The sequence below is a fragment of the Nicotiana sylvestris genome, chromosome 2 (assembly GCF_000393655.2).
Source record: "Nicotiana sylvestris chromosome 2, ASM39365v2, whole genome shotgun sequence".
NCBI lineage: Eukaryota > Viridiplantae > Streptophyta > Magnoliopsida > Solanales > Solanaceae > Nicotiana > Nicotiana sylvestris.
This window is the reverse complement of record NC_091058.1, coordinates 208,456,411-208,528,499: the sequence shown is the minus strand read 5'-3', so window position 1 is coordinate 208,528,499 and position 72,089 is coordinate 208,456,411. Positions and strand designations below refer to the sequence as shown.

Below are 72,089 nucleotides of genomic sequence, written 5' to 3'. Positions count from 1 at the left end.
TAAGAGAGTGGGCTTGATTGTTACGAGGGTGAATGCGAGATTTGCACGAGATTTGAAGTACTAGATGGTCTGTGTTGCATGAGCTTATGAAGGATTTAGTTCAATCTCACTATGGTATTATGGCAGTAATAGAGTATATGCATTATGAGTTATTGTGTGTTTTGATCTATGGCTTTGAGCCAAATGGGGGAGTTTGCTATTGATTAGTTGGTTGCACGGTTATGTGCTATGTTGGTTCCAGTTGGAGGCATACTGGTGAATCAGTTATGCCTTATTATGGGTGTATAAGAATCACGGAATGACTTGAGTTGTTATTGGTAAAGGATGTACGGTGCATAGAACAGGAAGTTATTTGGTTGCATTAAGGTGAGGTTACACTCTGCGGTGTTAGAGTGCTATTGGCACACAAGTCATCCGGTCTGTTTGATCGGTCTAATTGCGGTTTGAGTAGAGTGGATGACTCTCGAGAATGGTTCTAATTGGTTCAAGATTTTACATGTATTAATAGGAGATTTTCAAGTTGTATATTTGGCTAGAAACTGAGTTTTTCATTGGAGGGTGTCAAGACTCGTGGTATTTTTATATCGTTATGGGATTCTATATATCAGTATTAGGAAGGTGAAGGTAATGGCTTTGGGTTCACAGGGAGTCACTTCGGGGTAGGTATTTTGAATGTGGTGCATTTTGGAATATTTAAGAGAGTATCCAGCAGTTTATGAGACTTAGACGATATGGTTTTATGCTTGGATCTCGTGTAGTGAGTCTAGGTTGAAGAATTGAGGTATTATGGCGAGGAGAAGTATCAATGTGAATGCAATTCAGAAGGAACTTGGATAGGTAGGACAACTTGGTAGTAGGTTGGATCGACATGGTAATAGGTATGATTAGTTCTTTGGGTGTCTATAAGGTAATGAGTTTCTACAGGTGTTTTGCGGCAATTCTCTTGGGTTTTAATGGCCTGCATAGCTTGGTTGAGTTAGAAGATTCAGTCCTGACGGTTTAGTTTTGTGCAATTGGAATTCAGAGAGTTCTTGATGGTTTCTACCACGGTTAGAGATGTATATTTTCTATGAGCGTGAGGAGCATGGGATGTGTAGTGACTTTCTTCTAGATGAGATCAATAGAAAGTTCTTGGCTAGTTGAGTATGTAGCTGTTTGTGGCTCGGAAGGGATACGCGGTTCTCATGTTTATCCTAGGATGGTATGGTATATGTGGTATATTGTGTAGGATTGAGATTTGCATATGTAAGGTCACAGTTCAGTTTTGAAAGGAAGGCCACAAATTCTTAGGTAGCATGGACAGTTCAGATGACTAGAAAAATGAGATCACTGATTGGTGTGGCTTGATGAGGGTATACATTTTAGAAAGGGCGATGTGTTTGAGTTGAGGATACTTCATTAGTCTTGCAGCACTCTCTTATTGGATCGACTGCTGATATACGAGTTTACTTGGTGGCACAAAAGAATTATAGGAGTACCTCTCGTGGGTGATTGGGTATTAGAAGTGTGTTGTATATTCAGATGGTGGAGTTGGGATCAGATATGGTAATTTATGTGATGTATGGATTTGGAGAACTGGGAGTTCTCATAAATAGGTTAGGTCGTGGTTGTGGACTGCGTATGGTCTTGTGTGGTAACTATTGGAGGTTTGGAGACCCCAGTGGATCCTTATTGCTTAGAATGCTAGATTTTGGTGTAATATTGGGTATGGACGGGTTGTCTTCGTGTCGTATTATTCTGGGATGTTGCACTAAGGCATCAGCGTTGGCTTTGCCGGGGATGCCACGGATTGAGTGGCGAGGTTCGACGGATTATGTACCCAATAGGGTGGTTTCATTTTTGAAGACCCAGCGGATGGTTGGGAAGGGTTGTCTTTCTTATTTGGCCTTCGTGATGGATGTTAGTGCAGAGACTTCTACCATTGATTCAGTTTCGGTGGTGAGGGATTTTTCGGATGTGTTTCTTGCTGCCAGGCATGCCTCCAGATAGGGTTGTTGATTTCGGTATTGATTTGGTGCCGGACACCGTGTCGTATGGCACCGGAGGAGTTAAAGGAGTTGAAAGAGCAGGTTCAGGAACTCCTTGGTAAGGGGTTCATTAGTAGGCCAATACGGATGTGTGTTCTAACTCGAGTCGACTTGGTTGACTCCGAGTTTTATTATTAAGGGATGTGTTGATTCGATTGTTATTGAGCTTATTAGTGATCTAGGGAGATCTATGAGTTATCTTTCTGTGTTGCGAGGCATTAGGATTTGTTGGTTATAGGCAGATGTGGTGCGATTTTATTGGGCCTCTTAGTGGAATTCGAGGGGGAAGAGTATTGGGTATTGCTAGGCAGATGGCGTATCGGTTGTGTCCTTTCGGGTTAGTGTAATATTATGTCAATTGCTTCACCGTGGTTATGATGATTTGCTTTGGTTCTAGACATCAAATTGCGTGCGGTTGTCGATTTTGAGCATAGTGACTTGAGGTATTTCATGTGGACCAATATTTGGATAGGGTCGCTCATTGTAGTGAAGTCATGTGGAGGTATGACCCTTCGGGTTAGATTCGTGTGTTCTGTTTCTATGATGTGTGACGGGTTCTCAACATTGTGTGTGGTGGTACTGGTGAGCTTGCAGTACAACCCTCTCAATCGAGACACTTTCATGATTTGAGTATATTCGGATTGTTGCTTGTTGGTGCGTGGATTGCACGAGTTGTGATTTTAGATTGTATTGATGTGTCATATGGGTTGGATTAGATGAGATCGTTCGGATCCATAATGAATACAAACGGATTCGGTTTCAGCATGTTAGAAGGATAATATCGATGTTCGGCTCAGAAATTTGCTATGGTCCGTGCCAAGGGAGAAGTGGCTTCACGAATTGTTGATCTGAGGAATAGTTATGGCTTTCTACGTGTTTCTTTTATCATTGGCAGTATACGGAAGTGTTGGAATAAAGCTTTATTTGGTAAGAGGCTTATTACCGAGATTCAGATATTTTGAGCAATTGTTGTGATTAGAAGTTATCTACGAGTGTTTGAGTTATGTGATATATCATGTAATTACATATGAGGTTACAATTATGGTTTATTACAGCTTGTTCGGGCTTATTGAGAGTATAGATGTGAGATTCCGGTCTTGTAGATGAATTCAGAAGTGGAAATGTGGTTTTGAGGTTTATGGGCTAGGTTGGATGGTCAAATTTCAGTTACATGGTGTTATCGGATCTATATGAGATAGGGTGACGTGGGATCACCCCCGGGTATGTGCATGGTAAGGTTACTCAGCGATTGATGGTTTTCGGAACAACTATGGACACATTCGAGAACGAATGTATGATTAAGTGGGGGAGGATGTAATGACCCGACCAGTCGTTTTGAGCTTTTGCATTTTGCTCGTCAGTTCTCGGGCAAGACCAGCCCCGTATGATGTATTATGACTTATGTAAATTGTCGGTTTGGTTTTCAGGGTAATCAGAGTGGATTGGGAAGAACAGTTCTTAGTTTGAAGCTTAAAAATTTGAGAGGTTTGACCAAGTTTTGACTTGTTAGTATATGATCTCGGATTTGAATTTTTATGATTTGGTTAGCTCTGTTAGATGATTTGGGACTTAGGAGCGTGATCGGAATGTGTTTTGGAGGTCCGGAGTAGATTTAGGCTTGAATTGGCGAAATTGAAATTTTGGCGATTTTCGGTTGATAGGTGAGTTTTTGATATAGGGGTGGGAATAGAATTCTGGAAGTTGGACTAGGTCCGTTGTGTCTTTTTTGATGTGTGCAAAATTTTAGGTCATTCGGACGAGGTTTGATAGACTTTTTGATCGAAAGCGGAATTTGGAAGATTTTGGAATTCTTAGGCTTGAATCCGATGTACTTTTGGTGTTTTAATGTTGTTTTGAGTGTTCCAAAGGTTGGAACAAGTTTGAATGAGGTTATGGGATATGTTGGCATGTTTGGTTGAGGTCTTGAGGGTCTCGGGTGAGTTTCGGGTGGTTGAACAGATCATTTCATATTGTAGGAAATTGCAGAAAAACTGTTGTTGGTGTTGCAGGTTTTTGACCTTCGCGTTCGCGATGGATGTCCCGCGTTCACGAAGGGTTAGGATGTGAGGCTGTAGAGTTAGCCTTCGTGTTCGCGAAGGTGGTCCCGCATTCGCGAAGGGCTGAGGTCAATGGTTGTTGCGTTCGCGAGGTTTATGCCGCATTCGCCTAGAGGAAGTGGAATAGGTGGGACCCCAAGGCATTTGTTCTACGCGTTCGCATAGTAGAGGTCGCGTTAGTGAAGAGGTGAGTCCGTTGTGCATCGCATTCGCGAGAGGTTCCTCGCTTTCTCTTAGAAGGAAGTTTGGTTGGTGAAGCTTTGTGCTTCACGAACGCGAGGGTGCTGCTGCGTTCGCGATAAAGAAAATATCTGGGCAGACAAATTAATTTGAAAATCGAGGGTTTAAGTCCAATATCACAAAAACCATTGGAGAGCTCAGGAGAAGGTGAAATGGGAGGAGATTTTCGGTGGAGCAATTGGGGTAAGTAGTCTTCACTCATATTTGGTTTAATTCCCTGATTTATTCTTGAATTTCATTGTTTAATTTGAGAAATTAGAGTGGGAGTTGGGGAAAAAATGGAAGAAAATTTTGAGAATTCTTTTGGGGATTTGAATGGGTATTTGATGTTGGATTTTGATGATTTTGGTATGTATAGACTCATGAGGGAATAGGGATTCTAGTTTTGTGGGTTTTATCGAATTCTGAGACGTGGGCTCGGGGGGTCGGGTTTGGCAAATTTTGAGATTTTTGATGTAAATTGGATATTTTCGAGTGGGCTTTGTTCCCTTAGCAAATTTTGATGGTATAAATCCGCTTTGGCTAGATTTGGAGCATTCGGAGGCCGAGTGGAGAGGCAAAGGCATCGTGGGCTAGAGTTTGGACCGGATTGAGATAAGTAATGATTGTAAATGTTTGTCTTGAGGGTATGAAACCCTGGATTTCACATTGTTGTGCTACTTTGAGGTGACGCACACGCTAGATGACGAGTGTGGGGTCGTGCACTATTGGGGTTTGTGACTTAGTCCATCCTGTATGACTGTTAAACCACGTATTTGATTGAAAACTGTTTGCTATCTCTGTGTTTTGGAAAGTATCATCATGTTTTGGGTTGAATGTCATATTTAGGCCTCGTGCCAACTATTTTGGACCCTTAGGGGATTTTTACTACTACTCCTCACTGTTTTAACTTCATATTTGTACTTAGTCATGCTATAATACTATTTTCACAACTCAACCATATTTACTCTGTTTGATATTTTAAATGATATTTTGGGCTAAGTATCATGTTTTTACTGTTTCCCGAGTGGCTTGAGAGATTTCTGACTGAGTGAGATCGAGGGACTGTGTTGTGAGGATATTATGGGATCGGGCTACGTGCCGCAGCAGTGTGGTACTGATTTTTTACGCCACGAGGTGGCTTGATATGAGGCCGAGAGCCTGTTTGATTATGCCACGAGATGGCTTATTATTGTGCTTGGGCCGTAAGGGGCCCCTCCCGGAGTTTGTACACCTCCCAGTGAGTGCAGGTACCCAGTGTGAGTGATATGATATAGCCGAGGGGCTGTTATTGTTTCATATTGTTGCCCAAGGGGCTATTCTTGATCCATGTTTTGCCTTAGGGGAAGTTCTTGATTTAAGTTATGCCCGAGGAGCTGACTACGAGTGATTGTGAGGTAGCCCGAGGGGCTGGTTCATTTGATATTGTGCTTGATGGGCGGTTTATGGTACATGTTTTGCCCGAGGGGCTGTTTACGTTTCTATCATGTTTACTCACTGTTTTATTACTCGTTTAAAACTATTGAAAATTATTTTAAAAGGGTTTTACCGAAACTGAGCATGATTTATGAAGTAAATAATTTTTGTACTGTGTTGGAAATATCCTGCATTTATTGTAGCGTTTTGACATGGTTTACATGTTTTCTTACTACTCAACTTTCATTACTTTTATTACTTACTGAGTTGGCGTACTCACATTATTCCCTGCACCGTGTGTGCAGATTCGGGTATTTCTGAACCCGGTAACGGGTGTTGGTTGCTCAGTGGCAAAGTCATCGGAGTTAGCAAGGTAGCTGCCCGACGTTCACAGCCCTGCTCTTCTCCCTCTTCTCTTCCTTAGATTGTTTTTAGCATATTTTCAGACTCTTCGTTGTATTCAGACCTTAGTAGATGCTCGTGACTTGTGACACCCCGATGTCGGGCTTGTGTTTTATTCTGCACTGTTCATTTAGACTTACATTATGAGATATCTGATTAATTAAAGGCTTAAAATGATTGTTATTGATTAAATGGTTTATTCGAGAGTTGTGTCGGCTGGCCTAGTTTTACGATAGGCGTCAGCACGACCGGGTCGATTTTTGGGTCGTGACAGCGCAACACCAAAGTTAATTCCAAAGAGGTTCAAGATGTCGGACATACCAAAATACGATGGGACTTCGGATCCGCAGGAGCACATCACAACTTACACCACGATTGTGAAAGGGAACGATTTGGCTCAGCATGAGACCAAGTCGGTCTTGTTGAAGAAGTTCAGTAAAACCATCATAAAAGGGGTCCTAACATGGTATTCTCTCTTACCCGAGCAAGAAAGGTTCAAGCTAGAAAGGCGGACATATTCAAGATTGTGCAGGGTGAGTCTGAACTACTGCAAGAATTCGTGATCCGGTTTCAGAAAGAGAGGATATTGCTACCGGCGGTACCAGATGAGTGGGCAGTGGAAGCATTCACAAAAGGTCTAAATCCACGAAGCTTTGACGCCTGCCAAAAGTTGAAGGAAAGTCTACTTGAGTTTTAAGCAACCACATGGGCGGATGTCCATAACTGTTATGGGCCAAAAATAAGGATAGAAGACGATCAGCTCGGGTTTCCAGTATTAACCAAGGGATGGGACCGAGAATAAAATGACTTTGATGTGGATCGGTAGTCCTTTAGAGGTTGTTTTCTATCGTATGAAAGAACCAAAGGTCATAGAAGCAAAGGGTTTCGGTCATCAAATAAGTTTTCTCCTGATAGAAGAACCGATTGTGGTGGGAATAGTAAGTCATTACAGGAGAAGGAGGTGCTAGGGGCCCGAGACTCTATATATCCCAAGTTATCATACTACAACTTTAACATCAGCTTAGTAGAGTTGGTATCGGCAATGAGGAATATCAAAGAAACATGGTTCTCGAAGCCAATTCGATCAGATCTTAGCCAGAGGAATCCCGATTTATGGTGTGAATACCATGGGACTCACGGCCATAGAACTGGGGACTGCCCTTCGTGAAGAAGTGGCGACATTGTTGAAGAATGGCCATCTCAAGGAATTTTTAAGTGACCGAGCCAAGAACAACTACGGTCAAAGTCGGGAAAATGCAGAGCCTTCAAAGGTAGCAAAAAGCTCCCCTCGACTGACTATCAACATGATTTTCGGAGGAAATGAAGTAAATGGTGTAACGTTTTCAATAGCAAAGAAAACGAAGATATTGGTGACACACAACAAGAGATTTCAGGAAGTCACAGAAGATCACATCACTTTCATGGAGGAAGACGTTAACGAACTGTTTCTACCACAAATGACGCTTTGTTAATCTTTCTCAATGTTTTAGATTTCAAAATTAAACGTGTTTTGGTTAAACCAGGAAGCTCAACCAACATAATATAATGAAGAGTTTGTGAGCAATCAAAACTAATCAGAAACATCGTTTTGGCATCAAAAACTCTTAGTTGGCTTCTGTCACAACCTAAACCGATGGGCCGTGATGGGCACCCAGTAGCTTACTCAACCGAGTACCAAAATAACGTATCTTTTTGTATCATACTATCATAAATAACTAAGCCGGAGAGGCTGCCGTGAAATAGGTAGAATACAACATGTAATACCAATCTATACATAAGACATACGGGCCTATAAGACCAAAATAACCACTCGTACCCTGAATATAGGCCGACAAGGCCATACAATATCTTACGTACATGACATCTGTCTATAAGCCTCTAAGAATACGAAATTTTCATAAAGTTCGGGACAGAGTCCGCCATACCAAACAATAATCATACTAACCAAACAAGCAACTTCGAAGCAAATGGAGCACACAAACATCTTCCGCTGAGTTGATAGCCTACTTTGAGGGCTCTCGACCTATCTATCGGGACGTTCGTGCATGAAACACAGCGTCCCCGGACAAAAGGAACGTCAGTATGAATAATGTACCGAGTATGTAGGGCATATAAATAAGTACATAACAGACATGGAAGAAATATAGAGTAATTGACTCAATCTGTAAGTCTGGAAAACTTTGTATATCATAAAATACTTATATTATCATGCATATGTGTATGAATGTCATGTCGTGCATAAGTACATGTTTCATAACATCATCAACCTCTGAGGACATCCCATCATATCATCTCGGCCACTGTGGGCAAAATCATCAACGTATACCAGCTAATCAGGTGGTGGTGCGTATATAACTCCATAACCTTTCCCATATCCTATATATATACATACATACATATATACGCGTACATAATGCCATCTGGTCATGGGTCAATGTACATGAATGCAATGCATGAAAAGTACGTTAGTAAAATCTTTCAGAATGTCATAAGTCCATTTTGCCTTTGAGTAATATCATAAAATAAACTCTTTTCAACTTTTGTATTTTTCTGAGACCCATGAACAGATGATAAAATATTATGACACATGAAAATTCAAGAACATAGGTATCTCTATACTTCTATGAATAGTGTCATTTACGGAATTTGTGCATTTGCACGTTTCGTTTGTGTCGTATAGATTATGCCCAAAGAAAGAAGGAATAACCTTAACATACCTGAGTCGATTCTCTTGAGAAATATTACATCATATTCCCTTAATATTGCAAAATCTCATGTTAATTAAGGATCTCTGAAATCTCGAGTTTTTGAAGTGTTGAAGACGCTATCATATTTTAAATTCTGGAACTCTTCACGTTACAAAAAAAAATGTAGATCTGATCCATGTCTTTAAGACATAATGGTTCCATTTTTCCTAAAATGATATATGATTGATTCATGTCTATAAGACATTTAATGGTCTCCTTTTCCTAAAATGGTATTTGAATCATGTTGAAAGATTTGTCAAATTCTCACATCTTGCAACATATTAATAAATATGCCACCTATCCACTCAATTGCAAGAGTCACAATTTTGGATATGGCCTTGCTGCCACGTTAGAGAGCCTTTTAGGCTTTTCCACAACATCTTAATTAATTACCAATTTCTTAATTAACTTGGTAATTCCCCGCTAATTCAATAATTAACCAATTACCCATATAATTAAGAATTATCTCAAATACATAAAATGATACTCACTTTTAATATACTTTATACACCTTACTATTATGGCCATGGGGTACCTTGTATGGTACTAGTCCATAAATACTTGATAATTTAGCTCAGGCCATGCCAAACTTTTACGAAACTCATTTTCTTTGACTTAGCTTTCCCTCTCACCTTCACGAAATTACTCATCACTTTTGAAATAGCATAATCCTTATAATCTCCAAATAATCTTTTACTTGGATTGATGTCAATTACCTTATGATAAATTCAACGTACAATACTACAGGGTGCAACATCGTTGTAACTTAATACTGCAAAGCGTAACATTACCGTAATGTAATACTGCAGAGTGCAACATTGTCGTAACTTATTACTGCGACGCGTAACATCATCGTAATGTAATACTGCAAGGCGTAACATCATCATAATGTAATACTGCAAGGCGTAACATCATCGTAATGTAATACTGTAGGACGTAACATTATCATAATATTGCGGGGTGTAACATCATTCCCCCCTTTTGGAACATTCGTCCTCGAATGTTGACTGATGCTCTTATCATTTTCATAACTTATAGCTCTTGTGAATACCTTAATACTCTTCTTTCCATTTAACTAGTTGCTCTGTGAATAAATCCAAAGTCTAGGGTATTTTCCCCTTTAGTCTTTTTGCTCATATCATGACCTATGGTCGAAATCTTTCTAATCTTGCAACTGATGCTACCTCCTGTCATGCAGCCTGTATGACCCTGGGTTTGTAAGTCCATCTATGCAATTCATCTTTCATTTTTCTTTTTATCTTTTAGTCAATCTCTAGGCCTTACTTTGTATATACAAGGTTTAATAGGTTGCCTCTCTAGGCATCTATAGGTGTACTGAAGTTCTTTGCTCGATACTTTGTAGAAATTGCTAATATGGCCATATCTTATTTCATAGATCTTGTTATCCATTTGTATGACTGTCACGACCCGGATTTTTCACCCTCGGGAGTCGTGATGGTGCCTACTCGTAGAAGCTAAGCAAGCCGCTAGCTCTTTCATTTTTAACCCTTTTTAACAATCTGAATTAACAGGTAATCAACATTTAGATATTAACGGTAAATGGAAACAAGCGGAAGACTTAATCTAATATTATAACCAAAACCAGTATGATAATGACAACACACATCTCTACCCCGAATCCGGTGTCACAATATCATGGACGAACTAAGATTACTACAACAAATGTCTGAAAGAAATACAATCTGTCTCGAAATCAAATGAAAACTGAGTACATAATAAAGTAGAAGAGAATGCAGGGCCTGCGTACGCCTACAGGACTACCTCAGGATCTCTAACTGGACTGAAGGTAGACTCCCCAAGTGCTACTGTCCAAAACCTGCTCCGGAATTTGCACATAGTACAGAGTGTATCATCAGCACAACCGACCCCATGTGCTGGTAAGTGTTTGGCCTAACCCCGGCGAGGTAGTGACGAGGCTAGGGCCAGACTCCAGATAAACCTGTGCAGTTATATAATATACATTGGAAAATAAATAGGAAATAAACAATTAAAATGGGAGGGGGTACATGCTACGGGGAATTATCAAATCCAGCAGAAACTTAAGAGAAATGTAAGAGAAAAATTCAAGATCTACAACAAAACAATTCCAACACTGTTGCGACGCGCAACCCGATCCCTATCATTTAATACTATTGCGGCGTGCAACCCGATCCATTTATATCACTATTGCGGCGTTCAACCCGATCCAATGTAACATTGTTACGACGTGCAACCTGATCCAATATAATATTATTTCGGCGTGCAACCCGATCCAATATAACATTGTTGCGGGGTGCAACCCAATCCAAATTTAGTATTGTTGCAGCGTGCAACCCGATCCAAATATTTATATACCTTTAACAACAACCATACCAAGAGTCCCGACAAGGGATCAACAATAAACTCCACTATCCCAGCAAGGGATTCAACAGTAAACGTAAATATGTCCCGGCGAGGGAGAAACGGCTATAACCAATCTTAACCCAACATCTAACCATCTCAGCTAACACCAATCTATCATAAATAATTTCCACGAAAACAAACTTAATCCTTGCTCAATACCGAGAATCATCAACTAAAGCATCCGTAGTATCATTTAAAAACACAATAATTTACAATTTAAGACTCACGGTCATGCTCGACACCAACGTATAGATACTCGTCACCATGCCTATATGTCGTACATCAATGAGAAGCAAATAGAAAATAGGATACAACCTCTAATCCCTCAAGTTAAGGTTAGACCAAACACTTACATCGATGTCACGAACACAACTCAAGTTTCAATTATAGCTTTACCCCTTGATTCCACCGCCAATTCGCTTGTATCTAGTCACAAGTTACTTAATTACATCAATAAACGCTAAATGAATCAATTTGAATGCATGAAAATAAATTTCCCAAAGTTTTGCCCAAAAAGTCAAAAATCGCCCCCGATCCCACATGGTCAAAACCCAAGGTTCGAACCAAAACCCGATTACCCATTCCCCCAAGAACCCAAATATATAATTTGTTTTGAAATCGGACCTCAAATCGAGGTCCAAATCCTCAATTTTTGAAAAATTTAGGTTCTACCCAAAACACCCAATTTCCCCCACGAAAATTATTGATTTTAAGTTGAAATCATGTTAAAAGATGTTAATGATTGAAGAAAACTAGTTAAAAATGACTTACAATTGATTTTGAGAAGAAGAAGCCTTTGAAAAATCGCCCTAGTGTGTTTATGTTTTGAGAGGATATGAAAAATGGGTTTAAAATCGTCTAAGTATAAAAGTTGCAGGTCTCAAGTATGGGAATTGCAAATAGGGGTTCGCAATTGCAAACTCCGACCTCTGCTAAGCTGGTAAATGCGAAACAGGGCTCGCATTTGCGAACCCTTCAGAAATGCTAGACTTTCGCATTTGCGACACATATGTCGCATTTGCGGCGAAGGCATCGCATTTGCGAGACAAGGCATGCCTGGGCTGGTTTCGCATTTGTGATCCAGCCTTCGCATTTGCGAGCCAGGCTTTGCAAATGCGAAGCCTGCAGGCCTGGACACACCAGCTAAAATCTGCAACTTTCCAAGTTCAAAATGCATCATGTGGTCTATCCAAAACTCACCCGAGCCCTCGGGGCTCCAAACCAAATATACACACAACCTCAAAAACATCCCAAGGACTTATTCGTCTACTCATATCACCAAAATAACGTCAGAAATATCGAATTAAACCTCAATATCAATGAAATTTCTCAAAACTTCTTTGAACATCAAATTTTGTATTTAAGGTCCGAATCACGTCAAACGGATTTTGTTTCTCACCAAACTTCACAGAATTATCTTAAATCTCATATAAGACATGTACCGGGCACCAGAACCAAAATACGGTCCCGATACCAACATGTTCTAATCAAAATTCATTTTCAAATCCTTTAAACAATTTCAGAAAACAATTTTCTTTAAAAAATCATTTCTCGGGCTTGGGACCTCGGAATTTGATTTCGGGCATACGCCCAAGTCCTATATTTCCGTACGGACCTCTGGGACTATCAAATCACGGGTCCGGGTCTGTTTACCCAAAACATTGACCGAAGTCAAATTAATTTATTTTATAGTCAAAATTTATCACTTTTCACAGATTTTCATATATAAGCTTTCCGACTACGTGCCCGAACTACGCACGTAAATCGAGGTGATGCTAAAAGAGGTTTTTAAAGCCTCGGAACATAGAATTCATTTTAAAACAAGTGATGTCCTCTTGGGTCATCACAATGACTTTACTGCATCTACATGGTTTATACTATACCATAATTCTTACTTCAATTTATCGTTATTGAGGTCTACAACCAATTCCAGGTTACTCTTGTTGCTTATCCTTAAAACTGATGGTGTAATCTCACCTCATACTGTTGGACTTTTATTCATCTATTGTTGATTCACCTTAATGTTGACTCATCATCTACCACTAATAACTTGATCTTTTATGTAACACCGCCACTAGGGCTCGCGTCTTATCTTGGACATTAAGAGTAATTAGGTTGATTCTAGGGGTGATACTATACTTCCATAATCGCACTTTATAGCATCCCAATGTGATTCACCTTATGGGGGGTATCCTAATCTCGTGCCGTCGGTGAAATCTTTTCTCCTTCTCTATTTTTTTCTTTTCAAATCATTATTCAAATGAAGGCCCAAACGTCATCCTTTATCTATCACATTTATGCCCTTATTCCACTACCATGACAACATTCCATCTCTTCTAAGTGCTACTAGTCATAGACTCCTTTGAGTTCATTCTGGCTATACTGAGCCTTCTATAACTTAGAGAATCCATCAGCTCTCTTATTTTCATGAGCTTAATCCCAAGAACTTATCCATTCTCGTCACCTTTTCACTTGCCTGTAGACTCTGTAATACTATCATTCTTTACATAACGTTGTCGTCCGTGTATCACATCTTACTCATAATGCTTCAGTAACTCTCTTCTTATTTCCCGCTAACATTTATGTCTATTACTTTGTTCTAAAAACTCGAACAAGACATCCTTTTTCTTTTAGCTCCCTTTTGCTCCATCCATTGGCTCTTCGGGTTGCCTAACATTGTCTCTCTGCTAGAGATGGGAGCATACTAAGATAATATTTATCCCTTCCAGGATTCTAGTGCCTATATTTATAGTACCCATATCCACCTGTACTATTTTAGAGTGCACTATATGGGTGTCTCACAAGGAGATCTACTAGTACATTTGCAATATCCCTCGGAAATGTCAACTAACGCAAGCAGTATATTCACCAATTTGGGTTACCCTACCCCAGTCGGATCTTGATATCCCATCCTTCTCTTAACTGTACATGTTAGCCCCCATATGGCATAACTAGGATGGGTACGACCAATCGTACATACCTCTGTTACTGTTGAATATAACTCAAAAATCTTATGTTCATCTGCCTGAATTATAAACACTGTTAACCTTCATTAACTGGGCGCCTCGTACCCTTCTTCATCTTTCTTCTTTTGCTTGTTGAAACTTGTATTTATCTTCTTAATCTCTCATTGTATTTTACCATAAAGGTGCATAGGCATTCCTTCGTTAAGGCTTCTTATCATGAAGCTTACACCTTTCAGTACACCTGTGATCTGCTAAAGACCTCACATCTACTTATCATATGCATCATACAAAAATTGAATTCCTCTGACTCAGCTCTTCCATAGCTATCTCTCTTTCCAACCTTCTTTTCGGATGTAGGTATCGTCTTATTATGAATAAAATAAAATTTCGAAATTTGAATTCTTATAAGTAAGCTCTATCACATGATCTAGAGTAAGAAGAAAGAGTGATAACCCTAAATGCTCTGTAGCCTCCAGCTTATAAGTGTGGTGCACGACACACCCATAAACAAGACTCTACTAGACACGGCTTGTAGACACCCTAGGACAGAACTGCTCTGATACCACTTTTGTCACGATCCAAACCGATGGGCCGCAACGTGCACCCGGTAGCTTACTCAACCAAGTACCAACATAACATATCTTTTCGTATCATACTATCATAAATAACTAAGCCGGAGAGGCTGCCATAAAATAGGTAGAATACAACATGTAATACCAATCTATACATAAGACATACGGGCATATAAGCCTAAAATAACCACTCGTACCCTGAGTATAGACCGACAAGGCCATACAATATCTTATGTACATGACATCTGTCTACAAGCCTCTAAGAATACGAAATTTTCATAAAGGTCGGGACAGAGTCCCGCCATACTAAATAATACACGTCTAAATCATACTAACCAAACAAGCATCTCCGAAGCAAATGGAGCACACCAACATCTTTCGCTGAGCTGATAGCCTACTTGGAGGGCTCTCGACCTGTCTATCGGGACCTACGGGCATGAAATGCCACATCCCCAGGCAAAAGGGATGTCAGTACGAATAATGTACCGAGTATGTAGGGCACATAAATAAGTACATAACAGACATGGAAGAAATATAGAGTAATTGACTCAACCTATACGTCTGGAAAACTTTGTAAATCATAAAATACTTATAGTGTCATGCATATGCGTATGAATGTCATGTCGTGCAAAGGTACATGTTTCATAACATCATCAGCCTGGGCATCCTATCATATCATCTCGGCCATTGTGGCCAAAATCATCAACGTATACCAGCTAATCAGGTGGTGGTGCGTATATAACGCCATAAACTTTTCCATATCCTATATAAATATATATATATATATATATATATACATACATATATACGCGTATATAACGCTATCTGGTCATGGGTCAATGTACATGAATGCAATGCATGAAAAGTACGTTAGTAAAATCTTTCGGAATGTCATAAGTCCATTTTGCCTTTGAGTAATATCATAAAGTAAAATCTTTTCAACTTTAGTATTTTTCTGAGACCCATGAACAGATGATAAAATATTTTGACACATGAAAGTTCAAGAACATAAATATCTCTAATACATCTATGAATAGAGTCATTTATAGAATTTGTGCATTTGCATGTTTCGTTTGTGTCGTATAGATCATGCCCAAAGAAAGAAGGGATAACCTTAAAATACCTGAGTTGATTCGCTTGAGAAAGATTACACCATACTCCCTTAATATTGCAAAATCTCACGTTAATTAAGGATCTCTGAAATCTCGGGTTTTCGAAGTGTTGAAGACGCTATCATATTTTCAATTCTTGAACTCTTCACGTTACAGAAAAAAATAAAGATCCGATCCATGTCTTTAAGACATAATGGTTCCATTTTTCCTAAAATGGTATATGATTGGTTCATGTCTTTAAGACATTTAATGGTCTCCTTTTCCTAAAATGGTATATGAATCATGTTGAAAGATTTGTCAAATTCTCACATCTTGCCACATATTAATAAATATGCCACCTATCCACTCAATTTCAAGAGTCACAATTTTGGATATGGCCTTGCTGCCACGTAAGAGAGCCTTTTAGGCTTTTCCACAACATCTTCATTAATTACCAATTTCTTAATTAACTTGGTTATTCCCCACTAATCCAATAATTAATCAATTACTCATATAATTAAGAATTATCTCAAATACATTAAATGATACTCACTTTTAATACATTTTATACACCTTACTATCATGGCCATGGGGTACCTTGTATGGTACTAGTCCATAAATATCGGGTATTTTAGCTCAGGCCATATTTTATCTCACCATGCCAAACTTTGACGAAACTTATTTTCTTTGACTTAGCTTCCCCTCTCACCTTCACGAATTTACTCATCATTTTTGAAATAGCATAATCCTTATAATCTCCAAATAATTATTTACTTGGACTGATGTCAATTACCTAACGACAAATTTAACGTACAATACTACTGGGTGCAACATTGTTATAACTTAATACTGCAAAGCGTAACATTACCGTAATGTAATACTGCAGGGTGCAACATTATCGTAACTTATTACAGCGAAGCATGACATTATTGTAATGTTATACTGCAAGGCGTAACATCATCGTAATATAATACTGCAAGGCATAATATTATCGTAATATAATACTGCAGGACGTAACATTATCGTAATATTGCAGGGTGTAACAGCTTCAACTTGACAAGTGTGACAACCCGATGAGAGATTTTGCTGCCCATACACGCCGAAGGAGTAACAAAGACCACTCTATTCGAAGTGGTATATGGCGATATGGGTTGTAATGTAATCCTCGGAAGGTCATGGATACATGAGATGAAGGTCGTGCCCTCAACATATCATCAGTTGTTGAAAATCCTAACCCCGGAAGGAATCAAGCAAATAAGAAGAGATCAACAGGCGGCAAGGAGATGAACGTGGTGACTGTTTCTAGTAGCAAAGGGAAAGATTCAAACAAATAGCAATTATAGGAATCGAGGCCTTCTCCCTTTCCGAATAAAGACAATAAGATCAAGGAGTCATCGGAATCCTATCAAATTCTAAGATATTTTCAGGTATCGAAAAAGACGGATTCGCCCAAGTCAATCGCGAAAGAACTCGAGCAAGTGGCCTTGTTCGAAGAATTTTTGGAAAGGAAGTTTCACTTGGGGATATGATTAAATCTCGAGCTCAGGTTAGGGTTTATAAATTTTCTTAAATCTAATGTTGACTGCTTTGCATGGCCGCACTTGGATATGACAGGTATCCCATTAGAGGTAGTGGTCCACTAGCTAAGTTTGGATCCAAATTTTCCACCGGTAAGGCAGAAGAAGCGCCCGATAGCGAGGTCATGAACAATTTTATTAAAGAAGAGGTAACTCGATTACTCAACAATAGTTCAATCCGGGAGGTAAAATATCCAGAATGGTTAGTCAATGTAGTTATAGTGCCAAAAAAGAATAACAAGTTTAGGATATGCGTAGACTATATGAATTTAAATAAGGCGTGCCCTAAAGACTCGTTCCTATTCCCAAACATTTATCAGATGATTGATGCTATGGCCGGACACGAGTTAATGAGTTTCCTTGATTCTTACTCTGGGTACAATCAAATCAAGATGAACTAGGAGGATCATAAAAAATCTTCTTTCATAACGAACTTTGGCACATATTGCTATAATGTGATGCCATTTGGGCTTAAGAACACCGGATCCATTTATCAGAGGCTCGTTAATAAAGTGTTTGAAAATCAGATAGGCAAAACAATGGAGGTATACATTGATGACATCTTAGTCAAGTCTTTGAATGTAGGAGATCATTTGAAACACCTCCAAGAAACTTTCAACATCCTAAGGAAGCATAAAATGAAACTCAACCTGGAGAAATGCGCATTCGAGGTTGGTTCCGGTAAATTCTTGGGGTTGCTGGTCTCGCAAAGAGGTATCGAGGTAAATCCCAATAAAATCAAAGCTATCGAGGACATTTTGGACCTGTTGACAAGTGTGAAGAAAGTACAGAGGATGACATCTAGGTTGGCGGCTCTAAGCAGATTCATCTCGAGATTCTCTAAAAAGTGTCATCACTTCTTTTCACTTTTGAAAAATAAGAACGATTTTGAATGGACTCTGGAATGCCAGTAGGAATTGAAAGACCTAAAAAGGTACCTATCCAGCCCCCCATCAAAATCGGGGGAAGGAGAGCAGTTGTTAATATATCTAGCAGTCATGGAAGTAGCGGTAAGTGTAATTTTGGTCCCGGAGGAACAAGGTACACAATTTTTTGTTTATTATGTTAGTAAAATACTGTTGGGAGCGGAGACTCGCTATCCATACCTCAAAAAGCTATCCTTAGCTCTCGTAGTCGTGTTTCGAAAGCTTAGGCCTTATTTCCAATGCCACTCGATAGCTGTTATGATGACTTATCCATTAAAGAATGTACTTCACAAGCCCAAATTGTCAGGTCTTTTGGCTAAATAGGCAGTCGAAATTAGTGAACTCGATATTGAGTACAAACCCAAGACTGCGATCAAGTCGCAAGTTTTTGCTGACTTTGGGGCCGATTTTAGTCCAGGGTTAATGCCCTAGGCTGCTAAGAAAGCGGTCATGGTGTTAGAAATGGCATCGGGAGTTTGGACCTTGTTTATGGACGGAGTTTCCAATGTAAAAGAGTTCGGTCTTGGGATAGTTCTAATCACTCCCTTGGGGTAAACCCTGAGGCAGGCCATTAAAATAGTTCCGTTAACTAACAACGAAGCTGAGTATGGGGCCTTGGTTGTAGGATTGAACTAGCCTAACGACTAGCCTCCGAGGTCAATGAAGTGAAATGTGACTCCCAGCTAGTAGTAAACCAAGTGTATGGGTTTTTCGACACAAAGGAAGAACGCATGCAACAATATTTGAACATGGTTCAGGCATTGCTTTCACGATTCAGGGAATGGTCAATCATACACATTCCAAGGGAAGAAAATATAGAAACAGATGCATTGGCTAATTTGGGGTCATCCACGGAGATGAAAGCATTTGACTCCGGTATTGTCATTTAACTTCTATATTCGGTATTAAATGTGGACTGTTACTGCAAAATCAATTCAACCAACTTAGTCTGGGACTGGAGGAATGAGTTCGTCGAGTATATTCGGCATGGTAAATTACCCGAGGACCCAAAGGCTTTCCGATCACTACGGACCAAAGCAGCTCGCTATTGCCTCGTGGATGGGCAATTATACAGGAAGTCATCTCAAGGACCATTAGCTTGGTGTCTAGGGGCCTCAGAGGCAGACTACGTGATGAGGGAAGTCCACGAAGGGGTTTGCGATAACCATTCTGATACAGACTCATTAGTTTTAAAGTTGATCAAGGCAAGTTATTGTTGGCCTCGGATGAATGGGACACAAAGACGTTCGTTCAGAAGTGTGACAAATGTCAACGCCCTGCACAATTGGTGCACCAACTAGCAGAACTTTTGCATTTAGTGTTGTCCCTATGGTCATTCAAGAAATGGGGGATGGACATAGTTGGTCCTCTACCATCGGGTCCTAGAAAGGTAAGATTTCTTTTAGTTTTAACTGATTACTTCACTTAATGGGTTGAAGCATGTCCTTACCAAAAGATCAGTGAATACGAAGTGGTCGACTTTATATAGCCACATAATCTACCTATTTGGAATACCGAAGGAAATTTCTTATGACAACGGGCCGCAGTTCATAGGCTCAAAAGTCACAAATTTTTGGAAGGATTGAAAATTAAGAGAATTACATCTTCACCGTACCATCCAAGTGCTAACGGATATGCGGAATCAACCAATAAGGTAATTACTCAAAACCTGAAAAATAAGTTAGAAAATGCCAAGGGCAGATGGCCCGATGAGCTATTGGGAGTGTTGTGGGTAGCATACCGGACAACGGTGAAGTCGAGCACGGTAGAAATACCTTTCTCTTTCGTGTATGGAATGGAAGCTCTGATACCGGAGAAAGTGGGGGAACTGACTTTAAGGTTTTTCCGAATAAATAAAGAAGCAAAAAAAGAAGCGTTACTGGTGAGGCTGGACTTGCTCATTGAACACATGAACTTGGCGTACGTGAGGATGGTGGCTCAAAAGCAAAGGATGGAAAAATATTATAATTGCAGAGACAATCTTCAATATTTCAAGGTAGGAGACTTGGTTCTAAGAAAGGTGACTTAGAGCACTTGGGAAGTCAATGCCGGAAAATTGGGACCGATATAGGAAGGTCCTTATTATGTTTTAGCTGTCACCGATAAAGGGTCGTACGATTTAGAAAATCAAGATGGAGTCAAATGCCCAGCAATTGGAATGTGACTCACCTCAAAAGGTATTATTGTTGATGAATGCTATAAATACTGAAAGTATGTGCTGCACTATTTTTCCCTTCATCTAGTTTTTCTCCCAAACGGATTATTCTGGCAAGATTTTTAATGAGGCAGCAACAGAAAGCATACTATGAAGGAAGCATCATCGATAAAGGCAACACCTTTAAATATCAAGGCACAAAAAATTTCACATCGACGGTAAACGGCTATGTGGATGGTTAAATAATCTTTAGTTTGATGGGAACTTTGCCTTCCGTCACTCAAAAGTATTATTTAACCATTCACAAGTTGTTTCCACGGATGAAGCAAGACTTCCAGTGTTCGAATCTGCATGTTTCGCATTCGAACACGCAGGGAGGGGGAGATAATATCTGATATGACACCAAAAATGCCTCCGGGAATGCTAGAACTGGTTGTAATAATGTCTCATCAGGACAAGGGACTACATGATCAACCCCGTAAAAATAAGCTGTACAAGTTATCCACATGTATTGGCAGTAGTTTTATTTATTTTAGCAAACGAATGCTTAAGTACTTTTAAAAATAGAGGGAATAAAACAAATTCCTTTTATTTTTATTTCTTGTCAAAATAATGAGCTAATTTTTTTCGTTTGAAAGTTAATAAAAACTTCAAATATTGTCTGAAATGAACAGGAGATGTTCTCTTCAAGAGCACCGTAAGTATAAGGGCCCTCTTTTATGAAACCCTCATTGGATGAAAACATACCTGAAGCTTTAATTAATTAAATATATAAGGAATATTTTTGCATAACACTTACGCAAAAAATTCTTTATTTATCAAGTGCCAAACTCGATGAAAGGTTTGGTATATTTACAAAGTACAAAAAAAGAAGAAGTTATGCATCATTGCCGCCGGAACCCGAAAGGAGAGAGGGATCTACATTTCCCCGGTAGAGGAAGGTGAATCCACTACTGGTTCGGGACCTTCATCTTCTTCAGTCTCCCATTTGGTTCCCAAGTACTCGGAACTAGTACTCGAGGAGTCAGTCGTAGCAGGCCGGGTAGGAAGATTTCACGAGCAGATAACTCCAGTTCTCGGACCTGGGCAATACAATCGTCTATGTTGGCGATTCCCACTTTGGCCTCCTCCAAAATCTTCCTCTTTATATGATATATAACATAGGTTTTCTTGAAGACAAGGGAATCTTCTTGATACTAGAGTTGATCTCGGAGTTTATATATTCCATCCTGAAGACTGTCTCTTTCAGATCTCATGGCATTGAGGCGAGAGTCAAGCTCAATAGTTGTAGTTAAGTGGATCCAATTTTGCTCCATGACTCTCTTAAACCTCTCCTCCATTTGGTCCCTCTACTCCTCGGCAGTATTGACCTCTTTGATTTTTGAGTGTAAGTCTGCCTTCAAATTATTGATTTGCTCCTCAAAGGCAGACTTGCGCTCGGCATCGACAAGTACAACATCATGAAGCTTGGTCCACTTAGCTTTAGCCTCTTGTTTAATTGTAATTGAGCCGCTTCCTGGTTGTGGGCCATTTTATCTTGTTCACTCTGCTGCAACCGAGCCTCAAGCTCTTCCATCTCAGCATCTTTTGCCTCTAGCACCTGAAGGCGTGCAACAATCTGGTTCCTTTCGGCCAAAAGTTGATTCCACTCGGAAGTAAGTCCTTGCTTATCAAGTATCAACCTTTGTAGGCCTTCAGAAGCAAGAAATTTGGCCTGTAAAAAAAGAATATTTAATTTAGAATTTCCATTGCAGCATGTAAGTAGAAAAGAAGATACGAGGAAAGCAGTATGGCACTTGCGTTGCATTATACATGGCATTGTTCATTAGATACTCCCTAGAAAAGGAGCGCATTATCTTTCAATATTTCTCTGAAGCCAACAGCTTTAGAAAATTCTCAAGCTCTACTGGCTTGGATAAAAGATGACACTCTTTTAAAACCGAAAGAGTGACTCTTCTCCTCCCTCGAGGATCTAGGAAAAGGGTTGAATAATCATGTCCCAAGTTCCCGTGGTCGGGATACCGAGGAGGAGAAATATCCTTTCTCGATCACCTATTGTCGGTGGTGGAGATGTAGTTAGTGCTAATGAAGGAGTAGCTAGTATCGATGGGTATGAAGTTGTTGGTGTGGAAGGATGAGAAGCAGCTGAGGCAGGAGCAGTGATGGTTGTTATTGGCTCAATGATTGGGGGCAAAAGAGACTTATAGTCCGAATCCCTGGAACCAGAAATAACAATTGGGGTCGAGAAGCGAGAATCAACATTCTCTACCAGGTCCATCTCACCCCAAAGTGCTTGGAGGGTTTCTTCTACGGTTGGGTTTTGAAGCTCCCCTGATTGAGCATCTGGCTGAACCAATGAATATCCTTTTCTCCTTAGAAGGGAAGCCTCTTTGTCACTGTCTTCCCCTTCATCAACGAGGACCACTGTGTCAAGCTCGGATGGCATTTTCCTTGCTTTTTTCTCTTGAGCCCCAACCGAGGAAGAGCGTCTTCTTTTCGGTTTCTTGATCTCATGCTGGGGACTCCGAGAGGAGGAACCCTCACCGGTATCTCGGGCTTATCTGCGAGCTCTATTCCGAGCAAGGGCATTTTCCAACACCCTCCTGGCCTCCACAGGATCAACTAAGGCGTCAACCTTGGGGCAAATGATAGAGCCCCTCGAAAGTCCTGTTTTGGGCCAAAAAATTGAGTTAGCAGTTTGTTAATGAAGATTTCTTATGTTCGAACAAGGGTAAAAGAAAGGGTTTTTTGACTTACCATGGTGCTCAGCCTTCCACCCATATTTGGGGGAAATTCCTTCCACCGGCGGGATTGTGTAGTGATTTCTAGAATTTTTTAAACCCACTGGTCCGGGCCTTGAACCCGTAGTGGTTCCCATTAGTTAGCTGAAATAAAAGAAACAAGAAAATTAGCGACAATGGGGAAAAATATTTTCATGAAGGAAGGAAGTGAATGATTAAAAATTTACGAAAGTGATTCCACGACTCAGGAAAAGTTGGAGTTGCGGCTGGGATGATGTCCCGGTAGTAATGACGGCGAATTGTTCTATCCATCCGCAATCATTGTCATCTTCTACGTTGGTGAGGAAAGTGTGGTGTCCACGCGTGCTAAAGTTTATTACTCCCACACGAAACATTTTGGGAGAGTAAAGATTCATTATGTATGCAAGAGTTAGGGTTTCCTCGGCCTCCATGCACAGCTGGCGAAGGCAGCCACCGTCCGACATATAGATGGGCCTACTTGTGCTAAACAAACCTGATATTGGTGGCAAAACTCTAACATTATTGGGTCGAGTCATTTACTCGACCCCAAGGAGAATGGACCCTGGGTAAAGGGAAATGTATAGAAATATGTAAACTCCTCCTTGAAGAAGGTAAACCGCTCTATCATATTTGGGGCGAGGATTTCAAGATTGGGGCAGTTGAAGTCCTCCTTCATAGTTGGGCTACTAAAAGGGCGAATGGAGGAGGGATACTTACTAGCTGGCCAAGTTCGTGAAGATGCAGAATGAGCCTTCTCTTGAAAGTCGTTCGGGGTGCTGAATGATGTGATTTGATGGTGCTAACAGTAAGTGGTTCAGAATCGATATCGACCTCCTCGTCCTTGTTTTTCTTCGGGCCTCCCCCAAAGAGAAGACCATTGTTGCCGAAGAGAGCAGTGTAATAAGCCATGATAGCAAAAGTTTAGTAAAATTCTTGCTGAGAAAATAGAAGGTTATGAAAGGTTTCTAAGCAAATTCAAAGAAGAAGAAAGGCTTATGAAAGTTGTAAAAGTGAAGAAGTATAAATGATAAATAGCAGAGAAATTAGTGACGACAAAAATCGTGGTCATAATTATATCGAAAACTGCAAAAATATTTGCTGAATCGTGGGGCAACACGTGTTTAGGGTATTAAACGTGAGAAAACGTGTGTCCTTTCAAATGTCAGAGACTTTTCAAGAACTTTCCCGCCAAGAAAAAAATCTTCACCAACTTCCCGGTAACACTAATATCACCAAAAAGTAGGGGGCTATTTGTATGGGTTAAATTTGGTTTGTAATGAATAATCGAATAGTAACATGATACGCGAAATCGAATGTAGACAAAAGGCGAGTGGGAAAACACTTAGCACTGAATATAGTGTGTGACCAATACTGGATGGATTCCGAAGGGAACATAGCAGTGATAGAAGGTCAAAGATCTGCCATCAGACATCATTCAATGAGCGAATATTTACTGGAGTTAAATGAGCAACCGTTACAGAAAATATTGGCTTTCAAGGATTGCCATTACACACTCATCGATATCCCTTTTATTATCATTTAAAGATGAGCTTGATCCTAGGATTTTGTTTTCCTGGTAGAACTAAAAATAGTAGGGCTAATAGCCATATTAGGGACATGAAACTTTCTGCATACAAAAGCTTTATTTTCCTACTTTTTCTTTTAATTCAACAACTTTATTTGCACTTTATCGTTATAAAAACTTTTGGTCTCGGAGACACTGCATTCGGAGCCAAGCTCGTTATCCTCTTCAATTTCAATCGCTAATCTTAATATTAATCTTGTCTCTTTATCATTTTTCAGATTAAATCAATTTGCTTGTCTATAAATCATGTAACCAATTTAACTATACCGTTTGCGAGTAAATATCTAGTGACACTTCTTGAGAATCCAAATTCTAGACCTTTCGATCACGTTTAGAGAAATCATGAAGTATATTCAAAAGAATTAAAGATATTAAAAATAAATATTTGCAGGCAAAAAGTAAGAAATGATATTAGGAGGAGCATTAGTGGCAAAAAAAATTGCAAAATTTTAGCAAACTCAAATGGGGAGCAAAATCACAACGCATTTTTTATTTGAAAACAATGCAGTATGCACAAGAGAGAGGGGGGCGTATTTTCAGATTTTCAGGCTAACCATCTGAATTTATAGCCAACTAGTTGGAATTTCAACAAGTGCAAAGGTACCTGGAAATTGTCATTGGGAATTAATTATTTAATCTGTGAATTTATTAAATATTTTGCTCAAATTTATCAATCAATCATATATCGAAGCCGACGCCGAACCGAGCTATGACAGCACAAGACTTGCTCTCTTCTCAACTCTTTAAGAGCTGGAAGATTTTATATATAGACATTCTTCTATTTTTCTCTCTCTAAACTTTTTCTCTTTGTACAATTAAACTCTACAGAACAGAAAGGTAACATTTCTCCCCCTTTTGGGAGACTGGTGCACACGCACCGTCGAATGGGGACGCCGACCGACCTCGGGCAAGTGCGTCCAGTGGAATATTTAGCTCCCCCAGATACGCCTACCACCAATGAAAAATAAAATCCTCAGAAGATCGACTATGCTACTGCAGTAACAACTCCTGCTAAATTCAAAGGTGTTAGATTGGGCGATCCAAATGTAAAAGATAGGGTTTTAACCCATAACAAAATTCCGATAGTCATCTTTAAAGCAAGCGACTACTAAGGAGTGCTGGCTGAAGAGTGTAAATATACAATCATTGGTAAGTGAGTGTAAATACACAATCATTGGTAAGTTTCTGAGAACAAGACCTAATATTGAAAGAATTAGATCAACCTTCATAGAAAAGTGTCGCTCAAAGGTGAGGAAAAAATTGGGGTCTGTGATTTTTGAATAGTTTTCATAGATGTAATCAATGAAGAAGATTGCAAAATGGTTTGTTTTAGAAGGTCAATCGGAATTGATGGAATGATTATGTGGCTTCAAAAATGGTCCGTTGATTTCAAGCGGGAAGAGGACTCCCCTATAGTGCAGTTTGGGTTCTATTGTCGGGTCTTTCTTTCCATTGCCTTACTTGGCTTAAACAGATATTGGGACCAGTGGGGGGGGGTACCATTATCGATAGACATAACTACTGATTATTGGACAAGGCCAAAGATGGCTAAAGTCAGAGTTGAAATCGATCTTACAAAGCCTCTGATTAACTCTGTATGGGTATGTAAGAGGAAGAAACTAATCCACTAAAAGGCTTCACTTAGAAGTTGGAATATGAAGGAGTATCAAAGTATTATAAGCATTATAGGATTCTGGGGCACGCTGTTGTGTAATATAGGGCGCTAGAGCGAGAAAAATAGAAGGAAAACGAGAGCAAAAATCAAGATGCTGATGAATCCACTTGTAGAGGAGATAATCACAGGAGTTACACAGGGGAGATGCATAACAATCAAAATACAACAAAGAAGGAGCAGATCAATATGGACCAAGAAATACAAGGAAAATAGGAGGAGCAAACTACACGAGGCATGGGACAAACAAGCGGAAAAGTGGTCACAAATAGCAACAACAAATAGGGAAAGGAAAAGAAGGAGGAAGAGACTAGCAAGTACCTAATACTAAGAGGAACATGCAAAAGAGAAAAAAGGAAGCCATAGAGGCAAGGGAAAGTGAGCAGTCTATTGAAAACAAAGAGAGGATGCAGCAGAATAATCAGGAAGGAGAACAAAACATCAAAGACAGAACCAATTCCAAAAAGAAAAAGCACTAGAAGAAAAAAATGACCCGGAAAAAGAGTATAGTGTTATTTAAAACCAGCAATAATGCATGGCCAGTGCAAAATTAACAGAGAAATCAACAAGTGAATCAAGCAGCACACACACATAGAAAAGATAGTAAATGAAATACTGGGTAGTGAGGCAGTTTAAAAACAACAGGTCATGAAGGAAACAGATGCTCAAACAGACAAGTCCATGGAAGAACACTAGGAAAACCAGTCACATACTAAAGAGCACACAACTGACCAATCTCAAGAGGTTGTTAAAAGCAGCAGCACTAATATAGACAATGAAAGACACACAATTGCCGAAATGAGAACCATGAGTTCAGAAAACAAGGAGTATGTAAGTGAACAGGACGAAATGAATGATAGAAGAGATCAGGATGCCCATGATAGTCACAAAATAGGGAAAAAAGAATACAACAGACATCAATATCCTTCCAGCAGCATAGACACAGAAATAAGAAATCAACCTCCTATCAAATTAGTGTTAGAACTATTTGGGGAGGACCAATATAAAGAGGTCACATAAAGTGAACAGAACAACTAGGAAGATGGAATTGAGAAACAACAAACTAACTCGACTTCTTCAAACATCAATGATGACAAGCAAAGAGGTAGCCCTGAGAAGTCGCAAGAGATAGCCAGAGCAAAGAAAAATTCATGTCCAGAAGTTGGGAAAGGAAAAAAAAAAGACAAAAAAGGACAGGAAAAAAACCAAAACAAAAGACACTCCTTCCCAAAGAGCGAAGGAACAAAAATAGGGTACTCAGAATCAAGTTTCTAATGATTAGTGCCATATTCTAGAGAGGTGTTAGGTCTAGAAAGTCCATACATCGTTTGAAGAAACAACTGCGTTTTTATGGCTACCTTTAGGCCTTTCTTAAATAGCAACAAAAATTGAGGGTTACAAAAGATTTTTGGGCTTTCAACATTGTTTGGCTAATACCAAGGGGAAAATCTGGTGGTTTTGGAATTATCAGGCAAATCTTGTTAACAATGAAGGCCAATAGGTTACTCTTTGCTTCAAAAGAAATTGTATTAGTGATGACAATTATGTCACGGCAGTGTATGCGAAGTGCAGTGCTATAGAAAAAAGTTCTACAGGAAGTTTTAGAGAACATGACTAATATTATCAATGGGCCTTAGCGTACGGGTGGTTACTTTAATGTTACTATGGAGTCGGGGGAGAAGCTTGGAGGCAGTCCTTATAGAGTTTACAAAAGCTTTGACTTTCTTACCACCATGGAAAAATGTGAACTTATGGATATTGGCTATGTGGGACCTAAACATACTTGGTGCAACAATAGACGTCCAAGGAAGAGAATTTGGAAAAGGTTGGACATAATCTTGATCAATGGCCAATGGGCTCAAAATTTTCAACAAAACTATGTTAGGCATCTGGTGAGAACAGGTTCAGACTATCGACCTTTACTCATGTAATGTCGGAATGACCAATAAGAGGTTATCAAGCATTTTAGGTTCCTTATTTTTTTGGGTACATCATCCTGGTTTTATGGAAGTAGTTCAAGAATCGTGGAGCACTCAGGTAGAAGGAAGTGCTATGTGGAGATTAAAGACTAAATTGTAAATACTAGCCAGGAATCTCGGTTAGTGGTTTAGAGAAAATATTGTCAACATATACGAGTAGTTCAAAATATTGGGAAGTCAAGTGCAACAACTAGAAGATACAATTCGAAGGAGACTAGGGAAGAGCTTGACAAAGCTCATGCAGCATATCTAAAATGGCTTGGCATATAGGAGAATATTCTAAGACACAAATCCAAAGTTAAATGATTTCAAGAGGGTGACTACAATAGCAGTTACTTTCACAGTGCCCTCAGAAATAGGAAAAGAAGACTCCACATACACAGAATCAAAAATCGCAGAGACGGATGGGTGCAAGGGGATGACAAGATTGTCAAGGCAGTTGTGAAACATTTCAAGAAACTTTTCAATCCCCAAGCTCCTACAATGAATAACTCGATCCTGAACTGCATTCGTAATATCATCTCTACTGAAGAGAATGATTATCTGACAGCTATTCCAGAAATTAATGAGATTAGAGAGGTAGTCTTCAACCTCAGTCAACATAGTGCAGCTGGTCCAGATGGTTTCAGTGGGGTTTTTTTCAGACTTGTTGGAAAATTATCAAAGATGATATAACTACTTTTGTCGAGACCTTTTTAATGGGCGCAACCTTACAAAATTTTATTCGCACTACTGCATTGTCTTAATTCCCAAGGTTGAGTCCCCTGTAAATTTCTCAAAATTAAGACTCATCAGCCTAACCAACTTTAGTACAAAAATCATTTCCAAAATCCTTGCGGGCAGGTTAAACATTCTTCTACCAAAGTTGATCTCAGACAATCAAAGTAGCTTCATTAATGGTAGGCTTATTATAGAGAATGTAATGCTAGATCAAGATATCATATACGGAATTAGCAAAGACAACAAAGGTGGTAACATGGTAATCAAGCTAGATATGGACAAGGCATACGACAGATTATCTTGGGCCTTTTTAGCTTCAGTTATGAGAAGGTTTGGATTTGAGGAATCTTGGATTGATACCATCTTGAGGTTGGTGTCAGAAGCCTAGTATTCTATTGTTATTAATGGATCAAAAGGGGGTTCTTTACATCTTCACAAGGGCTGAAGCAAGATGACCCTCTGTCACCTTCTTTGTTTATCATAGCTGCAGAAGTATTGTCAAGATCCTTGAATAAACTTCATCCTGATCCAGATTTTCATTCCCTTTCACATGAATCAAAGATGCCCTCCAATCAACAACTTGGCTTATGCGGATGATATTTTGATCTTCAGTGCTGGTAATAACAAATCAGTCAGATTGATTATGCAACAAGTAAGAAATTATGAGAGATCCTTAGGGCAAAAGGTTAATGAGGACAAAAGTTTTTTTTCTCATAGATCCGAAAGCTAAAGCACAAAGAATCAACCGGATAAGAACAACTACGGGCTTCATGGAAAAATATTTTCCCTTTATCTATCTAGGCTGCTCCTTATATATGGGCAGGAAAAAACTCTCATTTTGACCCGATGATGACCAAAGTGGCTAAGCGATTAAATGGGTGGCATGTCAAGCTTCTTACTTGTGGAGGTAGAATGGTACTTATTAAAAGTGCCCTCCAATCTCTACCTATTTACACTCTTTCTGCTATGAGTCCTCCAAAGGGAACCCTAAATTTGATTGAAAAGCATTTGGCTAGGTTCTTCTGGGGCACTTCAGCAGATAAAAAGAAGTATCATTGGAGTGCTTGGAGGAACCTGTGTCTACCTAAAGAAGAAGGTGGCATTGGCATAAGGTCTTTGGAGGATATTAGTAATACTTTATCCATGAAGAGATGGTAGGGATTTAGAACTCAAAACACTCTATGGGCAACCCACCTTACAGCTAAATATTACACCAGATTTCACCCTATGGCAAAAAATGGGCATCAGGTAACTCACATGCTGGGAAACATATGACCCAAATTAAAGATAAAGTGGGAGAAAATATGATTTGGAGTATTAACAAGGGCAATAGCAGCTTTTGGTGGGATAACTAATCTAAAAATGGAACATTAGCCAATTTTTTTCCAAATGGTAGAAAGAGTAAAAATACTACAGTTAAGGAATTCATTCAAGAGGGCAGCTGGAATATGAACAAACTTATCAATACTCTCAACGAGAAGTTTGCTTTACACATCAGTGCTATTAAAATTGAAGATCAGAGTCAAGAAGACTATGCATTAGAAGCCTCTAGGGATGGTCAATATTCCAACAAAAGCGTCTAGCATACAATAAGGAGTAGAAAACCGAAGAATCCAACTCTTCACCACATGTGGCTCAATTGCATTCTCTTCAAAATCTTCTTCTTGGCTTGGAGACTATATCTTGGTAAGCTTCATTTTGACGAATTTATTTCTAAATGTGGTAACCATGTTGTTTCCAGATGCAGGTATTGTAACAATCCTAAGGAAGACACAATGCAATATGTCTTTATAGAAGGAGAAGCAGCGCAACGACTATGGCAAGTTGTTGGATCCCCCCTTGGGCATTAAACATGAAAACTGGAGCATTAGGAGAATTACTAAAAACTTGTGGGACGCAAAGTCTAAGAACAACATTCACAAATTCATTCTTCGAGCTTTTGTCCGTGTGTTGGGAAATATGGAGCAGTTGGAGTTCGTGTAGGTATGGTGAACAAAATAAATTTTAAGTTAGAAGCATGGAAATGCACATAAACTGGACCATAAAAGCGACTCTAGATATGGCATTCCCAAAAATCAGTAAAATAGAGTCTTGGCCAAGGTTCTGTGAAATGATTGAAAGATGGAGACCAACCTTCAGAGTACTACAAATTTGCTGGCAGAAACCTTCTCCTGGAAAGATCAAAGTGAATACAGATGGAAGCTATTTCAAGGAAACAGGTAAAGGAAGAATATAGGGAATAGTCAGAGACGAACAAAGAGTACTGATTATGGCTTTCTCCCTACCCGTCCAGTGTAATAAAAATAACATCGCTGAGGCTATAGCTGCTAAAACGGGAATCCAATGGGTGGTCCGCCAAGGATACAACGGGAGTTAGACTCGCAGATTATTGCCAACATGTTGATACAAGGCAATAAAAATAATCTCAAACTCAAGAAGCTAGTCGAAAAAATTGGACAAATTCTAACACAAGCTGATGTTAATATTGCCCACTACTACATGGAAACAAATCAAGTAGCCGACATGCTTTCCAAAAATGCTGCTATTTGGGGCAAAAGTTCTTTCTTTTACTATTTCCAACAACTCCGAGGAAATGTAAAAGGGCCTTTTCAACTAGATAGGTGGCAATTACCTAGTTTTAGAACTAGGTACGCCAAAGCTAATTTCTTTGTAAGTTGATTCTTTTGGTAACTGAACAAGAGTGGGATGTAAATATTTGCAATCCCTTTTGTTCTTCAGGATCAAAAAGAGGTCAAGTCCATGTCCCCCTCCTATATATGTTTTTGGTTGGTATAGACATGATAGGGGTCTCGCCAAACCCCCCAACACCACAGGATGTGAAAACCTAGGTGATTGCTTAATTAAAATAATATATATATATATATATATATATATATATATAAGCACGAAAAATTTCCTATTCCTATCCAATGAAGGACAAGGTACCTTAATGAAAAGGAACAACTCAAATTTTTCATTGACCTCCTTTTCAATTAACACTTTATTTATTTAATAAATAAAACCCAACATTGACAACAATACCACATAAAGCTTACTGTTTTGGTTCTATTCTCAAAATATTTTTGGTTTGAAGAACAATTAATTATTTATTTAACAAATAAAACCTAACATTGACAACAATACCATATAAAGCTTACTGTTTTGGTTCTATTCTCAAAATGTTTTTGGTTTGAAGAACAATTAATTAGAGCAAAAAGAAACTTTTTAAATTGTTTGTAAAATTTCGATGGTTTAGCAGAATTTTGTTAAGTTGGTACTAGCTTTATTTTATCTATCTTGTTAAATTATCCATAAACTATGCTAGAATTGGTTGAATTTGATGTTATTTTCACTCTACCTATCTTGTTAAATTGTTCAAAAGTTATGCCAGATTGGTAGAACTTCCTACTATATTCATTCTACTTGTCTTATTAAATATTCACTAGTTATGCCTGATTGGTGTAACTTGGCACTATTTTTATTTTACCCATTCTGTTAAATTTTTATAAACTATACCGGAATGGTGGAACTTGATACTTTATTCATTCATGCTGAATTCAGCAGATCTGAGATGAAGAATCCTAGCTAAGACAAACTAATTTGAGAGAGGAAATGAAATGAGGAAGGAGAAAATATATGTATCTTTCATTCAATGGAACAGTACATTACATATATGTATTTATACAATTAGATAAGGCTAAAATAACTAATCGACCTAACATACTACTAACAACTTTACAGATAAATAGACTAAAATGCCACTGCTCTATATACAGACTAAGTGACATATTTCTCTACACTTCCCCTAAAGCAAGGTGGTGAAAACACATCAAATACATCTAGCTTGAAACTTAAGTATTCATGCTAAACTCTGTTTAAGCCTTTTGTCAGCAAATCTGGCACCTACTCCCTTGTTCCTACATATATGGTGTTAACCAATCCCAACATAATTTTCTCCCTTATGAAATGACAATCTATGTCAACATGTTTGGTTCTTTCGTGAAACACGGGGTTGACAACTATTTGTATTGTTGCCTTGCTGTCACAGTAGATATCAACAGGTAACTGAACTTCAAATCCAATCTCATTTATTAATCCAGTTAGCCAGACTAACTCTGCAACTGTAGCTGCTAAGCTTCTATATTTTGCCTCTGCTGAATTTCTTAACATTGGCTTGTTTCTTGGACTTCTAGGATACCAAAGAATCCCCTAACTTTATTAGAAAGCCTGTTACTGACTTCCTAAAGTGCTGTCAAGCAGCCAGTTTATATCACAATAGGCTTCCAGTGTGCCTTTGTTGTTTATTGACAGGAGCACTCTTTGCCCATGATGGTTTTTCACATACCTGACTATCCTCATGGTTGCCTCCATGTGGGATCTTTTTGGTTGTTGTAGAAACTGACTTAAGGTTTGTACACTGAATTCTAGATCAGACCTTGTTATTATTAGGTACAACAGCTTTCAATTAATCTTTGGTAAGCTCTTGGATTAGTCAGCACATCATCTTCTGCACTTTCTTGAATCTTCAAATGATCATCATATTCCTTTGTAATCAATTTTGCATTCATCTCCAAAGGTGTTATAGCTAGCTTAGCTACTCCAAGTCTAAGTTCTGAGATGAGTTCTAAGTCATATTTTCTCTGGTGCATTAGAATTCCTTCTGAGACCAGGCAAATTCTATCCCCAGAAAATACTTTAGTTCTCCTAAGTCTTTCATCTTAAAGGTTTGCTGCAATATTGTCTATGTTTCTTCTATCAATTGTAGACTAGTACCAATTACTAGCATATCATCTACATACACAAGCACAATAACAGTGCCTTCTTCTAGTAGCTTCTTGACAAATAAAGAGCGATCATATTGGCTCTCAGAAAAGCCAAATGCACATAAGGCTTTAGTAAGCTTCTCATTTCACAGTCTTGGAGCTTGTTTAAGTTCATATAAGGATTTGATGAGACTACATACTGTATGTGACTCCCTCTGGATCTTAAATCATGGTGGAAACTCTATATAAATGTTACGATCCGAATTACCTACTGTCGGAATCGTAATGGCACCTAACATTGAACCATCTAGGCAAGCCAACGTTATTGATTATTCTATCTTTTTACCTTTATCTTTAAAAATTTACCAAGTTAATGTAAGTAACAGCGGAATTAGAAATGCGGAAGGACAGAATTTAACAGTTTAACTGATACCAATACGAAATCCATAATAATACTTCAGCAAGAACTGGTGTCACAATCTCGCGAACTATCTATGAATACTAAAAATAGGGTCCGAACAAAGAAAATACATGTCTGACTCTGAAATAGATAAGAACAGAAAGAAACAGGATAGAAGGGGATGCCAAAGCCTGCGAACACCTGCAGGACTACCTCGGGTCTCCGCTGGACTGAAGGCAACAACCTCTAACTATAGTCTGTATTCTCAAGTATCGGGATTTGCACAAAAGAGTGTAGAGTATAGTATTAGTATAACCGACCCCATGTACTGAGTAAGTGTCGAGCCTAACCTCGGTGAAGTAGTGACGAGGATAGGATACAACAAACAATATAACCTGCAGTTAAATAATATCTACCAGAATAACAATAATAGAGGCTACTCAGAAAGTAACGGGGAGGGGAAACATGCTATGGGGAATACCAACGTAAGGAAACACCGAAATAATGGAATGAAACAATTAAGGCACTTGAACCGATAGCAACAAGAAATCATAACAAGCTGACAATAAATCACGACATCACCCTTCGTGCTTTTACTCTCAATGCTTACCATGAAAGCAATAATAAAAATATGCACGACATCAACCTTCGTGCTTTATCACTCTTCCTTACCATATGAATATTAGAAATGTGCACGGCATCACCCTTCGTGTTTTATCTCTCTTCCTCACCATATACATCAATATCAATGTAAATGTGCACAACATCATCCTTCGTGCTTTATCACTCTTTCCTCACCCAAACAGTGGTAACAACAACATCTCGACAAGGGAATCAACAATAAGAATAAATACATCCCGGCAAGGGAATCAACAATAGAATTAAATACGTCCCGGCAAAGGAATCAACTATAACCAATCTTGTTCCAACAATTAACTTCACAAATGAACCTTAACTAGAGTCAATACTCAACAATAGACAAATACCAAGAAATGATCATAAGACTTACTCAACATGGATAATCATTAATTTGAGCATTGATAGTACTTAACAAGAATCACAACGAATACAATATAAGACTCACGGGCATGCTTGACACCAAGGTATAGATACTCGTCACCACACCTATATGTCGTATACCATACTAACACATAGTAAATAAGGCACAACACCTATTTCCTCAAGCTAAGGTTAGACCAAACACTTACCTCGATTCCATGACCACGAATCAAGCCTCAACTATCGCTTTCCCTCTAGATTTCACCTCCAATTCACTTGTATCTAGTCATAATTATCTTAATAACATCAATAAATGCTAAAGAATTCACACCCCTGGCCCGCTTGGTCAAAATACGACATATAGGTGTTGGAATCCGACCTCAATTGAGGTATAAATTCCCAAATTTCGAAATCCCCAATTTTCACTCAAAAACACCTAAATTCTCATGAAAGTCTCTAGATTTTGTGATGAAATCTTGTAAAAAGATGAAGTAGATTGGAAGAAATGAGTTAAAAGTTATTTACCTATGATTTGGGGAAGAATCTTTCTTTGGAAAATTGTCTAAGAGAGCTTAGAGTTGGAGAGAGTTTGAAAAATGAAGAAAATCCCGTCTAAGTTAGAATTTGCACAGGTGATGTTCTCGCATTTGCGATGACAGCTTCGCAAATGTGAACTCGCAAATGCAAAAGTAGGCCTGCACTGATCTCTTCGCAAATGCGAACCAGTGTTCGCAATTACGGCCTCTGCTCTTGTCGCATTTGCGACTCTGAACTTCGTAAATGCAAAGGTCCCCTGCCCAGCCCAGTCATCGCAAATGCGATGGAAATTCGCAATTGCGAGTTTCCATTTGCGAGCCAGGCTTCGCAATTGCGAAGCTGGCAGACCTGCAACACACCAGCAGTTTTTCCTAAGTTCAAAACACTCCGCGGCCTATCCAAAACTCACCCGAGCCCTCGGGGCTCCAAACCAAACATGTACGCAAGTCCAAAAATATCATACGGACTTGCTCATGCGATCAAATTATCAAAATAACATCCATAACTATGAATTTAGCCTCAAAATCAATAAAATTCTCAAAAACACCTAAAGTTACTATTTTCACAACCGAGGGTCCGATTTATATCAAATCAAGTCCGATTCCTACCAAATTTCACAGATTAGACTTAAACATCATTTTTAAACCTGTAATGGGCTCGAGAACTAAAATACGGGCCTAATACGATCATATTCAAACATTATTTAATTTCCAAACTTCTTATATTTTTCAGTTATACAATTTTCTTCAAAAATTTATTTCTCGGGCTAGGGACCTCGAAATTCAATTCCGGGCCTATGCCCAAGTCCCGTATTTTCTACGGACCCTCTAGGACCATCAAATCATGAGTCCGGGTCCGTTTACCTAAAATATTGGCCGAAGTCAACTTAAATTCAAATTTAAAGGCAAAATTAGCATTTTTCTCGAATATTCACACAAGGGCTTTCCGGAAGCGCGCCCAGACTGTGCATGCAAATCAAGGAGAAGAAAAATAAGGTCTTCAAGGCCTTGGAACCCCGGATTAGGTTCTAAAATACGAGATGACCTTTTGGGTCATCACAATAGATCTCATCACACGGATTACCTTGCAAAAAGCATTATACACATCCATTTGATGGATATGACACCTCTTAGAAGACAACATATAGGATTGTCCTCACAGTTACCATCTTGAATACAGGAGAAAAAGTCACCTTATAGTCAATCCATTCTTTCTGGAGTATCCCTTAGCTACTAGCTTGGCCTTAAACCTCCCCACCTCTCCTAAATCTTTATACTTAACTTTATATACCCACTTGCATCCAATAGGACTCTTGCCTTTAGGAAGTGGTACTACCTCCCATGTATTGTTATTCTCTAGTGTCTCAATCTCTGATTGCATGGCTTCCACCCACCTAGGGTCTTAGCTGACCTCAACAAAGAAAGAAGGTTCAACAATGGAGGAGAAAACTGCAAGATATGATTGATATTTAGGGGAAACACCACTGTAGTTTACATAGTTGGCTATGCTATAAGGAACATTCTGATGAACATTCGGAGAAACAAAGTCCTTTAGCCAGATAGGTGGATTCCTATCTCTTGTAGATGTTCTAATGCCAACAGGTTGTAGGGATCGATGCACATACAACTGTGCAAGTACAGGTGCAGGTGCTTGCTCCTGAATAGGACTATGACCTGATGAGCCTGCTTCATCTTCTAGATCACCTACCATAGAAAGGTCAGTATCTTCGGTGGGAATCATTCCTGCTTCACGATCAATATAGGTCTCTAGTTCTTCATGGTTGACCTATTTGTTTTGCCCAGAGTTGATTCCAGGTGATGGATCATAGGTTGTGATATCAGGTGGCAAGAAAATAGGAGAATGAGAATGAGAAGTGTGTTGATTTCTGAATGGAAAAACATTTTCTTTGAAGATAGTATCCATGTTAACAAAGAAGCAGTTGTTAGTAAAATTTAAGAGTATATAGCCTTTCTGAACTGATGAGTATCCCATTAGCACTGTAGGAATTGATCTTGGCATAAACTTGTCATGGACTTTTACATCCTTGGCATAACATAGACATCCCATCACTCTCAGATGTTCTAGTGAAGGTTTTCTATTATACATCTTCTCAAAAGGTGATGCACCATTTAGGATTGTAGAAGGCATCCTGTTTATGACATAGGCTATAGCTAGAATATAGTGATCCCGATACTTTAGAGGAATGTGTGCTTAAAACCTCATAGCTCTAGCAACCTCTAAGATGTGTCTATGATTTCTCTCAGCTACTCCATTCTGCTGAGGAGTATAGGCACATGTTCTCTGATGCATCACTTCAAGTGCTTGAAATAATTCTGTGCAGGTTGAGTTTACAAATTCTGTTCCATTATCGGTTCTGACAATTTTTAACTCCTTTGTTAAACTGAGTTCTTACATAACACAAAAATTGTTTCAACACAACACAAACATATGATTTAAGTTTTAAAAGATACAACCAAGTCATCCTTGAGAAGTCATCTACCAGAGTTAGAAAGTTTATTTCCATAAAAAGTTGAGACTCTATATGGTCCCTATACATCAGCATGTACTAGTTCAAAATATTGAGTAGCTTTGATACTGCTACTAGGAAATGGAAGTCTAGTATATTTAGCAAATGGACACACATGACACTTATTTATAGTATACATACAATTGTCTAGCTTTATTGAAAATAACTTTTGAAGTACTCCACTTGACACATGCCCCAAGTGGACACACATCACACTCTATATGAAATATCTTTATTTTTGTGCTACATTCTGCAGATTGTTTGCTTTAGTTTCCTTGATAGCCGTGCTCCTTGCTTCTAGTATCTTAGCTACATGTGGTGCTAGAATGTAAAGACCACATGTTTCTTTACCAATCCCTTTCACTATTCCACTGTAGAGATCCTGAAAAATACAGAAATTAGGAAAAGAAGCAACACAACACTGTAGAGCCTTAGTTAGTTGTGACACTTATAGTAGATTATATCTAAATTGAGGAATGTATAGCACATTTTCAATTATGCTCCATGCTGAGAGTATACTAGTACTAATGTGTGTAAAATTAGCTACTTCTCAATTAGGTAGGTGAACTTGCTTAGAATTAGTAGGTTTGACTTCGTCTGCCTCAGACAACATATTAGGATCAGACACCATGTGGTTGGTGGCTCCTGTATCAATAATCCAGCCATGAGCTTTATTATCCACTAAACTTGCACTACCGATACCTGCCATATTTGCTGAAGGAATGGTTCTAGTAGCTTTGTTTAGCATCTACACTATTTGGTCATAATGTTCCTTAGTAAATGAATAAGCAGGAGTTTGAGACGTTTGCTTACCATGCCCACTGTTATGAGGTCCTGGAGGCTGCATCATCAATTGTGGTTGAGTCTGCATCTGTGAGCTTTGTCCTTGTTGAGTTTGTATCATGAATTATGGTTGTGCTTGAAAGTTTTGATTTGTTTCTTCAGTGAAGACACTGTAAGTAGAGGAATTGCCTGCTCCCCCTTTATTCTTGAATTTAGGTCCTTGTGGATAACCAATGATCTTGTAGCAATTCTCTTTGCTCTGACCTTTCTTCCTACAATACTCACAAAACTCACCATAACTTTGGGTAGCTATTAGGATAAAAGTTGCCAGACTGCACATTAGAACCACTAGTTTGAAAACTGTTGCTTTGAAAGCTCCCAGATCTAGAACTGAGCAAGGCAGTAGGCTCAAAATTCTCAAAAGTGATAGCAGTTGTGCCTAAGCTTCCTGCTATTGCAACTACTGATTTTTGGTTCTCATCTCTCATGATCATAGAGTATGCTTGATTCACTGAGGGTGAAGGATGCATTAGTAGTATCTGAATCCTTGTTAGAGAGTATGACTGATTCAAGCCCATTAGAAATTGGTACAACTTTTGCCTTCTCATGTGTACTATATAATCTCTAGATTTTTTACAATCACAGCTAGGTGTAGGTATTAGAGTTTCGTATTCATCCCACAGATCTTTTAATTTCATATAGTACACAGAGACTGAAGAGATACCTTGATACAGAGTTGCAATCTCCTTGTGCAGATTGTAAGACCTAGATCCATCTACCTTGCTCTCTCTCGGAGATCTTCCCACACTGCATGTGCACTTGATCCAAACACAACTCCTCCAATAAGTTGAGGAATTACAGCATTCATCAACCAAGAGAGTACAATAGTATTACATCTCTCCCACTGTTCCCATAAATTATCACGTAAATTTTTCCTTTTCCACTTTCCTTTTACAATTCCTAACTTGTTTCTTCCTCATAGAGCAATTCTCATTGATCGATCCCAAAGAGCATAGTTATCAGTACCTGTTAATTGAATGAAATGAGATGAGCTCCACTCGTATCTACTGGTCCAAGGTACAACTGGTGATTGTAAGGTAAATCGACCAAAAAACCATCGCCAGTTTGAGTTTCGTACATAGCGTCAGCAGTTCTACCAGCTCCAGTGATAGAGGTGTCCGCAACAACAATATCTCACATGGCTTCTTAGTTGTGCTTCGATAACAGTTATGGCGAGAATTTCTTTGGCGAATATTTCAATCACAAATCTAACCGCTCAACACATGCAGCTTCAACTTGAATCGATGAGGTCTAGAATCGCTAGACTTAGGGCTCTGATACCCTGCTGAATTAGCAGATCTGAGATGAAGAACCCTAGCTAAGACAAAGTATTTGAGAGAGGAAATGAAATGAGGAAGGAGGAAAATATCTGTATCTTTCATTCAATGGAACTGTACATTATATATCTGTATTTATATAATTAGCTAAGGCTAAACTAACTAACCGACCTAACAGACTACTAACAACTTTATAGATAAATAGACTAAAATGCTCCTGCTCTATATACAGACTAAGTGACGTCTTTCTCTACAATTCAATCTATCTTGTTAAATTGTTCACAAGTTATGTCAGATTAGTAGAACTTGCTTGTGCTGCTACACTTTAACTACAGCATGAAAGTAAACCATATTCTTTAGTTAAAAAACGTTAAAAGTAATAATGTTTTGAGTGATTTTTCATATGATATAATTTCTGAGGCTTACAATTGGCTGCTTAGCTAAAAATATTTATAGCCTTTATTCAGTATACATAAATTATATATTAATTATATAAGGCTAAACATATATACGTATATAAATATTTACCAATTATATTTTTGGGTGGATGATTATTTTGGTTAATTTCTTTAAAAAAAAAAAGAAGTGTTCGCGTGTGTGGATATAGATATGTATAGGGTAGTCTTATGGTATTTCAGCTTTGATCGTTGAAATTCAAATAGCTTTATTTTAAACAAACAAAAAAAGAAAAATAGTCAGGAATTGGACTAGTTGATCAACTTATCATTTCTATTTTGCTTGCCTTCATGCATGCTAATTAGCTTGATAAGGAAATCCTGTTTGAATGAAGGGCAGTAAACTTTAGTTACGTGTCAGTTGGATCTTAATAATTGTTGATTGTGTTTAAGTTATAGTACTGTTAGTGTAAAATATTTACACAATTATATCACTTTCAGATAGTTGTAGAGAAATATCTTGATCAAGTTTAATTGGTCATTTAGTAAAAATAATTACTGAAACCTGCTAACACAGGTTAAAATTCTGTGATATTATAGAAATATATTCTATCAACATATATAACTTAAATGAGATGGGAAAAGGGAAAATGAAAGCCTGTTACTCCTTTTTTTTTTTTTTTTCCTTTGTGCTAGGCCAAGAACGCATTCATCAATGTAGAATGTATAATAATTTCATCTAAACATTTAAATTGTTAGGTCTGCTCCTTATTATTTTTCATATATCAAGTACGTGAAATTCATTTTATTTTGATAGATGTAATACTCAAACTTAGCATTTTTTTTTGAGAAAATGATATTGTATAGCTGCTTTCAAAATAATAGCCGAAAAATATATTTTTTGTAATTACACATACACACACATACACATATTCATGTATGTTATATACAAAAATATACAAATTTTATACACTTTTACGACTACCGAATATAAATAGTTTTGACTGCATACTAAAAAGGATCTTTTCCCGATCTTTTTCGGTTGATAAATTTACACAGTGTAAGGTTGTTAAAGAAGGCTATTGAGTGACGTTCTTCTCAGACTTTGGCTACAAATATTCAAATGCTATCATCAGAGACATGTACAATATAATATAATAAGTCAACTTGGGTTCTAAATATTTGATGAAACTTTATAAATCGTGCTAAAATTTTTTGAACTCCTTCAGTTGTCCAGACAAATTTAAGAGAGATTTGAATAACCATGTGAGCCATGAGAGCCGCACGTGACTTACCATCAAATTCGGATTCTATATCTTGAAGCACAGTGCATCAACAGTTAGCAAGATAATCAATATGGGATGGATATATATTTATTGGTGGATGATCATTGGTAGATTAATAAAAAGAAAAAAAGTTTAGTTAGTTTGATTTGGTAATTAAACAAAAGTTACATATAAACAATAAAATGATCTGGGATTGGATTATGACTCACTATTTAGTCCAAAATTAACCCGTCCAACCAAGTCTTAGTAGTTTACGAGCCAACTCACCTGTTAGGTTAACCTATTTTAGCTCATCCAAATTTAATCAAATTTTGCCAACTTGATAACCTTGCTCGGATATGCATGAAAAATATTATGAATTTAGGTAAACCCGTTGAAACTTTACTACTTGTATATGTTGTATCATATACTAGAGCTATTGAACAGAGACAAGATAAACCTAAAATTACATGAAAAGAAATAATCATCTCTAAAGGCTTATACAATTTCTCAGAATTCACATGCATACCTTGCAAAGAATATGATACAATCAAAAAGAAAGATCTTTGAAACTGATACCAATAAGTTAGGGTTAATTTCTGGCCATATTAATTAATACATTTAATTAAGTTCAATACTCGATAGGAGTCTTTAATCGGGAGAAATTAAAAAATAGCCAGATTTACAAGGGGTCACTCAAAAATAGCCACAGTTTCAAAAGTAATCAAAATTTAGTCATTTTTTATATAAAGATAAATCTGAACAGAAACAATATTCAAAATCTGAAAAAATACTCTAGTATAATATACCAGTCCAGCATAATATACTGGAGATTGGGGCACCGGTGCTCCAAGCTCCAATATATTATATTGGAACTTTCCGCGTGTTGGAGTTCCAGCATAATATGCTCGAAGTTCATACACAGGTGCACCGATCTCCAGTATATTATGCTAGAACTTTCCGTGTTACAGCAAAATAGTGGTTATTTTTTAATGACTTTGCAAACGCTAGCTATTTTTGAATGACCAATCCGAAAACTAGCTAGTCCGTGCTATTTTTACTCTTTAATCGTGTCAGAGATTTATATTGTTGTTCTAGCTCAAAATGAAAAGTAAATGAGAATGAAAAAGAGGAATAAATAAAACGAAAAACAGTGGGTAGGTCGTGCTGTGGCTATTTGATTTATTAATTAGGAATCAAAACTATATATAATCACTCTTTATTTTTGCTCAAAACAACTTTTCTTTGAACTCCAAAATTCTATCTCCAATTTCACCTAAAACCCTTGTTAGTCTCTTCTCTTCTTGATCTTCAAATCTTCTTTCACTTCCATAATATTTCTTTGATGTCATAGATTACCTTTCTATCTTTCTGCGCCGTGACATTTTCAAAGCGATCGCCATCCTCTTTTTAACTTTTTTCTTATTTAGAAATTTTTATAGGCATATGAAGAACCGGCCAAATATCTTTTCAAGTGACATCCCAATCAAAGGAAAGTTTTACCTAAGTCAAGATCTATATTCACGTCCCGAAATTCCAAGTGCCATGATTCCTCATTCAACGAAGAAGTCCAATTTTGAAGTCTATTATGGTGATGTACCATTGGCTATTCCATTTAAGTGGGAAACTCAACCAGGAACCCCAAAAGTCAAGTTTCTTGAAACCCCAATTCCTCCTCTTACACCTCCACCATCTTTTCAAGTGAAGAAGAAAAATGCCATAAAAAAGCAAACAAAGGCCAAATTTTTACAAATGCTTTCCTTCCTTCCAAAATTAAACTTGAGAAAAACTCAGCTTCAATCATCATCATCTCCTACTAGTTATTCGTCATCGTCGTCGTCGTTATCATCGCCGCCCAGGTGTTGGTCTTATTCTGCTCCAGCATCTCCATACAGAGGCAAATCCAGTATTCAGAGTCAATGAGTTCATTCGGAATTAATGTTTATTATATGTGTACACTAAAAATTATGTGTATGCATAGTTCGAATCCGAAATAATTGTTCAGTTAAACCCGCAGAGCTCACCTCTGATTTTAAGATCAAGATTAATTAGTTGGACCAACATAGGTGTTTCTAGATCATTTAATTTTTGGGATCATACGTTATATTGTGACGTTCCCAAAAATTGTATGATTATGAAAGGAAATTAAGAGTTTGATGATGCCATGTTGTTAGTGATTGCAGTTGGTAGTGAAGTGAAGTTCTTGTCATTGTTCAAAACTTGAGAAGAAATAGTCATTGTGCCATTGATTTCGTAATGTTGGTTAGGAAAAAATGTTAACAAAAACCTTAATGTGAAGTGAAAAGATTTTTATGTTAAATTAATAAACTGACAATTAAAGAATTTTTACACTATTAGTACAATATAATCGGTTATTGTTTATACTTTTAAATGAGATGATAATATACTTTAACATGGTGTTAGAGTAGACAAAGGTCCTAGGTTCAAATCTCACTATCAGTGCTTATCGAAAAGAAGTTATTCGTGCTTATCTCATAAAAAAAATCGGGCTTGGATTACTCCCTATAAAAATTAGTCCCTATGTGACTTCTTCTTTTTTTTTGGGAGAAATTCAAATATAGCCAGATTTACAAGTGGTCATTCAAAAATAGCTACAGTTTCAAAAGTAATCAAAATTTAGCCACTTTTCATGTAAAGATAAATTTGAACGAAAACACTATTCAAAATCTGAAAAAATACTTCAACATAATATACTGGAGTTCCAGTATAATATACCGGTCCAGCATAATATATTGGAGTTTGGAGCACCGGTGATCCAGACTCCAGTATATTATACTGGACAGCAAAGTATACCGGTCCAGCATAATATGCTGGAAGTTCATACACAGGTGTACCGAACTCCAGTATATCATGCTGGACCGGTCTCTGTTGCACCAAAATAGTGACTATTTTTCAATGACTTGACAAACGCTGGCTATTTTTGAATGACCAGACCGAAAACTGGCTAGACCGTGCTATTTTTTTTTTTTTTTGTGATTGACAAGTTTATAGTTTAGTTGTATAAGTCCTAATCTTCCAAAAAAAAAAAAAGTATGCGTCTTGTCTTCCATATAAAATACTCCCTCCGTTTCCATTTATATATTTTACTTTCCTTTTTAATCTATCAATGAAAAGGCCACTTTTTATATTTAGTAACTTTAACTCCACTATATCATATGACAAGTTTTAAACCACTAAATTCAAAGGCGATTTTGGTATATTAGACATATTCTCATTTGAAGATTATAAGATTCAAAAATATTTTTTACTGTTTAAGTTTCAATCTAACTAAGACACATTAATTAAATTGGAGGGAGTAATAAAAAAAGGACTGAGAAGAAATATAATAGAAATTGAAGATGGTGCCTATGATGTTGTCATAAATGAAGCATGTGAAAGAAGAAATATACGAAAAAACAGTGAGAGTTTTCAGATTGTAGACTTCTCGTTAGATCCTAATTTGACAACTTCCCATCACATGAAACAACATGCCCCAATGTGCACTCTATTTATTACGTCTCAAGTTTTTTCCTATGTCCTCTAACATGATCATACATAATACATTATTAATTTGTTTCAATTCATGTATCGGAGTTTGATTTGATACGAAATTTTTTAAAAAAATTAAAAATTTATGATCTTAAACATATTTGTATAGGTATAAAATATTTTCTTTTTACTTTTCTTAAACATATTTTGCACAAATGATTTTCATCCACTATCATCACAGGTTAGGCGATGACAGAAGCAGAGATCTAAAAGTATACTATAACGGTATATTATCGCAATACATTACATACCGTTGGATTAAATATTGTACACAAAAAATGGTATACCATATATCATTTTGGTGTATAGTATCCAATCTTCTTCGCAAACTCAACTCAATTTCGACCTAAATTCGAAAATGTTCTTCAAAATCTCCACCAAATTGACTTAAAACTTAGCCACAACCTCTAATCAATATTTCGAACACACCTCAATCAAAATCGATCAAAACAAATACAAACTTAACAAATGTAGTTTACAAGTTTCAAGCTTAACTTTTGAAGGAAAGGGATTCTCTCTCAACGCATGGTAGCATAACACACGCCACAATGGGGAAGAGAGCTCGGAATCCCTCGCAGAAGGCAATTATTGCACGAGAAACCATCGCTTTGGGTGCTTATCAGCAAAGGAAGAAGGATGATAAGATGAAAGTAAGTGAAAATCCAGAAAAGCAGCTCGAGGAGGAAGAAGTTAATGGAACAGTACCATGCATGGATGATCTGATCGAACAAGGGAAAATCGAAGAGCTAGGAAGTGAAGTCACTAATTGCAAGTTAATTAGGACCGCAGGTCAAGGAATTGGGTGAAGGTACATCGTCGTCACCGCCACAAGGGAAGGAGGTCTTGAATTCTGGAGCTAGGAGTGGGAAATTGTCATGGCTGATGAAGCTGAAGCTTCATTAGAGTTGAATGCTAAAGGATCCATCTCGGATAATTTGGATATAACTAAGGTAACAAATGTTGGCTTTAAACTTGAATTTGTAGAGCCTGAAATACATGATGAGGCACCTGTTTGTGAAATTGAGGCAGATGACATAAGTTCAGAAATTGAATTCTGGAAATCAGCAATAGTGTGTTATGTATTGGGAGCTCACCCGCCATTCACACTGCTTAATGCATATGTTCGTAGACTATAGGGTAAGCATGGTATAAAAAAGGTGTCAATGTTAAAAAATGGTATAGTGATAGTGCGATTTGATTCCGTGATGGGAAAGAATGAGGTGTTACAAGGTTGTATATATCACTTTGACAACAAACCAGTCATTGTGAAAGCATGGCATGCAGACATGGAATGCACCAAAGAGGAATTGTATATAGTCCCCATATAGGTAAAACTGCCTGGGCTGGACTTCAAGTACTAGAGTCCTAAAGGCCTAAGCAAAATTGGGAGTTTAATAGGTCGATCATTGATGGTTGACAGTCACACAGAAAGGAAGGTGGGGCTGAGTTTTGCACGCCTCCTAGTTGAGGTTCAGATGGATACCAAATTGCCTGACAAAGTGTTCTTTAAGAATAAAAGAGGGCTGCTAATGGAACAGAAAGTGCATTATGATTGAAAGCCAACATTGTGTAAAGTATGCTGGAAAAATAGTCATGATGAACAAGTTTGTAGAGCAAGAAGCAAACTGCAGATACTAGACCAACATAGGAAAAAGGATGAAATAGCAGCAGAACAAGTGATTCAAACAACTGATAAGGAGGCAAGAGCAGAAAACAGGAAATAGCAAGGGAGCAGCAATGAAACAGGAATGCAAATAACTCAGCCTAGGCAGGACAATGCAGGATGGATAACTCCTATAAATGCTGCGATAGTTATAGGAAGACAAGTACAACAGGGAAAGGAGCTGAAGATAAAAGCTATCATAATAATTTTCAAGTATTGGAGGTAAATAATAATGTTGTAAATAAGAACAATGTCGGCAAAGTAGATAGAAATGTGGGAGGGAAAGTACCTCCTCTCAGGGGTAATAGATAACATACTATGTTGGAATGTTAGGGGTATGAATGCCCCTAACAAACAAAAGGAGGTGAAACGCCTTTGTAATAAAGAAGAGATAGAGTTGATAGGTATGTTGGAAACAAAAATAAAGACTGAGAAAATTGACTAAGTGACTAACAAGCTATTTGTTGGGTGGGGGAGTATAACTAATTTGAGAGAACATTATAATGGGAGAATTTGGTTGGTATAGAGACAAGATTGTTTCAAAATTACTCTTAGCTCTATGAATGCTCAAGCAATTACATGTGAGGTGACTCACAACAGTTTGCAAATCACCTTTATAATGACTATAATATATGCTTTCAATACAAAAGAAGAAAGAAGAAGTCTCTGGAGTTATTTAGATAATGTGACTGAGAATATGAGGAGTCCATGGATTGTTATGGGGACTTTAACTATGTCTTGCATATTGAAGATAGAGTGGGAGGAAATCCTATAAATATTGCTGAAATAGCAGAGTTTCAGTAGTGTATAGAACAATGTGATTTGGTTGAATTACCAATAAGTCGGAGTAGGTATACATGGAATAACAGACATAGTGAAGTAGGATCTTATCAAAGATTGAATGGGTGTTTATCAAACAGGCTGGCTTAATTTAATGCCAATATACATGACACAATATCTAGAAGAGGGGATAATTGACCATTGTCCACTCAAGCTATTAAGTACAAATTCACTTAGGAGGGCAAAAGCTGCTTTCAAATACTGCAATGTTTGGGCGACTCATCCAAACTTTATTGATGTAGTTCAGGAGGGATGAAAGCAGGATATAGTAGGGTGTAGTATGTTCAGAGTGGTTAAGAAACTAAAGATGTTAAAGCAAAAACTAAAGGTGTTATATAGAAGGTATTTCAGCAACATTGTTGAAGTAGCTGATGCATATAGAATGGCCTTGGCTAAAGCTCAAACAGAACTTTATAGGAATCCAGTGGATGCTCGGCTGCAGGCAGAAGAATTGCAGAAGTTCCAAAAGTTCAAAAGATCTTCTTACTTGGCAGAAGTATACCTTCAATAGAGGAGCAAAGCTACATGGATCAAGTTGGAAGATGATAATAATAGATACTTTTTTTCAGTGCTAAAATACTGAAGATTACAAGAAGCTATACTAGCTGGCAAGTTTAGAAGAATGAAATCAGATCAAGAGGAGATAGAAGAGATATTTGTGGACTATTATCAAGAGCTGTTAAGAACAAAAGGTAGGTTCAGGACACATGCCTTGCAAAGTTTTATGAAAAATGGAAAGACATTATCAATTACTCAACAAATGTAGTTGGTAAAGCCATATACAGTTGCAGAAGTAAAGGCTGCTATGTTCAGTATAAATGAAACAAAGAGTCCAGGAACAGGAAGACTACTCCAAGATGTTTGATGAAGATTGACCTAAAGAAAGCTTATGATATGGTTAGATGAGAATTTCTGGAGAAAATGCTTAAAGGCTATGGATTTTCTATACCATTCATAAAATTGATCATGGTGTGTGTTACAACAACTATATCCACAGCAAAAGTGAATGATGGAGGTTTTGGATATTTTGAAGGAAAATGAGGGCTTAGACAAAGGGATCCTATGTCTCCATTACTGTTTGTTCTGGTCATGGAGTATCTATCTAGAGGGATAAATAAAATGAGTGAGCTCCCAGATTTTCAGTTTTATCCTATGTGCAAGAGTACCAAGTTGACTCACCTAATCTTTGCAGATGACTTGATGTTGTTTTACAAAGGCAATATTCAGTCCATTCATAGAATGATGGAAGTAGTTAATCACTTTAGTGAAGTTTCAGGATTGGTGGCTAACATGGAGAAATCAAACATTTTCCTAGCAGGAATGGATGAGGATACAAAGCAGACAATCCTAAGTAACACAGGATTTTCAGTGGGTACATTACCTATGAGGTATCTGGGGTTACCTTTAACATCAAAAAAGTGGATCAAAGTAGAATGCCATCAACTAGTTGAGAAGATTACAAAGAGAATTCAGTCAGGTTATTCAAAACGGCTATCCTACGCATGTAGACTGCAAGTTATTAATGCAGTGCTATTTGCAATATACTATTTTTTGAGGAGCTATCTTTATACTCCCTCAAAGTGTTATCAACGAAGTAGACGAAAAATGCAGGGAGTATCTATGGGGCAACACAGAAGGGCATAAAAAGATAGCACTGGTAACATGAGACTTGACCAAAGAAGTGTGAAGGGTTAAATATTAAGGGGTGTAAACTTTGGAATGTGGCATCTGTTGGAAAACTATTATGGCAACTACTGACCAATAAGGAAGTATTATGGGTAAGATGGGTGCATGGTGTGTATATGAGGTCGTGTAGGAACATTTGGGATCTCAATCCACCTGCGGATTGCAGCTGGTATTGGAAGAAGATTAATGGATTAAAACATAGCATGACTCAATGGTACAATGGAAACACATGCATTTTGATTAGTAATGGAGCTTATTCTATTTCTAGCAGTTACAATGCAATGTTAGGGCATATGTCAAGAAGTTGGGAAATGAATTTGATATGGAGTAGAGTGATGCTACCCAGGAACAGATTTGTGTTATGGTTAGCAAATCAACAAAAATTGCAAACGAATGGGAGACTGCTACAAATGCACATTCCTATCACAAGAGATGCTTAGTGTTGCATGTGTAACTTGGGAGTATTAGAGACTCAATAACATCTGTTTTGGGACTGCTGCTGGGTAAAAAATATGAGAGATGCATTGGCAAGTTGGGTTGACATCAAATTACCAGACATGGCAATACCTGAGATATTACAATGGATTAGAAGGAGGCATTGGAAGCAATTCAGGAAGGAAGTAGCAATAGCAATAATAGGAGCAATAGTATATCATACCTGGCAAGCTAGGAATTGGAGAATTTGTAGACAAATCAACCTGAACATGGAATTCTGTGTCGGCCAAATAAAGAAGAAGCTCGCAGAAAGATTGAGCATATATGTAGAGTCCAGAAGAGCTAGACAATATCCATTGTTGATACACCGATTGTGTAGTTAGTTTATAGGTCAATTGATTTTTCTTTTCTTTCGTAGTGGATGAAGTTCTATATTTAGAAGGATTTTTTTTAGATTTGGTTGTATTGGGACAAGCTAGTACACTTGATGCTTTTAGGATGTAAAGTATTTGGGTTGTTATGGTAATATTCACAGTTATTACCAAAAAATAATTCAAGCTTCAAGATCCTTTAATGGTAAATCTAACATCACAATTTACACATCAAAAAACAACATCCAATAAATTTCAATAGGAACATATTTCAAAATACACATGAGAGAGAGAGAGATTAAAAGAAGGAAGAGATTTAGGGGTATGAACGGAGAAGATGGCGAGAGAGATTAGAAAAGAAAATGGATCTTCTGTGATTTAAGGAGTATAATTTTGGTGAATTGGGTATCTTTTGTAACTAGTTTAAAAGTAGGTAAATAAGGGTAATTATTAAAAAGAAAAATTACTTATTATGGCCGCTCCCAAAAATAATGGGCGACAAAATAAATATTTTTTATATATTTGTAGCAGATATAATTATTTTTAATCAACCGGTAGAATATGTCACTTCCCCTAATTATAATAACCCATACATAAATTCCTCAAAAGTCTAATAGTAAATTACATTCAATGAACTTAAAAATGGATGGTCTTAATTTTTTGGCCCCCACTTACCTCACCGTAAATATGTAATATCTTCTTATATTTAAAATCTTACTCATGGAATAAGCGGGATCAAAAAATTAAAAGTGGCACCAAAGTATCCTATTTGTGCAAATCACCCAAAGACTAATGAGTTTAATTTTAAGGCCCAAATTGAATGCTTATAATGGGTTCGCTAAACCACAAAAAATAAACTCTTAACATAATTTCAATAATATCGACTTGGCGCCAACGTCGAGCTCATTCGATGCTTCAATGGAGGCGTTCACACTTAAACCAAACTTCCTGGGAAATATTCTGGTGCGACTCGTCTCTTTCGTGGTTCTCGTTTTCCTCGCTCGTTTTGCTTACGTCTTCACTGTCAAAGGCGGCAAATCATGTAACTCCAGCGACTTCTGCTTCTTGCCGGAAAGCTTAAACCCTAACTCCATCTCCATCTACGGCGAGTTACCGGATTCTGGCACCGGCGTCAGGAACTACTACTACTCCGTGTTCCAAGATCTCATCGCTGACGGCTTCCTTTCTCCTAATTCCAAGTCTCTGTGCATCGAAACCATAACCGGCCAAGACGTCGCGGCGTTGATCGACGTCGGAGTCGTCGATTCGATCGGAATTTTCAACAAATCGTCCTCGCCGTTGATTCGTCACGGTTACGCTATTCGCCAGCGGTTCGATGAGAACACTTTCGATTTTGAGTACGCTGCCGACGGAGTTCTCGAAAAATCGACGAAGCCAGTTGAGTTTGCTAAAGAAGTTTCTAGAACTCTAAAACCTGGTGGTTTTTTCGTTATTCACACAATAACGAAAGATAATTACAGTCTCGATTCGTTGATTCAATTGTTCGATTCTTTCAAATTGATAAGGTTACGTGAAATTGACGGTTTTGACACGTGGCAGCCTTTGATTCGCGAAGTTATTTTCGAAAAAGTAAAGGTGACAGGATTGGAACCTATGGCCCGATGTAACAAAAATAGGTGTATTGATTTCGAGAAAATGAGTAATGACTGTGTTGTTTCAGGGTATAAAAGAGAATTAATTCGAAAATTGGAGCCTTTAATTGAGGAAGAGCCAATAAAACCATGGATAACATTGAAGAGGAACTTTAGGAATCTGAAGTATTTGTCTTCAATGGTTGATATAAGCTTTAAAAATAGGTACATTTATGTTGATGTTGGAGCAAGGAGTTATAGTTCAAGCATTGGTAGTTGGTTCAACAAACAGTATCCGAAACAGAACAAGAAATTCGAGGTATACGCGATTGAAGCTGATAGGGAATTTCACGACGAGTATAGTAAAAAGGGAGTTAATCTTTTGCCATATGCAGCTTGGTTGAGGAACGAGACGTTGTTTTTCGAGATAAGTAGAGAGCCGAGTAGGAAGAAGAACGTGGAGAAGGGTCGAGGGATGGGGAGAGTACAATCAGCACAATCGTCGTTGAATTTCGTGGGGGATTTGGATACGATTAAGGGGTTTGATTTTGCATTATGGTTGATGAGTTTGGCTGAAGAAAGGGATTATTTGGTTGTGAAAATGGATGTTGAAGGGACTGAGTTTCACTTGATACCAAGGTTGATTGAGACTGGTGCAATATGTTTGATTGATGAGTTGTTTCTTGAATGTCATTATAGTAGATGGCAAAAGTGTTGTCCTGGTAAAAGGAGTCCTAAATATGAGAAGACATATGCACATTGTTTGGAGCTTTTTTCTTCTCTTAGAGAGAGAGGTGTTCTAGTTCATCAATGGTGGTGAGTAGCCTGTAAATGGTTTCATTTCATTAGGGGCAAATATTCTTTGATTCTTTGTATACTTCTGTTTTGACATGTTTGTTCATTAGTTGAGGGGTGCAAAGAAGTAAAATTGGATAATAGACAAGTTAAATGAAATCATGTTGAACCCACTCCAGTTAAGATGGACAAAGTATAATCAAATTCAAAGTTGGTTTATTTTCCTCTCCAGCTTTGAGTTGCAACCATTTATTGGTTACTGAAGAAACAACAGAAAATAAGCAAAACTATTCTTAACAACTTTTAGAAGAGGAGTCTTGGAGCAACGGTAAAGTTGTCTTTGTGTGACCTATAGGTCACGGGTTTGAGTCGTGGAAACAACCACTATGCATTTGGTTACATCAATACCATTTGGGGTGCTGCCTTTCCCCGGACCTTGTATGAATATTTTTTACCGAGCATTCATAGATGCATAGATGCTACAATGGCAAATTACTGAAAGAGACTATATCAACTGTATAATCAGCATAATATGCAATTTAATTACCAAATAACCTGTAGCATAAAACTGCAAAAAGGAATTTATTTTTTGCCAAAATCATTACTGTGTCATAGACGGTACTAGAATGAAACGTAGAATTGAAGATGTCAATATCAATTACATAGAGTGTTATATTTGTGGTAGTGAAGGAAAATATGAAGTAGCAGTTGAAAAGTTAGGTTGATAGAGTCGCATAAAAAGTTTAATATTATTAATTTAATTTGTTTCCATGGAAAAGTGAGAATCTTATACTCCCTTCTAATTTACGTGAACCTGTTTGACTGTACACGAATATTAAGAAAAAATGAAGATTTTTGGAATTTGTGGTCCTAAACAAGTCAAAAAAGGGTCCAGAATATTTGTGTGGTTATGAAAGCTTCTCATTAAGGGTAGAATTGTAAGTTTAAGCTAAATTGTTACCAAATTTAGAAAGGGTTCATTTTTTTTGGAACGGACTAAAAAGGAAATAAGATCACATAAACTGGAACAAAGGGAGTAGTATTACAACAACAATAACAAGATCATCACAAACAGGGTCTGGAGAGGGTAATGTATACGCAGGCTTTATCCCAACATTGAGGAGGTAGAGATACTGTCTTCACTAGACCCTAGCTAGAAAAAATGAAAAACAAAGAAGCAATAGCAATAAGCACCAACACCAGCAAGATAACAACATAATCACCACCAAAGGATGTGGTGCAGTGGATGGTACTGCTCTTCCCTTAACTAGAGGTCTCGAGTTCGAGCCCTGGGTATGAAAAAATCCTTGTAGGGAGCGCTTTCCCCCGAATGGGGCCCTACGCGGCGCGAATCCGAATATAGTCAGGCTCCAATGCGAATATCGATACCGGGCGAGAAACCAAAAAAAAAACAACATAATCGAAGCGAAAAAACTAACATAAAGTGATAACAATATGAAAATAAAAAACAACAACAAGAAAATGTCATATAATTTGGAAAGTAGTACGTATTAATTGTCATTTACCTCCACTTTTCATGCTCCTCCATTCATCTTTCCCATTCTCTAAGACGGGGTGGGGGTTCCCACCCTTCTGTGCTAAGCCATTGCCTCTACCCCTAATTCTCTCTCTTTTTGTATCTTTAACAAAATGAAACAAATAATTTTCTCTTTACAATAATGATGATCATTATGCAAAACTAAAGATCAAGAAATCACAATATATATATATATATATAGGGCTGAAATTAAAGCCCCTTAATTGGGTTTCAAACATGAGCAATGCCCTGGCTTTAAGAGCCAATTTAGTTTGTACTTCATTCAATCAGATCAATTCCAAAGGTTTATTTGTTGGTGATGATCCTCTTGATTACTCTGTTCCTGCTCTCTTATTACAGCTTTCTCTCATTTCTGTTTTCACTCGCATTATCCAATCACTTCTCAAACCTCTTGGCCAACCCCTCATTGTTTCTCAGATTCTCGTAAGTATATATATATCCCTTTCTTTCTTTATTTCTCTGTTTTATTTAATGGTTCTCCTATAATTTGCCCTAGTAGTGCACCCGAGGTTGTGGTCAATCAAGTGGGGCAAACCTTGGAGACCACAGATTAAAAAAACACAATGTAGTTTCTTCCTGTATAGCTTTGGTGGGTAAAGTTACCATATATATGTTGGTGGGAGACAGCAGGTTTCTAATAGAATAGTGAGGTGCGCAAGTTGGTTCGGGCACCATTGTCATAGAAAAGATGTCCTAATAGTACGATGGAAGTCATTTTCTCTGGCGTTTGATCGTGGATCAAAAACATTTTTCGTGAAAAATGTGTTAGTGATTAATAATACTATTATCATATGGAATAGTGTTTTGATAAAAACTTTTAGTATTAAAGATTAATGATAATGTCTATTCTTTAGTTAACGCGAATATAATGTTAAAGAAAGTTGTAAGTAGAGCCGGATGCACACTATAGGCTGAGGGGTCACTAGCTCCCAGAAACTTCGGTAAAAACTCCATGTATACTGGCAAAATGTCTTCAATAGTTAGATATTAGCATAGGCCCTCGTATCAATCTTTATGAGCAGTTATATTGAATGTCATGGTGCCCTAAGATTAGAAAACTTGCAATATAAATGCTTAGGGCCTAAGGGGGTGGAAACCTTGAATTTGCTATAATACGACCCTACTACATGTATTAATCATGTACTTAACACAGCTATAAATTATTGATGGCTATCCGTAATATAAGAAATACTAAATATATAGCTTTCTGAAGTAAATTATTGGTCAATTTTGTTTACTAACTTGTTGTTGAACAGGGTGGTGTGATACTCGGTCCTTCGATCATTGGAAAAAATGGAGAAGTTTCTTCAAAAGTTTTTCCTAGTAAAGGAAGATCAGTACTGGATACAGTATCAGTCTTTGGTTTCATGCTTTTCATTTTTCAGATTGGAGTTAAGATAGATCTCAGTATTGTTCTAAAATCTAGCAGAAAAGCTTGTAGGAATTTTGGGCTTCTTTGTTCCTTTTGGACTTGCCAGTTTCACGGCGTTTCTTCTTGAAAAGTTTCTATCTTTGGATAAAGAACTCATCACTCTGCTTTCAAGGGTAGTTATTCTTCAATCTATGACAGCTTACCCTGGCATTGCTTGTTTTCTTGACGAGTTGAAGATTCTTAACTCGGAGATAGGACGGTTAGCTTCTTCGTCTTCGATTATATGTGATATTTGCCATTGGACTATTTTAAGTCTAAAGTATGCTCTAGAGTTAGCTAAGGCAAAATCAGTGAGAGTAACTTTGGGTTCATTGGTGTCTGGTGCTCTTTATATCCTTGTTATCGCGTTCGGATTCCGTCCTGCAATTTTATGGGCAATCAGACAAACACCAGAGGGTAAACCTGTGAAACATATTTATGTTTTTGTGGTACTTGTTCTACTATTATGGTGTGGTTTCACTGGTGAAGCGATCGGCCTTAGTTCTATTGTTGCCTGTTTTCTTTTTGGATTGGTGATACCAGATGGACCGCCATTAGGTTCTGCATTAGTTGAAAGACTTGATTGCTTTGTATCTGTGCTGCTTATGCCACCCTTTTTCACCATTTGTGGATTGCAAATGAACGTCTTTTCAATTGTAAGGTTGAGAAATGTAGGTGTGCTACAGTTGGTTGTCTTAGTTGCTTTTATTGGAAAGATCATGGGAACTATATTGCCTCTTCTTTTCTGGAGAGTGCCACTACGCGACGCCTTCTCTCTTGCTTTGATCATGAACTCCAAAGGCATTATGGAACTCGCTTTCTTGAATGACTTTAAAAAGAACAAAGTAAGCCCCTATGCTCTTTTTTGAAATAGTAATATTGATAAACATGAAGGGGAGCCTTGACGTAACTGATAAAGTTGTTGTCATGTGACCAGGAGGTCACGGGTTCGAGTCGTGGAAACAGCCTCTTGCAGAAATGCAGGGTAAGGGTAAGGCTGCAGTACAATTGATCCTTGTGGTCCGGCTCTTCCCCAGACCCCGGGCATAGCGGGAACTTAGTGTACTGGTCTGCCCTTTTTAATATTGATAAACACTTTGCTCCTTCTATGTAAGGTTAAAATGGATCTTGCACACACAATAGATTGTAGAATTATCTTTTATCGTACATATGAAATTGGCCTACTCATTAATGTATTTCTAATGCAGGACATGTCTGAAGAAAACTATACGATCATGCTAATTTCAGTGGTTGTTATAACAGGAGTTATATCGCCTCTTGTGAAAGTTCTCTATGACCCTTCAAGACGGTACATAGCCTACAAAAGGAGGACTATAATGCATAGCAGAGAAAACGATGAACTTCGTATACTTGCTTGCATACACAGCCAAGAAAATGTTCGCGCAGTCATCAGTTTACTTCAAGTCTCTAACCCTACAAAAGAAAGTCGCGTAAATTTGGTTGTCCTTCATCTTACTAAGCTTGCAGGCCGCGCCTCCTCAGTCCTTGTAGCACATCAGAAACGTGACAAGCCATCTCTGAATCCAACACAATCCGAAAGAATCTTCAATTCTTTCGAAAAATTTGGACAACAGAACAATGACCTTATCATGGTACAGTGTTACAAAGGGATATCACCTTATGCAACAATGCACAATGATGTTTGTTCTCTTGCTTTAGAAAAGAGAACAACTCTTATCATTGTCCCTTTTCACAAGCATTGGATCTTTGAGAAAAGAATTGAAACATCTTATGCATATAGACATCTAAACAAGAATGTACTTGAGAAAGCTCCTTGTTCAGTTGGGATACTTATCAATCGAGGAAGCACGAAAAAATCCCGGTATGCAATCACAGTTCCTTCATTGTATAGAGTGGTGGTCCTCTTCTTTGGGGGTGCAGATGATCGCGAAGCTTTATCATATGCAGAACGAATGTCCGGACATCCTAGTGTACAAATGACACTAATACGATTCACACGATCAAGTTCCTCCGAAAACATTGTTGGTGGCACGGAACGAAGTAAGGTTCTTGATACTCAAATCTTGAGTGAATTCAATCACAGATTTCTTCGTTCCGAACAAGTTTCCTATCAAGAAGCAGAGGTGAATAGGGGCGCTGACGTGTTAGAAGTTATTAAATCATTGGGAAATTTTTATGATCTGGTTATGGTTGGTAGAAGACATATAGACTCACCAATTTTGTTACAATTAACAAAGAGGAACAATGAGGATGGTGAATTAGGGTTTATAGGAGAATTACTTGCAGCCTCAGATATTGAAAGTGAGACTTCAGTTTTGGTGATGCAGCAACAAACAAGATTATGGGGACTCCATGATCCTGAAGAGTCTACACATTTGAGAAGGATCAGCTTATAGTTGTATAGACTATGCCAATATGACTTGTTTTAATGGTAAAAATTCACTCGCACCGGATATTTACACCAAACTAATAGGTGCATGACATGTATTTGTTGATAGATTTCTCTCACTTATAAGGGCTGCTCGGTGCACAAAACATCCGTATTCACGAAAGGTAGGGGGAAGAGCCGCACTTAAGGGGTATTATGTAGACGGCATATCCTAATGCAAGCATTAATGATTGCTTATAGGACTCGAACTTGTGACCTATAAGTTAACAGAAACAACTTTACCGTTGCTCCAAGGCTCTCCTTAACTTGTCATGGTTAATTAATTCATATTTTTATCTAATAAAATCACCTAACTATGATATGGTGTATACCCTGGTGCGGATAAACTTTTATTCGTTTTAATACTTTTTTTGTCACAATTTGTACGACATTTTTCCCTTTGGGATGTCCAAAATGCTCCATTCTACTAATACTATCATTTTATACGACTTTCACAAATTCATTAAACTACAGTTTTAAAATTTAAAGTGATGTTTTGTCCATTGAACTAACTTTTCAACTATAATTTAAATATTTTCTTCTAATACCAATAATACAATACATAATCAAAGTAATATTGTAACGGATACCCGGCCAAACACTGTTCAAAGTAATACTGTTCAAGTTTTCGATTTCAACCATTAAACCCATCACCTTGTTCGAGTTATGATTCATAGCTAAATTTTTTTAGCAATTTTAATTAATTTTATACAAAAAATTCAAGTCTAGCGTAAAAGTTATGGGTTCAATCGAGTTATGATTCATAGCTAAATTTTTTTAGCAATTTTAATTAATTTTATACAAAAAATTCAAGTCTAGCGTAAAAGTTATGAGTTCAATTGAACCCATAAGTGACTGTTGGATCCACCTTGGTCACCTTCCTAATACTAATCAAGTTTGTTTATTGAATATTTGAGAACTAGAGAAGACACATTCAAAATTATTTTAGGTCGCAGATTCAAATTCAAGTATGACATTCTTTCATATGCTTTTGAATTTTCTTACTAAATTTCTGATTCCGCCACTAAAGTCAAATCAAGATACGATACAAGCGTCAAGATTGACAAAATGCATAGAAAAACATCTTCTTGCATAGGATACTATAGTTTCTCAATCTAGAGACATCCCCAAATTGAGAAAATCAATCCAAGTTCTTCCTTGGGAACTGGTGAGGTGAGTTGTGAACTCAGGTTTACAAATCTTTTTGATCCCAACATATATACTTATTTATTTTTAAATCTCAACGCCAAAGTTGTTGGAATCATTTATCAAAAAATTAGAAGCCGTTAAACAATTTATATTAACCGCATTAAACATAACGTCAGGACACATACGGGCTCTAACTATACTTTGACTTGTAATTAATCCATAAATATCGATAAAAATAAATAGGCACTCAAACCAAGTACATGTTCCAGAATCACTAAACAACTTTTTGTCAATCTCAATCCCTTTTAATATGAACAACAATTTTACCGGTTTAATTGACTAGTAATATATAACTAGTATACTTAATTATACTGTACTTAAAGAACACTTCGCTAGCTATTTGGCCAAAGGGTTATTGTCCACTTAGAAAGACAGTAATTAACTGTTTGATCAAAAAGTTTTAAGCCCTTTTTATTAAACCAATTTAATAAATAGATAAAGGATGAATCCAAGTTAAAAGTAATAAATTTCAGATTTGAAGTTTAACAACTTTGATGGTATGGTATGAGACCGTGTTCAGGTCAACAAATGTCAAGTTAATGCTCAATGACTATCAATAAATGCAAGAATGAAAGCATGCAATAAATGTGACAAATGACATTAGATGTAATAAGAAGGAATTTGTCACCCAAATGTTGAATGAGATGGATGATTCCTTCTTCTGACTATAGCGTGTGACAACAGACTATGGAAATAAACAAAGTGCTCTTGGATCTTGTGAATAAAAGAGGAGATAAGACAAGCTTTTTGTATATTCTTGATAGTCAACCCTTTACAAAATGTTCTTTCATAAAAGTCCCGAGAGCCCTTTTGTTTCCTCTCTCTTCCTATTTATAAGGAATATTCCTAGAAAACCCTAAAAATTTACAATTTGGGGGAATATTCAATGGAATATTCCTATTCATAATCCTAGGAATATTCTAATAGTTGCAGCTATTTGTTCTCTACTCGACCTCGGCACTGGTCCCTTTCTCTGAGCAACTCCTCGCTACTGGACCATGCTTGGTTTCGACCGCAGCCTCAGCTCATCCGTCAGCATTTAATAAACTAGACCTAATTTTGACCCATACAGTTAGTCCCTCCGCTTATTGAGGTCATCCTCTTGGGAGTCCTCGATGAGCGGATTTTATCTATATCTAATCACAAGACATTTTGTCGTGGCGAAGGAGCTGAATTGGTCGACGTCGCATTGATGACGGATCGACTCAAAGGTTATGGTTGGCGTGGCTAACATAGGATGACGTCATGGCCACGCGCATCATCATTACGCATCTTCCCGATGTAATGCATCGTTTCTAGTGCCTCTATTGCTTCGATTTTAGTGTCGATGACAGTTTCTTGCATCGATCTGGGCGCCACAATATCTTATAAATAGGGAAAGAGAGATTCAAAAATGAAACTTTTCTCACTTCATATTCCTTTGGCACTTTGCTTGTTCTTCTGCTTCTTCTCCAGCCTTTGCTTCCGATTTCCTTCTGCTTTTCAGCTCTAGCTTACGGTTTCTTTTCCTATTGATACTCTCATTTCGGCTATACTATTTACACGTTATTGCATAAATGACAAACTCCCCTCGCATTTATGACATAGTCTCCGATGCCACCACTTTGTCGGTAGCCATGCCTTCCGGTAGCGGTGAACCCATGGTTGTAGAAGACAAAAGTTTTCCCACCATGGAGGAGATTGTTCCTCGGAACCCATCGGTCAGAAATGACTTCCCAAAAGAACCTGCCCTCTGCTCCTGAACAGGTACTATCAGTCATGGGGTCAAAACAAATATCTGACCTGCGGTCTAAATTCCGTATTCCTGCTCCCGTCGATATTGTTTTGAGGGGGAACAATCCGATACAAGTTCACCAGCTTGGGTATTGCACTTTCTACGTCTACCCATTTTTGGTTGGTTACTCTCTTCCTCTTCCCCCACTAGCTGAGGAGTTCTACTGCTTTTATGGCATTTTCCCAACACAGCTTTCCCCTTACCTATATAAAGTCTCTTTGATGCTGGCAAAGTTCGCAGAGTTGGCCGGCTACGAAGTCTCCATCCGTCATCTGCTACATTTCTTCTCGCCTAGTTTCTACCGAGGCACGCTGATTTATCTTCGCCACCGTGGGACTAAAGGATTGGTGACAGGGATGGATGATAAGGCGAACTGCCGGTTCTGGTGCAATTACTTCTTCGTCAGGACCGAGCACGTAGTGGCGGACCCAGCCGGGTTCTTCGAGCAATGGAACTTCAACCGTAAGGGTATTTTATTGTCTATCATATATTTTATTTATCCCCCCTCTTTTTGTTTCTGACTTGCTCATGTCTTTCTACTTTCAGCTGGTAGGCTTCCACATTCCTTGGTTCTTGATATTGAAGCCTGGGTAACTTGTGTCTTACCTCATACTGTGGGAATTTGCGACTGGGCATCCTTTAACAAGCGGTTCGGGCCCAAGCCTTCAGTAGTGAGTCTGATTCTCATTTCCACGACCCTTTCGTTTTCGTTATAGCTTACTACCATCTTGTCATCATTTTTTTAAAACATGATTTTCTTTTTGCACCAGGTCGGCGAGCTTCCAAGAAGGCAAAGGCTCCGTGCCCACATTCCTCCAGGCGGTCGCTTTGGCTAGAATGCAATTTGTACTGGCTAAGTCCGTACAAGAGGGTCAAGCTCTACCTCCGCCGTTGGGTGACTCCGCCCCACAAGCAGCTGTTACGTCGGCTGAGAGTGGAGACTCATGACGAGGAGGAGGCGATAATGAGGAAAAGGCGGAGGGTGGAGACTAGAAAGGTCGGTGCTGATGATACCGAGCCAGAAATGCCTATTATTTTGGATGTGAAGGCTGCGCCCTTATTGGGCATTGAGGTTGCTCCCACGCCGGATAACATCATGGAGGAGAGGCTGTTTGAGGTTGAAGAGACCTACGACAGAGGGAACTTGCACGAATAGTCAGGGTCGACTCATCATCAGTGGACGGGAGGGATAAAACCGTCCTCATAGAAGATGATGGGTCGGGTTCCGATGTCGACCCTTAGGAGGTACGGGCTTTTGAGGACAGGTTCACCCGAGTGGAGATAAGGACGGAGGGGCTTGATTGGCTCATAGTCATCCCTGTAGATTATGACTTTTGGCCAACTCGGAACGGGCGGTGCAACCTTCGTTCCTCTATGCGCGGATTCTGAGAATAGGATGCTGCAGACGCTAAAGGATGCGGATCTATCGTTGGGTATATCTGGCATGGCCTTGCGAGTAAGTTTGTTTTTCCCATGTTAGATTAGTTCATTTCGTATGTGTAATTTACTTATGCTGACCTATATTCTTTTGCGTGTCAGACCCTCATCATGGAGATTGAGCATGATCGGCAGGAAAAGCATAAGATGGCCCTCTTCAAGAAGATGGTATCCAAGTACACAAAGTACCGTTCTAAGAACCGAACGCTAGTCGACTTACTTAGCCAGGATGGCTAGTTTCAGACGCTCCACGATAGGCTCAAGAAGAAGGATAAGGAGCTGAGGGAGAAGGATGAGGAGTTTCTGATGGCCATCGACAGATGCAGCAAGCTTGAGGGGGCGATAAGGGCTAAGGAGGATGAGCTCGAGGTGAGCAAGGGAGTAATAGCCGATAATACTGACCTTCAGGTGCAGGTAGCATCTTTACAGATCGAGCTCGAGCAGAGCGAAACAAGGGCCGTCAACTTGAGGGGTGAGTTGAGCACCAGGGTTGAAGAGTTGGGCCAAGCTGAGAAAGCCAGGCCACTGTGGTGGAGGCGGCAGCCCTAGGGGGCACCCTCCGTGATTGCAGGTCTGAGCGAGCTACTGAGGTGGAAACTTCGACGCTCAAGGAAGCAAGGTTTGAGGAGCGGATTGGGGGTTTGGAGGCGGATCTATCTAAGATGAATAAGCAGGTTATCGCCCTAAGAGCCGAGAAGGCACAATAGCAGGCCCAGTCGTGTACTTCTCATACTTCAACTGCTCCTGGTGTGTCACAGGAGTTGTATGAAATATGGGTTCATGCTGAGTCCCAACTTGACATATACAGGTCTTTGAAGACAGCTGGAAAGCTTTTTGAGGCGGAATTTGAGGATGTTCGTGTCAAGGCACGTGCACCTCGTGACGCCTGTGGTTATGATCCTAGTACACCTGGTGGGGACAATAATGAAGATGCCTTAGATGGGCTTGCCTCCGACCCTTGGTACGACGATGAATATGCCGGGGACGTTGGTGATGGGGGGATGATGCGGCGTGAAGTCTTTGTACTTGGTTTTTGCTTTTTTGTGTTTTGCTATTTTTTTTTGTGGGGGCGTCTTTCAAGCCCTTTGTAAAATGTATTGGAATGGAATGATTGAAATGGAATAGTTGTCCGTTGCTGTGTATTCCCGACTCTTCTTTCTTTTTTATTTTCCGTGAGCATTCTTTTGTGAGAAAGTCCCTGACTTTTGGTCGGTCGAATGTAAGTTAATTTGAACGAGGTCGAATGTAGTAATTCGAGCGAGGTCGAATGTAGATCGATTCGAGCGAGGTCGTATGTAGATCGATTCGAGCGAGGTCGATGTAAGTTAATTCGAGCGAAGTCAAAAGTAGATCGATTTGAACGAGGTCAAATGTAAGTTAATTCAAGCGAGGTCGAATGTAGATTGATTTGAACGAGGTCGAATGTAGATCGATTCAAACGAGGTTGAATGTAGGTCAATTCGAGTGAGGTCGAATGTAGATCGATTCGAATGATGTCGAATGTAGATCAATTCGAACGAGGTCGAATGTAGATCGATTCGAGTGAGGTCGAATGTAGATTGATTCGAGCGAGGTCAAATGTAGATCGATTCGAGCGAGGTCAATGTAGATCGATTCTAGCAAGGCCAAATGTAAGTTAATTCGAGCGAGGTTGAATATAGGTTAATTCGAGCGAAGTCGAAAGTAGACTTAGAAAATAATTTGAGTGAAATCGAATGTACATTTCCTTTACATTGGCGTGATGTGTAAATTTGGTGGAGTTGTGTAAGAATGTCATATACTGGTTTGTATATTCATAGGAGAATATTACATATTTCTTTTCAGGCCGGAGTCCCAATCTATCTAGTCCCTTCATCGCCCGACCTAGAGAAGTAACCAATAGGCGGGGTGATGAACTTAATACCTAAACTTTGAGACGCCCTCTTCGTTGCCTTATTAAAAACCTCCCCGAGAAAACCCAATTGGGACAAAACTCGAGTGAGGGAAAAAAGTACGACTTGGAGGAAGTCCTTCTTCAGAATTTGAAGTATTTGAGGTGCGCGACGTTCCAATTATTTGGTAGTAGTTTTCCCCGCATTGTTTCTAGCTGGAATGACCCTTTGTTTGCTGCTGCTGTGATTTTGTATGGTCCGTCCCAATTGATTCCTAGTTTTCCTTCCCGTGGGTCTTTGCTCGCTTGCGTTTTGGCTTTGAGTACATAGTCCCCTACCTTGAGTGGTCTGACTTTGGCTTTTTTGTTGTAGTACCGTTCTGCTTGCTATTTTTGAGCTATCATTCTTACGTAGGCCATGTCTCTTCGCTCATCTATTTCGTCGAGGTCTTGCTTTCTTCTTTCATCGTTACTTGGTCCGCTCTCGTTGGAGTATCTCAAACATGGTTCCCCGACTTCGACTGGTATCACTGTGTCAGTCCCATAGACTAGTGAATATGGCATTTCTCCTATGCTTGTTTTTGGCGTGGTGTATGCCCATAGCACTTCTGGTGGCAGTTCCGGCCACAGTCCCTTGGCATCCTCGAGCTTCTTCTTCATGATGTTAAGTATTGTTTTGTTTGAGGACTCCGCCTGACCGTTGCCTGCGGGATAATATGGCATGGAGATTATTCGCTTTATGTGCTATTTCTCGAAGAATTCAGCAGTCTTTTTTTTGGTGAATTGGGGTCCGTTGTCACAACTGATTTATTTGGGGATGCCGAAGCGGCATATGATGTTCCTCCATATAAATGTGATAACTTCCTGTTCGCGTATTTGGGTGAATGCACTTGCTTCTACCCACTTGGAAAAATAGTTAGTTAAAACTAAAAGAAATCGTACATTACCTTGTCCTGCTGGAAGGGGTTCGACGATGTCTATACCCCATTAGATGAATGGCCACGGCGATGTGACTGAGTGGAGGTGCTCACCCGCCCGGTGGATCATTAAAGAGTATTTTTAACATTGTTCGCACTTTCTAACGAAGTAGGCAGCTCCCTTTTTTATGGTGGGCCAGTAATAGCCTGACGTATGAGGCATTGATCGGTTCCAAACCTACACTACTACAGAGTAGCAAGGATGGTCGATTCGGTTTTACCCAACAAAGGTCGGGATCAAATCCACAAGGAGTTAATTAGGTTGGAGTTAGGTTTATATCCGAGTAGAGATGCGGGTTTTGCTCTAAATTGCACTTCCACAAATGGTTGGTTTTGTTTTCTACTTCTAATTCTATTCTATAGCATGCAATAGTTAAAACTAAGTACAATATTTTTGTTGGTTGTTTTCAAAAATTTAAAGGGACTAGGGTGGTGACTTCCGCCTAGGTGGATACCTAACGGGTAGCAAGAATCTAGGGCAATCATGTGATTAATTGGGGTGGTAGTATAGCTATCACAGTCGGGCACTCACTCTATACCTCTCGGTAGTTTGAATGATTTTGCTCAATTTGGCTTTCTCATGGCCAAATGGGTATTCACGCAATTCAAGTGAATTTAGCTCAAGTCGGGTATTACTATCTCTAGGTTTAACCCTTTAATTGGGGCTATCAATTTCTTGAGTTCACCCTAATTCCTTGTTATCCTAATTTTCCTAGACTTAGTCCCACTCTCTCAAGTCGAGACTAAGTCATAAAGGCATGAATCAGTGTTTGCAACCACCAATTCCTTAGTTCTAGCAAGAACTAGGCTAAATACTACTAACCTATACATATTTAAGCCTTAAAATTCAAGACCCATTAAATACCCACACTAGGGTTGGGTCACAACCCTATCTATGGGTTTAGCTACTCATGAAAATAGCAGAAATCAAAGATAAAGAGAAGATAAAATCCATAATGCTATATTAGAAGATGAAATTTAAAGTTATAAGGTAAATCTTGTACAAAATTGCCCAAATAGGAAAAACTAGCCGTCTCACGTGTTCAGCAAATATAACTTAACCTAAAAATGTTAAAAAGATCTATTTATACTAGGATGAAATTCCCGAACAAAAATTCCCCTAAGGAGGTTTCGCGGCCGCATATTTCTGACCGCAGCTGCACTCTTGCTTTCGCAACCGCGTAATACTGAGTGCGGTCCACGTTTCTTTACATTTGAGGCTGGGACGGAACTTCCTTTGTGGAACGCATTTTTCTCATCACGTCCGCGTTGGTGATTTTCGCAGTCGTGTATTCTTACCGTGTACCGTGTTCTTCGTTCTTGTACAACTTGCAAAGTCTCTAAATCCTTAGCACACGCTGTCAGAGGAATACCAACCGCGGCCGCGCCAGTCATTTAGCGGCTGTACCGTTTTGTCGCTGTTCGCGCCCTTGAAGGGCTCAAAATATCACCTCTCTGATTCTCCCGTTTGTGGTATGCAAATTCATGACCGCGTCAGCGGTGACACTGCCGCGGCAGTACTTTTCTGTCGCGGTCCACGTTCTACAGTCTTGGCCCAGCCTTGGTCTTTGTTCAGGTTCTGACTCCTTTATGAGTTGATCATGGCCACTTTGGCTCATTGTGAACAATCCTTGCAAGCAAGCATATTATGTTAGTTTTCGGAAATACCTTTACGCATTGTAAGCCCAAAACGCAAGTTAAAAGAAAGTAAATAATGATTAAAATCCTCACTTATCAACTCCCCCAAACCTAAGTGTTTGCTTTTCCTCAAGAAAATAAGGTAATTCCCACCCCCACTTCAATTGGGACTAACAATTACCCTTAACACAAATGAATTATCAACAACACACAACCTTTTGAGTACCATAGTTCTAGTGTGACATAAGAGCATCAAGAGTTGACTTAACTCACCAAGGAAGCTTGTTGTACTACGTAGGCCATTGTGGAATCCAAACTCTTCCTCCTCTACTCTTCATAAGCAAATCTCACTTTAGATTGTGGCACTCAAAACAAGGATTGTGGAGAAGTATGCTCATCTCTCTCAAGGGAAGGTCACAAGTCCGGCTCTAAGTACCATAAGTTTGCCCCTTATGTAAATTACCACTAATGTAAGCTCACTCAACTCGAAATCATATAGGCTTTTGCGGGAATGTAATGAAGGCTTTTGGTTCTAGGTAGGACTTATTGGCATATAATGGTTTCATTTTTCCTTAAGCACTCTATTTTCTCATTTCGGCTCACACTTTCTTGACTTTTTGAGTCATTTTCTTCTTTCTTAGGGGAACTAGAGAGAGACACTGTCACCCTTTCTTGCTCATGATGATCGTTTTTCTCCTTTACTAGTCTTTCCATGCCTTTCATTATTGCTTTCTTTAAATCCCTTCACTTTTTCATTTTATTCACTTTCTTTTTGACATACTTCTTTTTTATTTTTCTTTTTTTTCCTTTTTTTTGTACCTTTTATCACTTTCACATTCCTTGTCTCTCCCCCAAACTTATACTTTTTCTAATTGTGAATGCTAAGGAAAGATCGGGTGCCAAGAGAGGGTCATTATAGAACGGATAAAGGCTTATATCATGGTTATTGAAAGAAAAAGGACTTTGGCTCAATGGGGTTGACTAGGGATATCTTATTTGGTAGGCTATGGATTCTTTCAAGGTTCAAATTGGATCAAGGAGAGTCTATAATCATTTCTCAAGTCGAGCTACACTTAGAATTTCATCTAGACAAACATTCAGAGCAAGTTCTAGACTTATTGGCACGGGACTTGGACTTGCAATTCAATACCTCACCTCACAAGCTATTGGATTATTAAAGAGGACAGAGTCGAGGGCCCACAACAACCCTAGATAAGATTGAGCATCACAAATGGCTCCAAGAAGCCACTCGATGATTATTTAGTCAACACAAGAGTCTAAAGGTCACAACTAGAACTACTCTTTGCAAATCAACTTGTTTCTAACCATAAGGTCGAAGGTAAATGTGTTAGGCCCAAGTGAAGCTTGCCTAAGACACTTTTATTCACTACTACTATTTACACCAAACATAAAGAAAATGGAATCAATCCCTTAAGAAGGTTGTCACGCCATCCATCATCAGGAAGAGCCACCCGATTCACACAATATCCACCTTAGGAAAGAACCGTGGCACTAAGAAAACCAAAGGCTTCTTGTCCACATAAAATGTAAAAAGAAGCTAACAACTTAACAAAAAACTACTAAGATAATAAGAAGCTATGAAGTAAAATATGAAAATCAACTGAACATATACAAAATTGAAGTAAACCGAATATTTACATAAATGAAAATGAATATATACATCAAATGGTAAAAATATAATACCAAATGTGAAAGTAACGAATATATACTTACCAAAAGTAAAATAAAGAGAAGTAAAGAAAGAAAGAGAGTCATAGTTATTACATACCAAATCAAAATACACCACCCTCCCCCCCAATAAAAGATAGCATTATCCTCAATGCTAAAAACAAAATAAGATCAGGGAAAGGGTTAGAGAGTAAAGAAAACTCCCTTTGTGGTCTGCATTGGGTCTGATACATGAGTGGGGTCCTCAGACTGCATAGGATCAGCAGCTCCCTCTGGGGTCCTCTAACTATATCTCCAAATCTGACTAGGGGACCACGAGGTTGCGAAGCATCTGGATCAACTCTGTAGCACTACGTGTAGCTACAGTTGGCTGCTCAGATTGGCCAGCTGCTGGTGCCTGCTGATCTACTGCATGTGCTGCTGGGACTTCCTCCTCCATGAGCAAATCCAGTGTAATATCACTGGCAGATGTGAACCTCTCTACATCCTTCCTAAGCTGCTCTACTGATTCCTTTGAAGCCCGAGTCTTCTTCATCTTCTTGACTTGCTTGCCCAGGTCCTTTATAGCCCTTCCATGAATATCCAAAGTATTCATGATCTTCTGCTGGTTGTCTGGGAGCTTCTTCTGGTTGTCCAGAAGCTCCTTCAGTGACTCCTCTACTGATAAAGGCACCTGGGGTTGTACCGGGGTTGACTGTGCTTCCATTGCACTGGATAAGATAGACAGCTTTGATGTAGCTGCCTGTATCCAGTTGTGGATACTGGACAAAGTCTGAGAAACCTGTAGTGTATTCTAAGGGTATGTGGAAGAAGATGGCATGGACAAAGGCATTGTGATGGATGACCCGGATAAAGGAGGAGGTATGGCAGAAGATCCCCTTGCTGTGAAAGGCTCCAACATGGTAGCTACTACCATTGGCTCTTTAGACTGGCCAGTGGAGATAGCTGCTTTACCCTTTGCTTTAGGGTTATCCGGTCCTTTTGTGCTATACCAGGAGAAGGGCTTCTTCGTCTTTGTCTTAGTGTCATAAATCTTCTTCTCAACTCTTTGGTCCTCCAAGTACATGGTGAGGAAGTTGGGATAAGGATAAGACCTTTCTTCCTTTCTGACTGCCTTTGTGATGTGATAGTACATGAGTTTCCCTACATTGATAAGAAACCCCGACATGATGGATGCAATCAAGACACATTGGGTGAGTGGGAGGACATTGTCATGCTGACACGTATCTAGTCAGCTGCACACAAAGGTGGACCACCCCTTGGCTTCAAAATTGAGAGTGTTTCTGTATATTGGGACTCCGGTTGTGAGCCATGCCGGTGTCGTCCCTGGGGCTAATATTTCTGCCAACCATGGACAAGCTGCTTCATCAAGTGCCAGCTTTTCCAAGTACTGCACGACTTCCACATTCTCAAATCCAGCATACTCATTCAATGTGCAACCATCAAATCAGATCTTCAAGTTCTGGACCTTTGTCATAGTGGTGCCCTTTTTTATGTGGGCAATATTTGTATAGAATTCCTTGACAAGATATTAATTGGCATCCAGAACCTTGCTGGTAAACCATTTCCACCATACTCTCTCCTCAAACTGCCTTATTACATTTGGATTGTAGGGAAGGAGGTCTCTCTTTATGAATTGCCTCTCAAGGGTGAGTGACCTTTGGGGCCACCATTCTCGAAACTTTTGGTAGGCCAATTCACTCACAAATTTGTCAGCCCACACCTCAGCTTTTCTGGATCTAGCCAACCCCCCAATATTGGTGTCACCCCCTCTCCCGTCATCCAAAACTTCATTATTATCATCCACCGGAAAAGGTGTAGCTGGTGCAGCCAAAGTTGTAGCAGGTGGGGAAGATGGTGCTGAACCCTCACTACCTTCCTCTAAGCCATCAGATGACTCAAAAGAGGAGGTAGTCTCATCTCTCATCTGGTATTTTCTCGGGAACTATGTGGGGACATGAGTGGGAACCGAGTCTCCTTCCGAAACTTCCTGAGAAGGGACATACTCACTTGTATCTGAGTGGTCCGCTGCTCTATCCACAGCTTTGATGGCAGCTCTCATCTTCCCAATTGATTTTTGGATTGCTAGGGGCAGTTTAGTCTTTTCTTTACCCCTGCCTCGGGATGGTTCTATCCTCCCTTTAGCTGTATCGCTTCCACCTCTGGATCGGAACATTGTCTGCAACAAACAAGCAATGAAAAACAGTCAGAACAAAACTTCAAGCATGTGTTAAATCAGTGCAGTTGAACTACAGAAATTGCTTCTCAGAACCAGGCACCGCGGACCGCGAAACAGTTAACGCGGCCGCGAAGTGCCTATGATCGCTAAAAAGAAACCGCGGCCGCGAAGAGGTTAGGACCAGACTACTAACTCTCTAAACTTTGATCACATCGGACCGCAAAAAAGTAGACGCGACTGTGAATGATCAACCGCGGACCACGAAAATGTAGACGCGGACGTGAAAGCTTTTATCAGACTTTTTTGAAGCTCAAAAGCGCTGACCATGAAAACTTGGCCGCAGCCACGATGAACCAAATGCGGACTGCAAAAAAGTAACTGCGGACGGCGAACTTACATACACACAGTTCCCACAAATTAGGGAATGCGGTCCGTAAAAAAATGGACTGCGGACCGCGAAATTTAAACAACACGGGCACTGACAAACATTTATAACCTAGGGTTTTCACTAAGTGCAAATATTTGTGTAATTACAAGCATAGTTAATAAACCTATCCCCCATTAGGCGTGTAAAAATTACCCACATGAATTTTAGGCATCAATTTGAGATTATGGCAAGTATTCAAACCCTAACTAAAAAGAAAAAATCAAAACTAAGAGAAAAGAAGAGCAAAATATAAAAGCAATGCAATGATTTGAGCATACTAGTTGAGAAATTAAGAGG

At 38.7% G+C, this 72,089-nt stretch overlaps 4 protein-coding genes and 1 pseudogene across 4 annotated transcripts; 4 read left to right on the top strand and 1 right to left on the bottom strand.

Annotated features, from left to right (window-relative positions):
- Positions 1 to 29,478: 29,478 nt before the first annotated feature.
- On the top strand, positions 29,479 to 30,434 carry LOC138886229 (uncharacterized). Its single transcript, XM_070167285.1, has 3 exons — positions 29,479 to 29,645; positions 29,838 to 29,961; positions 30,078 to 30,434. Exons 1-3 carry the CDS (start codon positions 29,479 to 29,481, stop codon positions 30,432 to 30,434), a joined length of 648 nt encoding a protein of 215 aa, XP_070023386.1.
- A 3,287-nt stretch (positions 30,435 to 33,721) lies between these two features.
- Positions 33,722 to 39,211, bottom strand: LOC138886228 (uncharacterized). Its single transcript, XM_070167284.1, has 7 exons — positions 39,071 to 39,211; positions 38,750 to 38,884; positions 38,194 to 38,276; positions 37,875 to 38,124; positions 37,386 to 37,760; positions 34,050 to 34,176; positions 33,722 to 33,936 (listed from the first exon to the last, which is right to left on the bottom strand). Exons 1-7 carry the CDS (start codon positions 39,209 to 39,211, stop codon positions 33,722 to 33,724), a joined length of 1,326 nt encoding a protein of 441 aa, XP_070023385.1.
- A 4,616-nt stretch (positions 39,212 to 43,827) lies between these two features.
- LOC138886227 (uncharacterized) lies at positions 43,828 to 44,205 on the top strand. Its single transcript, XM_070167283.1, has one exon. The coding sequence runs from the start codon at positions 43,828 to 43,830 to the stop codon at positions 44,203 to 44,205; it is 378 nt and encodes a 125-aa protein (XP_070023384.1).
- Positions 44,206 to 51,708: 7,503 nt separating this feature from the next.
- LOC104230131 (uncharacterized) lies at positions 51,709 to 53,238 on the top strand. Its single transcript, XM_009782871.2, has one exon. The coding sequence runs from the start codon at positions 51,745 to 51,747 to the stop codon at positions 53,236 to 53,238; it is 1,494 nt and encodes a 497-aa protein (XP_009781173.2). The 5' UTR covers positions 51,709 to 51,744.
- Positions 53,239 to 54,506: 1,268 nt separating this feature from the next.
- Positions 54,507 to 58,699, top strand: LOC104230132 (cation/H(+) antiporter 15-like; annotated as a pseudogene).
- The last annotated feature ends 13,390 nt before the right edge of the window (positions 58,700 to 72,089 follow it).

Coding starts and splice junctions, on each gene's coding strand:
- LOC138886229 (XM_070167285.1), top strand. CDS start 29,479: ATGCTAGATCAAGATATCATATACGGAATTAGCAAAGACAACAAAGGT. Junction 29,646..29,837: donor TGGATTGATACCATCTTGAG/GTTGGTGTCAGA, acceptor CATGAATCAAAG/ATGCCCTCCAATCAACAACT. Junction 29,962..30,077: donor AGAGATCCTTAGGGCAAAAG/GTTAATGAGGAC, acceptor TTATCTATCTAG/GCTGCTCCTTATATATGGGC.
- LOC138886228 (XM_070167284.1), bottom strand. CDS start 39,211: ATGGCAGGTATCGGTAGTGCAAGTTTAGTGGATAATAAAGCTCATGGC. Junction 37,761..37,874: donor ATACTATCTTCAAAGAAAAT/GTTTTTCCATTC, acceptor CAAAACAAATAG/GTCAACCATGAAGAACTAGA. Junction 33,937..34,049: donor AGATGATATGCTAGTAATTG/GTACTAGTCTAC, acceptor GCCTGGTCTCAG/AAGGAATTCTAATGCACCAG.
- LOC138886227 (XM_070167283.1), top strand. CDS start 43,828: ATGATTCCTCATTCAACGAAGAAGTCCAATTTTGAAGTCTATTATGGT.
- LOC104230131 (XM_009782871.2), top strand. CDS start 51,745: ATGGAGGCGTTCACACTTAAACCAAACTTCCTGGGAAATATTCTGGTG.